The sequence below is a fragment of the Schistocerca piceifrons genome, chromosome 7 (genome assembly GCF_021461385.2).
Source record: "Schistocerca piceifrons isolate TAMUIC-IGC-003096 chromosome 7, iqSchPice1.1, whole genome shotgun sequence".
NCBI classification, from domain to species: Eukaryota; Metazoa; Arthropoda; class Insecta; order Orthoptera; family Acrididae; genus Schistocerca; species Schistocerca piceifrons.
In genome coordinates this window covers 45601604-45673692 of record NC_060144.1, presented here as the reverse complement: position 1 = coordinate 45673692, position 72089 = coordinate 45601604, and the positions used below count along the sequence as shown (strand labels likewise).

Genomic DNA, 72089 nt, shown 5'->3' with positions numbered 1-72089 from the left:
CGGCGTCCAGCGCTCTAACCCTCTAGACAACCGGGGCCACAAGAGATGGTAGCATCCGGATGAAATACAGAGGACGAGTAAAGAAGAGAAGACTAACTGTGGAGAAGATATTTTAAGAAAATGTTCTCTTTGCCATACTGTTTCACTATACTGACATAAGCAAGCTACTTATGCAGCCAGCAACCCGGTCGTGGACCGAAGTGATATATCCAGAGGAAAATCGTGTTCCACTGCAGGCACCGAGTGCAGTGCGACAGTTGTGCTCTAAAGTGTTTTTGGCGCTGATAACTGGAACAATCTAGTTTCCTGGGACCTCCGAGATAACATAGCAGACAGGTGGCATTCAGTCGATACGGCAGACTGACGGCGAATCAGTTTCCGGCGAGCTGATTCCTTCTGCTCTTTTCCGGGACAACATTAGCTGCGCAGAAAGGGAAGTTGGAATTCAATAGAGGAAGGTGGAAAACGCACTTTGTATATTTGAAGCTTTTTTCCTTTTATCTTTCGTGAAGTATATCGCATCATCGCAGTCCAGTTGTGTTGGGTCTATAAAATATCTGTCTACAACTGCCATAATCTGTTTGTTGGGGTCTTCCTTTTAGGTAAGGAAGTGGGGGGAAGTCAGACGATGCCATGATCAACATGGTGATGAACAAACAGTTCGTTCGTTAGACCCCTCATTTTTGGCACTGGCGGAGCGAATTTGATGGTACTAAAAAATATAGGTTTGTACAATCCACGGTACTCTTCAGGTTTTTTTTTCAATCCTGTTGGCCCTGAATACCCGTGTAAGAATCACATGTTATTGTCTATCCCCTTTAAGATAGCCAAAATAATTTCCGTTTGTATCCCAGAAAACTCTGGTAGTAGCCTTCCTCGTCAATAAATCGACTCGACGTTGAATGGTGAAGGATCAGAAGTTGCCAGCCACTTCCCTGACTGATGTTTCACTCGTGGAGAATCTACATCTCATTCACAGTAAGAAACATACGGAAATCAACTGGAATATTCTTAAAACGGTCCATTGAGAAATCCTTGCGTACTTTCATACAAAAAAGGTTCAAATGACTCTGAGGAATATGGGACATAACATCTGAGGTCATCAGTCCCCTAGAATTTAGAACAACTTAAACTTAACGAACCTAAGGACATCACACACATCCATGCCCGAGGCAGGATTGGAACCTGCGACCGTAGCGGTCGCGCGGTTCCAGACAGAAGCGCCTAGAACCGCTCGGCCACAGTTTCATACAGTTTCAACAGATGTGAGCCCGTTTTGCAGTAATATTTCTCGTGGTTAATTTTGTGATGTAAAAATAAGTTTACTATTTACTCTCACATGCACCCTGGGCTCTTGACCTACTTACACTACGCGAGCAAAACTCTCCAAACATGAACGCTCGTCCTGACGTCAGAGTATAACTCCGAGAGTAATGAATCATCGAGATAATTGAGTGAGTATTAACAGGGCATGATCGTAGAGAACAGACGTTTGGGAATACATTAAACGAGGTTGCTCAGGATTTTTAGACTAGAGTCTTCAGGATAAACCTAAATAATCACACTGACAATCCAGTGATGTAAACTGATAGGAACCCCAAACCTCTGAAGTGTTCTGTACCAATCTAATGTCATGTATCATCGTCATCCATCGCGCGTCACTGTATGAGCGCCGACTTCAGTTTCGTAATTCGACAGAAGATCATTTTTCATGGCCTACAACTCGATGCTCATAAAAAAAGTCTTGGCTGGTTCACTTGAGTTGTGCAAAAAATGTTGTCATTCATTAGTAAAACGACATAAAATGGTTTTACGGGGTGTAAAGTCACCGTACGTGACGTGGAATCCATATGAACGTGTGTGATCGCCGTGTACAAGTATAGTTCTGAATTCAAACTCCTTTTCTTGTGGCAAAAAAAGAAAGTAACTATACTTGTCAGAAACTCTAGGGCTGTTGGGACTGTTTTTCATGATTTTTGTCGGGATTAATATGTATTCTGTGGCTTGTAGAATGAATTGTGATGTCTCTGAAAACATTTTAGACAATCATATGCCTTTCGCATTGAGTAAAGAGCTTGAAGTTGAACATCGTCTGTACCAGAATGATAACGTTGCTGTCCACAAATTAACGGCGTTATATAGACAATAGAAGATTTGGAGGGATGAACTCCTCAAAATCTTCATCGTCGCTGGATAAATTTAGGACAAGGTAGTGTGTGGTAGGACTGTTGATATTTTTAGAAATATCGGGAATCTGATATGTCAGTATTTAAAAATGTATAATTACGAGCTCTCGATATATCGAAAAAAGTACCAGCATATCTTTATATCCATACATCGGCGGAAAACATATCGACATACCGGCGTATAAAAATATCGGCTGCATATTGTAAATATGCCGCCAACTTTAGAGCTGTATATTTAAAAAAAAAAATGGTTCAACGGGCTGTGAGCACTATGGGACTTAACTTCTGAGGTCATCAGTCCCCTAGAACTTAGAACTACTTAAACCTAACTAACCTAAGGACATCACACAGATCCATGCCCGAGGCAGGATTCTAACCTGCGACCGTAGCGGTCGCGCGGTTCCAGACTGTAGCGCGTAGGACGCCTCGGCTGCTGTATATTTAACTAATGATGTATTATTAGATATTCTGGACATCAACATCACAGTATCTAATAATGGTAACTGCATGTATGTGGCTCGATAAAAGGTGTCCGATGCGTCCGTCGTTCTCTTTCGTCACATATCGGATTTGTCCGGAACTCTCCATGTCGACCTCCCCGTTTTTTTTTTTTTTTTTTCATTTCTGCCAACGCCATGGACCTAGCAGTTGTTAAGTGAAGACTGCGTGGTGAAGCTAAACGTCACAGCGTCCGATTGCCTCAGGATTTCCCCACACAAGTCTCCGCCCACCTCAGAGACCGGTATTGTCATTCAGATTTTGTTCGTCATTTTCAGGAACTGTTTTTTAAAAATGCCGATGTCAAGAAATAGCACGCTAGTTTCGTCACTCCCCCGCCTCCCCCCCCCCCCCCCAGTACAGTCGGACTTCTTCTTTCGTGCCACCTATACTTGCTTCACAAATTCAAAGACGTGATGAAAGCTAAACAAGTAGTGTCTCCTTCACACAGTGAAAGTATTATGTTCTACTGCCATTTCAAACATCAATATTTACCGAATTTGTGGAGAAATATAACATAAAATAAATACATCAGCACTCGATACTGTCATTTTGATACCGATGTATCGGGAGAAAAAATATCGCCGATATATGTATATATTTTTTGAAAAAAATCTCGATGTATTGATATTTTGTCATCAGCTCTAATGTGTGGCTTATTTATTTTTTAAGTTTCCTTTAATTTACATCTATGGTCACAACCTTTTTGTTTAACAGATTACCGGTTTCGGTCTTTAATGACCATCGTCAAATCTATTTCATAAAGACAAAGTCCTTTATGAAACACATCTGATGATGGCCATTAAAGACCGAAACCGGTAATCTGTAAACAAGAAGACTGTGACCATAGACGTAAATTAAAGGAAACTTATTACATATACGGGTCACTGCGTTTTTTCGCGACGATGTCGCAGCTTGTGTATTTTTTAAATAGCTTACTGTAAGTGGAAACACGTATTCAGCACACTTCTGGAGGTATGGGAACAGGTCGCTTCAAATACATCGGAACTCAGTGAAGAAACCTTCTAGTGAACAGTAGCTTCCGTGCTGTCCTGGAATCAACCCTTGTGTGATAAATAGTGTGGGGGGGGGGGGGGGGGGGGGGGCGCAGCGACAACGAGAGGGAACTACTGGTCATAGAAGAGATGTCGCTTCAGTGGCGACTTAAATATTCGAATGACAGCGGCGATGATGAGACGCCAGCGCGGACGTGTGTTTCGGCTTGCGGCATCGGACAGCGGGCGTTGCGGTGCCCAACCACAGCACACTGTGTTACCCCTACGCCTGCGAAGTTCTTGGTTCATCGTCACCCTACCAGTAAGAAAACCTCCGCTCCTCGGCACCGAACTTGTCCCACTTAGACAGTCATAAGCAGGAGACATCGGCCATAGCTCACCAGTGTGTTCGTCGCACCTGAAGATGTCGGTCAGTTGCGCCGGTGAAATTACATGAGGACTTCACGACGACAACCGACGTCTCGCCAGAGAACCATTTATGCAACTAGTACGTCGGCAAAGTCTCAAGCAGCACAAAAATACTGCTGTTCACGACCTATGTAAATGAACAGACAGACAACGTTATTATTTCTCTGATTCAGAGATGGCATATGTTTTTTGTATGGTTGTTACGAAATGCAAGAAGACTTAAAGATACAGAGTCTGGGAGTTGGTTATAAACATAAATCTAGTATAGTACATGTAAATGGACTTAAAAGACCTGATGACTTGTGATTAAACAATAGCGTGTGGCCGGCCGTTGTGGCCGAGCGGTTCTAGGCGCTTCAGTCCGGAGCCGCGCTGCTGCTACGGTCTCGGGTTAGAATCCTGCCTCGGGCACGGATGTGTGTGATGTCCTTAGGGTGGTTAGGTTTAAGTAGTTCTAAGTCTAGGGGACTGATGATATCCGATGTTAAGTCCCATAGTGCTTAGAGCCATTTGAACAATTTTTGATAATGTGTGTGTGTGTGTGTGTGTGTGTGTGTGTGTGTGTGTGTGTGTGTGTGTGTGTGTGTGCAGTGAGTGAAGTGTTATGAAACAATGTGTGTATAGTGTGTGCAGTGACAGACAGTGAGATACGAGTGAACAGTGTCGCATTACAGTATGTAATAAGTTATTTGTAAAAAAAGTATTGTATACCAGGAGTAAATCCAATGATTGGCTCTAACTAGAGGTCTGTTAGGGTCTGTGTATACAAATTAGTTTATTTTAAATTGGTCTAAACTTGTACATACTTTGACATGTCCTATATCCTTGTAAAAAGAGATCTACGGATGAATAAAGCTACTACTACTACTGCTGCTGCCAGTCACTGAAAACAGCAAGACCGTTAAACGTCTAGGAGTGTAACTCCACAGTAATTTAAAGTGGAACTACTGTGCAAAGCTAGTTGTGTACAAGGGAGACACCAGACTTTGATACTTTTCAAGTTATGTTAAGATACTGAGAAGATTCAAACGTGACGGGTTTGCTTATTCAACGTGTGCGCGTCAGAGTAATGCCCAAAGAACCCCCCAGTCGGAGACGCTCACAGGGGTACCGTTAACAATTAACAACTACGGTCAACGTTTCACTCAGAGGCAACAGACATATTACTTCCTCCAACCCATATCCTGCGAAAATCAAAAGTAATTTAGACGTCTGCAAAAACGTGCCACTTGTTTTTCACGATACTCGAATAGGAATAGTGGAGGAAGAAATTATTGTGTTATGCCATGCACAGCATAATTGCTTCTGACGTACTTGTGAATACACATACACCTAAAGAACGAATGATCTCTTGCAGTATGTAGGTTGTTTGTGAAAAGTGTCAGATATCTCTGCAGGACGTGGTACTGGTCAAAATTAGAAGAAAATTTTCTATAATGATATGTTCGGATACCAATACCTGTTGAGGCATAGGCCAACCTACCTTCTCATTCCAATCTGTCTGTTACGTAATAGCAGGTACTATAGTCAAAGCGGCATGGGGTTACCACGCATCATGACACACCCTTCTGCCATTCTTCACAGTGAATCACGCTCTCTTTGAAATACACCCAGCTTTGTTAGAATTGCATCGCATGTTTTGGTCAAACCCTCCTGTAACTTCTGCACGGTGTCGATGAGTTTGCTATTCAAGAACAGTTGTAAATGTCGCCACAGTCAGAAATATAGCTGGTGAACGGGGAGGCCATGCTACCGGGCCTCCTCGATCAATCCATCGCCCAAGAAACACTGTGGTGAGATACTATTGGACGATGCGTAGAATATGGAGTTCTTTTGTCCTCAAGCAACAGTCGATGCCTCTCTACAATTATTAGGTTCCTGCATAAGTTGGTAGGGCTGTTGTTTTTCATGTTGGTGTTCCGATTGCTACGATTTTATTTATCAATTTTCATTTTTTATTTCTTGTTATTTGAGTTTACATATTGTTATTTTGTCATTCGGAGACAGTGTGTGGAGCTGTGGATTCTAGGAAATGGGGTGCCAAGTGGAGAGGTCGGAACATTTCTGATATATTCATCTGTTTGAGTGCAATGGGGGGTTCAGAGCAGCGGAGGCAGCCAGAAACATTTTATGGGGATGACGCTACTGGACAGAGCACAGCAAGAAAATGGTTTTCTCGATTTAGCGAGGATCATTCTGACATTAGTAAGTCTCCACGTTCAGGAAGACTTTCAGCATTTGATGAAGATCGTTTAAATGCATTAATTCACAATGATCGACGTGAGTGAACTCGAGAACTGGCAGATGTGATGAACTGTGATCATTTGCATGGAATGAAGGAGGTTCAAACATCGAGCGAATGGGTGCCTCGTGCTCTAAGCCAAAATCACAAAAACCAGCAGATGGCCACACGCGCATCTCTGCGTGCTCGTCATCAGCTGGCTCGACATCAACACCGACCGATCCCACCGTGTACCGTTACTGGTGGTGAGAAACGGTGTCTTTGTGCTAACATAACGAGAAGGACGGAATGGTTAGACATAAGCAAAGCAGCAGTTTCTTCTACAAAGACTTGCGCGCAGCCACTGTCAACAACTTTCAACAACTCAGGTGCCTTGCAGACGCAGTCGAAGAACAAGACCACGAAGACTGCGTGAAGTGATGCTCCTCCAGATTAATACCCACTCGCATTCTGCTATACGTACAAAAACTACAATACAGGAGTTAGGTTTGGAAGTCATTCCGCATCCGCCTTATTCACCTGATCTTGCATCCTCAAATTTTCATCTGTTTCACTCTCTCTCGAACAACCTTCAAGGAGCTTCCTTTCCGGATGAAAATGTGCTCTGAACGTGGATCGACGAGTTCTTCGCCTCAAAAACATGTAATTTACACAGCCGCCGGGTCGAAAAGTTACCCAGCGTTGGCAAACTGTTGTAAACAGTGAAGAAGAATGCATTATTGATGTCTAAAATCTCTGTTATATGCGTCTGTTGTGTTTATTAAGCTTACGGCTGAACGCTACGAACTTATAGACCAATATAATGTAACGTTCTCCAAGAGCATTGGTGATTTATCGCACAGAAATCTCTTACACACAGCACAAGTTAATCTGTTTGGTAAAGTGTATGGGGCTGTGAGTCTCTCACAGACAATTCCTGCTTATGGATTCATGCTGACGAGATACCTATGCCGCACCTCCATTGCTGCTCGGGAATTTGCATCTTCTCACCCATCTGCTTTGTGGAAATTTATTATGCCATCTCATGTAACGGTCTACACTGTTGGATCCAGCATATTTCTCGCGTCGACGGCACATACTTAACAGGTATTTGTTTCCGGACGTATGAACATAGGGGATTTTCTTCCGAGGTTGAACAGTAGTACGTCGTGTAGGAATATGTGATACCTTTTTCAAAACACCGTGTACTCGCTATACAAACGTTCGTGATACATTATTAAGTCGGCACTTGACACCGGGAATTTTCAGACTTTTTTTTTGATCAGCTAGACAGGACGACTCGATGTGAAAGTTGTGTTCGCGGCAGGTCTCTTCGTTCCCTCCTCAACCAACTAACTTGTCTTTTGCAATACAAACACCAGTCTTCGAAACGACATTAGGTGTCGCCACGTGGACTCATGTGTAGCACAGCACACGCCCTTGGAGGAATTCGAGTCCCCAGCCTCCTGGTTGTCGCTTCCACAGCGTGGTGACGGCAGCAAGTCGGATCACTGTTAGGGACGGCGGCTCCCGTCCTTACGCGTCCTGTTACCAACTCTCTTATCTCTGCTCATTAAGAACTCAGTATCGTCTGACTGGTGTGCAACATCATGCTTATTAAATTATCTGCAGTGTTCCCCCAGCTGCTGCAAGCGATAAGTGTTTTATCGAGCGTGACGCTGTGTAAAAGGTTGACAAAGTATCGCGCAGTTGAGAGAACTCAAACTGTGGAGTGGAGGCTCCTTGGTGGGAGGGAGGGAGGAAGGTGGTGGGGAGGAGCTCTGTGGAAGAGAGGGGGGAGGGTGGGGCGGCAGGAAGTTCTTCATACCATCACAAGACATATATGAAAAGCATAAAACTCGAAACAGAACTTTTCTATAGAACGAGCATTTTTCGTGATCAGTGGTAGACGCACGTCCTACACGTCTGCGAATATAAGTTGCTGTCAAATAACTTTTTATAAATTCTTCGTGCCTGTGCATTTCTTTCAGTTCATAGAACTGTGTTTTAACTGTACGAAGGGACAGTAGCAGAGAACGACCTAAAATCAGATTAACGACGCACCTACTGAATGAAATGCAAAGCTTTCATCCTGAACGTAAGACCAGTGGTTTTCTTAATCCAAATCATTACCTGGGTTATAAAGAACCCCTTGCATGCGAGGTCGCGAAAGGCCAATGATGTTTACGCCATTCGACGCCCCGCATATTGTCCACTCTGCCAACACCGTATTGTCTGCTAATAGCAACAGGGAAGCGACTGGAGGTATCCGATGATGGGCAGCATGAGACTACGTAGCGTAGCTGAACTGCTTACCCGGCGAGCAACTCACAACGGTGCTACAGTGCTAGTGGTACTGATAAAAAGCAGAGCACTGGCAACGATAAAGAGAGCAAACATTGCATTATACCTACAACAACAGGTGCCGAAGTTCACATTCCGCCGGAAATGAACCCAAGGAATTTCGCGCAATGAGGAGGAAGTGGCAGATGAAATATTAGCTCAAAAATGGTTCAAATGGCTCTAATCACTATGGGACTTGACATCTGAGGTCATCAGTCCCCTAGACTTAGAACTACTTAAAGCTAACGACTTCACACACACAGACACATCCATGCCCGAGGCAGGATTCGAACCTGCGACCGTAGCAGCAGCGCGGTTCCGGACTGAAGCGCCTAGAACCGCTCGGCCACAGCGGCCGGCAAAATATTAGCGTTTTTGCAAGACGAGTCAGTTGAATGTGTGATGTCATCTACGCTAGACTGTGCGGACAGTGTACATGAGGGGTACAATGATGACGGTAAATATTTAACAAGTGGAAGTGACATTGAAACAGGTGTGGAGGCGTGTAGTTCATTATCCTTGTAGGACAGACACCCACGAATCCGTCTCCAGTGAAACGTAGTAGAGGACAATCGCTGTCCAAGGAGCAGTTACAACGGTAAGCAAATCACGTTCATGGAAGTTCATACGCAGCATGGTTAAAAAAAAAAAAAAAAAAACAGATTCCGAATAAATCCGCAGCAATATGACCGTGTAGTGCATAAGAATAACTACGGATATTCAAGGGAGGACATGGTGCCCTTGTTACAAAAACTGGTGTTTTGTGTGCTCCACGAATTCTCGATACAATTTACAGGATGTGCCTGATACTGACCTACTATGTTATGCACGTCAAACTGTACGCGACATAGATTACAGTGATTTCAAAGGAAGCAGTGCATAGTTGCATAACATCAAACAGTGGTACAGAATTCAAAGGCGTAAGATACCGAAATGAACAGCAAACTGCGGAGTCTTCCCGAAATTTTTTAGATGAGATAAACAAACTTATCCCATCGTCCAATAAGGGATTTGTTCTCAACTCCGATCAATCGATATTTGAAGAGGAAATGCATATGAAAGGAACCCTGTATAGCCGGCCGTGGTGGCCGTGCGGTTTTAGGCGCTTCAGTCCGGAACCGCGGGACTGCTACGGTCGCAGGTTCGAATCCTGCCTCGGGCATGGATTTGTGTGATGTCCTTAGGTTAGTTACGGTTAAGTAGTTCTAAGTTCTAGGGGACTGATGACCTAAGATGTTAAGTCCCATAGTGCTCAGAGCCATTTGAACCATTCTGAACCCTGCAAATTATGGGTACCGCAAGAGTTGTATCAAGATCAACTAACATCCACGCCTTAATGCAGTCGTATAAAACTATGCGGACTGTCAATGTGGATGGTAAATCGGCTAGAAAATTTATTGTGCTGCGAGAAGTTGTAGCTGCTCTGCCCGCTACCATTCTTTCTCGTGCGCGTGATCTCGCAAGGGCACTAGGGAATGTTTACGTCACAGCAAGCAAGAGTGGGAAAATGGACGTTAGAGAACTGCAACTGTGGTATGAGCACTGTTTTTGCCAATAGCTGGGCAAAATAACTTGCTTTTTCTTGATTCCTGGTCTGCGTGTGAAAATCATACTCCTTTAGAGCAAACTATTCCTCCTGAAACGTGTGTGACATTGCACTTCATACAACTTGGAACCCCTCGACAAACTCAACCTCTGAATGTTTGTTTTATATGCCTATGAAACATAGTATCACACTATCTGTAGCTAAAGGATAGCTTGTTTCACGATAAGCTCCATGGCGGACTGTTTCGTATTGGGCTGCTTGGCATCGCGTTCCATCAGTTCTCATGACCCTGTTAAACTAATACGATTCTATATGCATTCTTTAATAGTGAATATTTAGCTGAACGTCATGCACGGTGTGTAACTCCCGAGTTCGTGTTTGATGATTCAAACCTCGTGATTACTGAGGGGCACGCATCTCGTGGTCGTGCGGTAGCGTTCTCGCATCCCACGCCCGGGTTCCCGGTTTCGATTCCCGGCGGGGTCAAGGATTTTCTCTGCCTCGTGATGGCTGGGTGTTGTGTGATGTCATTAGGTTAGTTAGGTTTAAGTAGCTATAAGTTCTAGGGGACTGATGACCATAGATGTTAAGTCCCATAGTGCTCAGAGCCATTTGAACCATTTTGATTACTGAGGGGTGCAATCTTTCATTCCGGATTCACGGTGAAAATTACTGATCCGTTTTGAACATTTGTTGAATGTCGTCGATGTCAATTTTGTGCAGTGTAATACACACATCCCACAGAAGGTTGATCTTTCCTGTCGCGCTCCTGATGCTCCGAGGCTCTGAGCACTATGCGACTTAACATCTGAGGTCATCAGTCGCCTAGAACTTAGAACTACTTAAACCTAACTAACCTAAGGACATCACACACATCCATGCCCGAGGCAGGATTGGAACCTGCGACCGTAGCAGTCGCGCGGTTCCGGACTGAGCGCCTAGAACCGCACGGCCACTCCGGCCGGCTTCCTGATGCACATGGTGAGTCATCAGCAGCTAATATTTTTGCCATCATTCTTGTTAACACAACACTTTCAAATGAGACTTACTAAAATTGAACTCAAAAGGTTCCTTATTAGACTTTAGTAAATCGACAAATGAAATTCTGGAACATATGAAAAGCTTACTAACCTTCTAACCGAGGTTGATACTATGTGTCGAAAGAAATAAAATTGACAAGTTGAGCATCGTAATAACACAATCAACCAGCATAATACCCTAAAAACAAATTGACAATTGACGCTTTACTAGATTGCTGCCCTTGGGGGTTTCTGCGCTTATATGCGTCTTGATCTTTAATTTTGTATTGGAGAAAAACAATAACACTTCACAAAATGTATTACTTATACTACATAACCAAAAATAAATAAATAAATAAAATAGAATAAAAGTATAACATTCGGTTAAAATTCTGTACCGTTTAATTGTAGGGAGTGTTAACCATTGCTCACAAGCGTCAGTACATGGCTCGACGTCAGGATCATCAGCAAAACTTTTGTAGCTACCGGTGTTTCATATAACGTAAAACAAAATTTCATTTTTATGCTGTCGCGTTAATTATGTATTTTTACGACGGTATTCAGTTCACTCTGGCATTTGCAAACTTTGGTTCATGTGTTGTTCGTACATCAAGGGCAATTCTTTGACTTTATTTGAAACAAAAAAAGAAATTCAGTTTCGGGGCATTCGTGCTGGCGTGCCTTAACTCTACTTCTCCAATGTTGCGCGAGTAGAGCTGACATTCGGCTTTATCATTATCTGCTATGAATGTATTGACGTGGTAATATCAGAAGCAAAGTCACTATCTGTGGCAAGTCATTGTTTGTCGGAATTGTTCAGAGATAATAACGGGTGTGTAAGGGATTTGAGCAACATACTGTGCGATTTCGTGGAGTGTCAATACGTAGTGGACACATTCAGTTACCAACACACACACACACACACACACACACACACAACCCATATCTTCGATTGTTTGCGCAGAAATACTCTTAAGCTTGAGAGGGGCCTGATGAAACCAGCGAAAGCAGTTACGGGGCAATGTGAAGCAGCACTTTAAACCACTGACTTTACGGGAACTGGGTTCACATCCACGCCCACGCATTCAGATGTACGTTTGCCGTTTTTTATAGAATAAGTTCAGGCGAATGCTTGAATGGTAATTTCATGAAGGCCAATATCGAATCCTTTCCCTTTTTTTTACGTAACAACGTCAGGTGGACGCTTCAGTGGTTCCTTTGTAATGATCTGAAGGTCACTCGATTTGTAGGATTGTGGACAATCCTACTTCTCCTACATCTTTATGAATACTCTACAAATCACATTTAACTGCCTGGCAGAGAGTTCGTCGAACCACCTTCACAATTCTCTATTATTCGAATCTCGTATGGCGCGCGGAAAGAATGAACACGTATGTCTTTCCGTACGAGCTCTGATTTTCCTTATTTTATCGTGGTGATCGTTCCTTCCTATGTAGGTCGGTGTCAACAAAATATTTTCGCATTCGGAGGAGAAAGTTGGTGATTGGAATTTGGTGAGAATATTCCGTCGCAACGAAAAACGCCTATCTTTTAATGATGTCCAGCCCAAATCCTTTATCATTTCTGTGACACTCTCTCCCATATTTCGCGATAATACAAAACGTGCTGCCTTTCTTTGAACTTTTTCAATGTACTCCGTCAGTCCTATCCGGTACGGATCCCACACTGCCCAGCAGTATTCTAAATGAGGACGGACAAGCGTGGTGTAGGCAGTCTCCTTAGTAGGTCTGTTACATTTTCTAAGTGTCCTGCCAATAAAACGCAGTCTTTGGTTAGCCCTCCCCACAACATTTTCTATGTTTTCCTTCCAATTTAAGTTGTTCGTAATTGTAATTCCTAGATATTTAGTTGAATTTACGACATTTAGATTAGACTGATTTATCGTGTAACCTAAGTTTAACGAGTTCCTTTTAGCACTCATGCGGATGACCTCACACTTTTCGTTATTCAGGGTCAACTGCCACTTTTCGCACCATTCAGATATCTTTTCTAAATCGTTTTGCAATTTGTTTTGATCTTCTGATGACTTTATTAGTCGATAAACGACAGCATCTCCAAACAACCGAAGGCGGCTGCTTAGATTGTCTCCCAAATCGTTTATATAGATCAGGAACAGCAAAGGGCCTATATATATCCTACGATGTAGCAATGTCACCAACGATGGCAATTTTGATCTCTGAACATTCATTCATTTTTTTGATTCAGCCAGTGGATAGTAGGAGAGTAGTTTTCCATTACCTCGAAGCCAGCCGCTGCGACCGAGCGGTGCTGGGCGCTTCAGTCCGGAACCGCGCTGCTGCTACGGTCGCAGGTTCGAATCCTTCTTCGGGCATGGATGTGTGTGATGTCCTTAGGTTAGTTAGGTTTAAGTAGTTCTAAGTCTAGGGGACTGTTGACCTCAGATGTTACGTCCCATAGTGCTTAGAGCCATTTGAACCATTACCTCGAAAGATTGAAAAGACTGAATCTTATTCTTTCTCATTTGCTTTGAGCCTCAGTGTTACCCTTTCCAATCCCGTCACACAACTCTCTGTTGTAGTATTCTATCCGAAGACTGATTTGATGCAAGACTCCACCCTGTTCTATGCTTTGCGAGAGTCTTCTCCCTGGAATAACTGCTACAGCCTACATCCACTTGAATCTGCTTACCGAACTCGTGTCTTGGCCTCTCTCTGCAATTTTTAACACCTACATTTTGCACGAGTACTAAACTGAGATTCCTCGATGTCTCAGAATGTATCCTACCAAATGATCACTTATTTTAGTCAAGTTACGCTACAAATTTCTTTTCCCTCAATTATTTTCGGGACCTCCTCATTAGTTGCTTGCTTAAACCACCTAATCACCAGCATTTGTCTGTGGCTCCACGTTTTAATACCTCCTGTTCTCTTCTTGCCTGAACTGCTTCTCGTCCACGCTTCATTTCCACATAAAGTTACACGCCAGGCAAATGTTTTCATAAAATATTTCCTAACATTTAAATTTACTGTGAGATGACAAATATCATGGGATACTTCCTAATATTGTGTCGGACTGCGCGGCGTAGTGCAACAACTTCACGAGACAGGGCTCAACAAGTCGCTGGAAGTTCCCTGCAGAAATACTGAGCCATAGTATCTCTATAGCCCGCCATAATTGCGAAAGTGGGAAAATGGACGTTAGAGATCTACAACTGTGTTACGGGCACTGTTTTTTCCAATAACTGGACAAAATAATTTGCTTTTTCTTGATTCCTGGCCTGCGTATAAAAATCATACTCCTTTAGAGCAAACTATTCCTCCTGAAAAGTGTGTGCCGGTGCAGGATTTTGTGTACGAAATGACCTCTCCATTACGTCCATAAATGTTCGATGGGCTTCATGTCGGGCGATCTGGGTGGCCAAACATTTTTGGTTGAATTTCCAGAATGTTCTTCAAACCAATCGTGAATAACGGCTGTCCGGTGACTTGGCGCATTGCCACCCATAAAAATGTCACAGTTGTTTGGGAACATGAAGTCCGTGGATGGCTCAAAATGGTGGCAAATTAGCCGAACGTAACTACTTCGAGGATCCAATCCATTCCATGTAAACACAGCCCGCACCGTTGTGGAGCCACCACCAGCTTACACAATGCCTTGTTGACAATGTGGGTCCAAGTGTAGTTGAACTGTAATGGACAGTGCCTTGAAACAGAAAATAAGACGAACATTAACAAAAGTAAAACAAGAGTAAAGGAATGTAATCGAATTACACTCCTGGAAATGGAAAAAAGAACATATTGACACCGGTGTGTCAGACCCACCATACTTGCTCCGGACACTGCGAGAGGGCTGTACAAGCAATGATCACACGCACGGCACAGCGGACACACCAGGAACCGCGGTGTTGGCCGTCGAATGGCGCTAGCTGCGCAGCATTTGTGCACCGGCGCCTTCAGTGTCAGCCAGTTTGCCGTGGCATACGGAGCTCCATCGCAGTCTTTAACACTGGTAGCATGCCGTGACAGCGTGGACGTGAACCGTATGTGCAGTTGACGGACTTTGAGCGAGGGCGTATAGTGGGCATGCGGGAGGCCGGGTGGACGTACCGCCGAATTGCTCAACACGTGGGGCGTGAGGTCTCCACAGTACATCGATGTTGTCGCCAGTGGTCGGCGGAAGGTGCACGTGCCCGTCGACCTGGGACCGGACCGAGCGACGCACGGATGCACGCCAAGACCGTAGGATCCTACGCAGTGCCGTAGGGGACCGCACCGCCACTTCCCAGCAAATTAGGGACACTGTTGCTCCTGGGGTATCGGCGAGGACCATTCGCAACCGTCTCCATGAAGCTGGGCTACGGTCCCGCACACCGTTAGGCCGTTTTCCGCTCACGCCCCAACATGGCGCAGCCCGCCTCCAGTGGTGTCGCGACAGGCGTGAATGGAGGGACGAATGGAGACGTGTCGTCTTCAGCGATGAGAGTCGCTTCTGCCTTGGTGCCAATGATGGTCGTATGCGTGTTTGGCGCCGTGCAGGTGAGCGCCACAGTCAGGACTGCATACGACCGAGGCACACAGGGCCAACACCTGGCATCATGGTGTGGGGAGCGATCTCCTACACTGGCCGTACACCACTGGTGATCGTCGAGGGGACACTGAATAGTGCACGGTACATCCAAACCGTCATCGAACCCATCGTTCTACCATTCCTAGACCGGCAAGGGAACTTGCCGTTCCAACAGGACAATGCACATCCGCATGTATCCCGTGCCACCCAACGTGCTCTAGAAGGTGTAAGTCAACTACCCTGGCCAGCAAGATCTCCGGATCTGTCCCCCATTGAGCATGTTTGGGACTGGATGAAGCGTCGTCTCACGCGGTCTGCACGTCCAGCACGAACGCTGGTCCAACTGAGGCGCCAGGTGGAAATGGCATGGCAAGCCGTTCCACAGGACTACATCCAGCATCTCTACGATCGTCTCCATGGGAGAATAGCAGCCTGCATTGCTGCGAAAGGTGGATATACACTGTACTAGTGCCGACATTGTGCATGCTCTGTTGCCTGTGTCTATGTGCCTGTGGTTCTGTCAGTGTGATCATGTGATGTATCTGACCCCAGGAATGTGTCAATAAAGTTTCCCCTTCCTGGGACAATGAATTCACGGTGTTCTTATTTCAATTTCCAGGAGTGTATATCAAGCGATGGTGAGGGGGTTAGATTAGGAAATGAGACATTAAAAGCAGTAGACGAATTTTGCTCTTTGGGCAGTAAAGTAAATAATGATGGCGAAAGAGGAGAGGATATCAAAAATAGACTGGCAATGGCAAGAAAGTCGTTTCTGAAGGAAAGAAACTTGTTAAATTCGAATATGGTTTTATGTGACAAAAATCACAGAATGCGTATACAGGGCGTTACAAAAAGGTATGGCCAAACTTTCAGGAAACATTCCTCACACACAAATAAAGAAAATATGTTATGTGGACATGTGTCCGGAAACGCTTAATTTCCATGTTGGAGCTCATTTTAGTTTCGTCACTATATACTGTACTTCCTCGATTCACCGCCAGTTGACCCAATTGAAGGAAGGTAATATTGACTTCGGGCCGGCCGGGGTGGCCGAGCGGTTCTAGGCCCTTCAGTCTGGAACCGCGTGGCCGCTACGGTCGCAGGTTCGAATCCTGCCTCGGGCATGGATGTGTGTGATGTCCTTAGGTTAGTTAGGTTTAAGTAGTTCTAAGTTCTAGGGGACTGATGACCTCAGAAGTTAAGTTCCATAGTGCTCAGAGCCATTTGAACCATTTTTTTGTTGACTTCGGTGCTTGCGTTGACATGCGACTCATTGCTCTACAGTACTAGCATCAAGAACATCAGTACGTAGCATCAACAGGTTAGTGTTCATCACGAACGTGGTTTTGCAGTCAGTGCAATGTTTACAAATGCGGAGTTGGCAGTTGCCCATTTGATGTATGGATTAGGACGCGGAAATAGCCGTGGCGCGGTACGATTGTATCGAGACAGATTTCCAGAACGAAGGTGTCCCGACAGAAAGGCGTTCGAAGCAATTGATCGGAGTATTAGGGAGCACGGAACTTTCCAGCCTATGACTCGCGACTGGGGAAGACCTAGAACGACGAGGACACCTGCAATAGACGAGGCAATTCTTCGTGCAGTTGACGATAACCCTAATGTCAGCGTCAGAGAAGTTGCTGCTGTACAAGGTAACGTTGACACGTCACTGTATGGAGAGTGCTACGGGAGAACCAGTTGTTTCCGTACCATGTACAGCGTGTGCAGGCACTATCAGCAGCTGATTGGCCTCCACGGGTACACTTCTGCGAATGGTTCATCCAACAATGTGTCAATCCTCATTTCAGTGCAAATGTTCTCTTTACGGATGAGGCTTCATTCCAACGTGATCAAATTGTAAATTTTCACAATCAACATGTGTGGGCTGACGAGAATCCGCACGCAATTGTGCAATCACGTCATCTACACAGATTTTCTGTGAACGTTTGAGCAGGCATTGTTGGTGATGTCTCGATTGGGCCCCATGTTCTTCCACCTACGCTCAATGGAGCACGTTATCATGATTTCATACGGGATACTCTACCTGTGCTGCTAGAACATGTGCCTTTACAAGTACGACACAACATGTGGTTCATGCACGATGGAGCTCCTGCACATTTCAGTCGAAGTGTTCGTACGCTTCTCAACAACAGATTCGGTGACCGATGGATTGGTAGAGGCGGACCAATTCCATGGCCTCCACGCTCTCCTGACCGCAACCCTCTTGACTTTCATTTATGGGGCCATTTGAAAGCTCTTGCCTACGCAATCCCGGTACCAAATGTAGAGAATCTTCGTGCTCGTATTGTGGACGGCTGTGATACAATACGCCATTCTCCAGGGCTGCATCAGCGCATTAGGGATTCCATGCGACGGTGGGTGGATGCATGTATCCCCGCTAACGGAGGACATTTTGAACATTTCCTGTAACAAAGTCTTTGAAGTCACGCTGGTACGTTCTGTTGCTGTGTGTTTCCATTCCATGATTAATGTGATTTGAAGAAAAGTAATAAAATGAGCTCTAACATGGAAAGTAAGCGTTTCCGGACACATGTCCACATAACATATTTTCTTTCTTTGTGTGCGAGGAATGTTTCCTGAAAGTTTGGCCGTACTTTTTTTTATAACACCCTGTATGCAGATGGCGACAGTATTGCTTACACAAGGTATAAAACGGCAGCACACTGGCGAAGCTGTTACTCGTTCAAAGGTGAATCATGTTAAAAGGTTCCCGAAGTGATTGTGGCGATACGGTGAGAATTATGACTTTCGTCGCGGAATGGTAGGTAGAGCAGATGCACGGGACATTCCGTTTCGGAAATCGTTAGGAAATGTAGTATTCCGAGATCCACAGAGTCGAGAATCTGCGGGGAATACCAAATTTCAGGCATTGCCTCTCAGCATGAACTACGCAGTAGCCGATGGCCTTCACTTAATATCCGAGAGCAGAGGAGTTTGCGTAAGGCTGTCAATGCATACAGACAAGCAACGCTATATGATATTACCACACAAATCAGTGCGGGACGTACGACGAACATATCCGCTGGGACAGTGCTGCGAAGTGTGGCGCCAGTGGGCTGTGGCATTAGGCGAGTGGCTTTGCTAACAGCAGGACACGGCCTGAAGGGCGCCCCCTGGGCTCGTGCCCTTATCGGCTGGACCCTAGACGACTGGAAAACTGTGGCCTGGTCTGAGGTGTCCCGATTTTAGTTGGTGAACGCTGATGGTAGGGTTCGAATATGTCGCAGACCGCACGAAGCCTTGGACCCAAGTTGTCAACAAGACTTTGTGTAAGCTGGTGGTGACTCCATAATGGTGCAGGCTGTGTTTACATGGAATGGATTGGATCATGTGGACCAACTGAACCGATCATTGACTGGAAATACTTTGCCATCATTTTGAGTCATCGACGGACTTCATGTTCCCGAACAACTGTGAAATTTTTATGGGTGACAATGCACCAAGTCACCGGACAACAGTTGTTGGCGATTGGTTTGAAGAACATTCTGGAAATTCACCCAAGTGATTTGGCCACCCAGATCGCCCGACATGAAGCCCATCGAACATTTATGGACGTAATGGAGAGGTCAGTTCGTACACAAAATCCTGCACGGCAACACTTTCGCAATTATGGAGGGCTGTGAATTTACTGCATTCCTCTGGTCCTCCTGAGCCGATCATTGGCTGGAAATGGTTATGTTCTGTTACTTGGAAACCATTACGAGCCATTCACTGACTCAGTGTTCCCAAACAACGACGGAATTTTTCTAGATAGCAATGTGCCATTTCACTGGGCCACAGTTGTTAGCGATTGGTTTGAAGAACGTTCCGGACAGTTCGACGAAATGACTAGGCCACCGAGGTCGCCTGTCATCAATCCATCGAACATTTATGGGATGAAATCGATAGGTCAGTTCGTACACAAAATCCTGCACCGGCAACACTTGCGCTGTTATGGACGGCGTCAGAGGTAGCAAGCCTGAGTATTTCTGGAGGGGACTCCCAACAACTTCTTGTTGATTCCATGCCAGGTCGGGTTGCTGCACTACGCCGGGCTGAAGGAGGTCCTACTCGGTATTGGGGAGGGGGCGGAGGGTGGTATCCCATGACTTTTGTCATCTCATTGTATAGACTGAAGTACACAGAAAACGGCGGCTTGTAGCAAAGAAAAAGCTCTTTATGTGGCCAAGCAAGTACACATCTCCGTAAAAACGAACTGGGAAAGTATTACTAACATGAAAATTTGCACAGAATCACCAGTAATTAGTCACGTTCAGGATGCTATAAAGCGTCTAAGGTATTATAGCCTTTGTACAAGCAAAGCAGGAACGAACATGTAAATGGAGATTACCTTTCTTTAGTATTTATTCTACAGTTCACCCGCAGAGCCGCGCGGGATTAGCCGAACGGTCTACGGCGCTGCAGTCATGGACTGTGCGGCTGGTCCCGGCGGAGGTTCGAGTCCTCCCTCGGGCATGGTTGTGTGTGTTTGTTCTTAGGATAATTTAGGTTAAGTAGTGTGTAAGCTTAGGGACTGATGACATTAGCAGTTAAGTCCCATAAAATTTCACACACATTTGAATATTTTTTTCACCCGCAGAGAGTTATTTGTGGCTAATTGAAACCTTGAATTACCTCAGTTTATCTGTGGGTTGCGAGAGGTTTGAATTACCAAAATTTATTTATTTAAAAAAAAAGTTTGTGTTAGAGCATAAAAGTGTTAACCAGCACAAGGTGAGTCCGGAATGCAATAGTTTATTAGAGCCATCTGATTATGGACTTTTAAACGTCCCGAATTGATAGTGGTTAAATGTGAACAAATCTTTTATGCTGTAAGGTAAAGAATGTAAAGTTCCGTGTTCTGGTGCTAGACGGGCCAATCGCGTCCGACCGACCGCCGTGTCGCCCTCTTCTAATGGTGTCATTGTACGCGGTATGGAGGGGCATGTGGTCGGCACACTGCTCTCGCGGTCGTTGTCGGCTTTCTCAACCTTGAAGCCGCCACTGCTCGGTCGAGCGGCTCCTCGGTTGGCCTCGCCATAGTGAATGCATCCCGCACCAGGCCCCCCAACGAGGAAGAATCCCTGACTGCACTGCGCATGGATGGCAGGTCACCCACACGGCCATCAGCAGTGTTGACCAATCGGCCGCGCAGGCGGACTCTTTGTACTGTACCGTATTGCAATTAAACTACAATCCTAATAATTCTACTACAGCCAAGTTTGTCGTATTGTCTGTTTTTGACTAGATGGCGTTGGACATGTATTGCCGGACGTCTTTTTTTACCGTTATATTGCTATTATCAATTTTAACTTAACGGTAGATACTTGGACAGACTAAACAGACAATGTGGGGACGTTCATCTTTCCAGATAGTATACGCTCAGAGCGTTTGGAAATTATTTTAACTGAAGTGCACTGGTTGTTTATAAGACAAAAAAATGTTGAGCAGGAGCAAAGTAAAGTATAAAATTGTCGCACACTGCAACAGGAAAGGGTAAAATCGTACGTTATACGCCAAAAATATAGAAAAGAGGAACACACCTCCTGGCTGCTAGATAGTCGTGTTATGGAACTGAAAAGTGAGTAGTGGTGAAACTCAACCGACAGGAAGTGCTACTAAGAATCTGCACGAGAAAGAATCCCTGATGATGATATGTCGGATAAAATATCTGAAAAGGAATTCATCCGGAGTATCCATTAAGGGACACCTTGGTAGCAGGGAGTAAAAGTTGTGGCGTAAGGTAGTATGGAAGTGTGTCGTACCGACTGCATGTCGCCTACTGAGGCTGATCATTCACGTACAATCTACAGTTTCAACACGGAAACTATACTGACACAACACTGCAATTTAAGAGGCTGGCCATGAAAATCGTTGCGCTGAATACTACTGGATTACTAGCAATTAACGTAAGGTAACACATGCCAGTCATTATTTAAATTATTTGTTTGGAAGTATAATCCACTATTTCCAATTAATTTGGCTTTTCGCTGAACTTGAGCGTCATTATTGTTGTTGATTCCCTGGAGGTTGACAGCAAATAGAGGTTTACTATTAAGCACTTTGCAATAAGCAGTAGAGACCAACCAGTTAACAACGGAATGATGGATTTTATGTCAGCATTTGGGAGATAAACAACGCGAAGTCACTTCGTTCTCTGAACACGAAGTTTCGTCGTAAATGAAGAGTGATCGTATGTCATTAAAGACGTGAATTACCAACAACGAAATTTGTTACCTTTCTTGGCTTAAATGTGCCACTCGTCTTCTACGCTCCAAAACTACCTTTTTCCAGATGTTCTTTCTCACAAGGGTTGGGGTTAAGGGACATGATGTGACAACATGGTTGGTGGGGATACTAATGAAGAGGAGAAAGTGCTACAGGAAACGTTCTGCAAGTATTTCACAATGGTATTTGCACGACATGCGAGTGTTGTTTGTTGAAGGACATGATGTCTCTTAAAAGAGTGCACTTTCTGGAGGACACTTACACAAAACGGACTGTATCTTCACAGGTAGGTCTGGGACGTATGAAACTTTTTAGATGCAGTGGCGTGTCGAAGAGGCAAATAGGAGCAGCCGTTTTAAGTTTTACATTTGAATGACGCTTGTCGGTTGGCAGGGGCGATTCTAGAAGTCGGTCAACGGGGGAAGGGCTAATGGGAGGGGGGGGGGGGGAGGAGGGGGTTTGGGGAAATGGAATATGGCTTAACAAAAGGAGAGTTGGGGTCCTCTACCGACAAACTGGTAAACTTTGGTGTTGCTTAAAGCAGTTTTGGTAACTGCTTTGGAGTTCAGGGCAAAAAATGTGTATTAATAAATAATAATATGCCTGTTTTAAGTCAAACGATATTTATTGGTTTAGGTAGTAAGATATTTGCCGCCCTTATTCTTTTGTTAAAATGTGTTTGGAATACATTGCAACCTATATTGCTACATAATTGTAAAAAAAATGATTGAATCTGTTGGAGTAATATATCCGCTGATTTCTGAAGTAATTTTATCCACTGTAATATGATACTCCATGGGGGGTGGGGGCTGTAGCCCCCATAGCAGCCCCCCCCCCCTTACCACCTGCCCTGTCGGTTGGGACACAGTTGTAGCACATGCTTATACTCGCAGTAGGCAGCGGGGTGAGTTCTACGTTCTTGAATTAGATGGTCATTGAGGGCAAGGAAGCAACAGAATATCTTCCTCGTAAATTAAGCGCTAAACAGTAATAAACGAGAACCGTGAGACATTGTTTGTTGCCCTATCTAACGACGTATTACATCTTTGACAATAAAATAGTCCAACACAAATTATTTTTCAGCAGCTGTTAATAATGAAACCTGTCACAATACTACATTACAAAACACGACCAGAATGTAATGCTTTTACAAGAAAATTATGTGCCAAGATGTATAGTGCATGATAGTAATGTCATTCTTCACTCATCACGGTGGGTGAGATGCTGACTTAGTTCTTGAGGCAGACTGAAGACGTGCATGGGGCAGAGTTGCACGATTACGGGCTCAGAGTCAGTTTTCCGAACAGAGTGGAGTTGGTGCAAGGTACACAACAACACGTTAGTGGTCCAGGAGTCACCAGTGGGTGTCCTTAACCTGTGTAGCGTTGAACCGAAAAACCATATTTTATACGGTATCGTGTTACTTGGAGCAAAGTGTGTGTAAATGAAATAGCAGTGTGGAATAGCGGCTAACTGAGCAAGACAGGACAGTTGTTAAGACACTGGCCTCGTTTTCGAGAGGCTGGAGTTTGTTCTGTCCGGTAATACTGATGTAGGTTTGCCGTGGTTCTCCTAGATCATTTCAGGGAAGTGGTGGCGTGGTTACTTCATCGAGGCCGTGGCCGACCACCTGTTCTGTAATCTGTGTAAATGTATGTTTTAAGCTATTTATTTTCATCGTGTTATAATGAAAAATCGTACATCACTGTGAGATGATCTCTGGATGAATATATAAATAAATGACTAAATAAAAATAAGCAACCTGTGCATTAATATTTGGCTTTCTGATGCACTCTGAAGTCTTTGACGTTGTTGTAGTAGGTGGCTAAAAGATGAATGACGAATCCGGTCAACGTCCGAAAACTGATAGGCAGGGAAACGGCTTGGTCACGCCGAGCTCCCCACTCAGGGCTCCAGCAGAGGGCGTGGCCGCCGCCGCCGCCGCCGCCGCCGCCGCCGCCGCCCCCGCCCCCGCCCCCCCCCCCCCCCCCCCCCCCGCCACCACTGCGCCGGTACTGGGATCCCCGTGGCGTGAGCTCGGTTCTTGCTGATTCACTGGAGCGACTCGGCGCGGTGCAGAATCTGTCGTGTCACTTCATCAAAGAAGCGTGGCCGCTGACGTAAGGAAAGGACGCAGCAGAATTTCGTGACCTATAAATACCGGCCGTAGTGAGTAGTGAAAGCAGGAGTCGGATTCCACACAGTCGCGTTAAGGACTGTCTGTATTACGTTTCGGTGCGACCGGTTCTACACCTCGTCGATCTGGACTCTGCCTCTCTCCAGTTAAAGAAGTCATCGACTGTGGAATCGGAAGCTAACAACGATACACCCAGTGCTGCCGTTTCAAGGTACGTATCTGTCGCGTCAGCACTTGAGTACTCTAATGGCTTCCTGTCAGAAACGTATTCAGCTTGCAAATTCTTGACTTGTCTAAACTGTGATAATGTTGAATAAGATGGAACCGATACGGGTATGCCGGCCGCTGTGGCCGAGCGGTTCTAGACGCTTCAGCCCGGAACCGCGCTGCTGCTACGGTCGCAGCTTCGAATCCTGCCTCGGGCATGGATGTGTGTGATGTCCTTAGGTTAGTTAGGTTTAAGTATTTCTAAGTCTAGGGGGCTGATGACCTCAGATGATAAGTCCCATAGTGCTTGGAACCATTTGAATTTGATACGGGTATTTCGTTGAGCATGTAGCTATCTCTAGTGTGCTTAGATAATCGTTGTTGTTGTACTTACGTTACAACCTGACGAAGTTTAAATTCCGGAACCTGAATTGTGGGTAAAGGTCCGAACGAGGAGAAAGGGTTCGTCACTGGCGAAGCGACATACAGTAATAGCTTTCTTTCATATCAAACAATGACACTGAATGCTGTACTTTTTTCATTCAAAAGGGAATTCGTTGTTGTAGATTTTATGGACTTTGATATTTTCGTTGGTAGTGAACCGTGACGCTCAAAAAGAACAAAATTAAAGTAATGTAAGTGATAATGTGAGCATCGTTTCCCAGATGTATTAGGTAAAATGTGTAAATGTCGTTGGCCATGATTGTCTGGCATCTCCTACGTGCTGTGTTCACTCCCCTTTCGAAAAAGGGTGTTCTTCATCCGCGGGCATTGGCCCCTTTCTTTGCGAATATATGAGTTGTGTCGAACGTACATTTGCAGAGTGTAGGTGCGCATTACTGATGCGCGCGTAGTGCAGCGTTATGTCTGTGTTGCATGACAATGAGGAGAGAAGGGAGATGGTGAAACACAGTGACAGCACACACTCTACTCTTCTCGAGTAGCACCAGGGGGCTTGCCAAGCTTAACGTCCCTATCCAGCGGCCGGATCACAATCAATAGTGTGACACCTCATGAGGCACCGCGGACGGATTTCGAATTTAATCCAGGGTATCGGCATAAAGGCTGGTGATGTGTGGGACTTTATGCCACGACGCCTCCTCCACATACTGGCAGTGAAAATTCCGTCCACCTCCGGGACCCGAACGGGCTTATCTCCCAATGTCGGGTGTCAGACTGTCGGATGGAGCTCCATCCATGCCTGTTGCTCTCGGTCGGTCAATACAGGTACCGTTAATGCTGTTTGCGGATGACGCTGGAGCTGCGGTCCGATAATGTTCCACATGTGCTCCACTGGAGAAAGATCTGGTGATCGAGCAGTCCAAGGCAACATTTCGGCACTTTGTACAGTACGTTGTGTTACAACAGCGCTAAGTGCGTGAACGTTATCCAGTTGGAAAACTACCCCCTGGAACGCTGCTCATGAATGTCAGCACAACAGGCCGAATCACCAGACTGAGGTACAGATTTGCAGCCAGGGACCAGAGTGCTCCTGCCGCCGTGCGAAATCGCAGCCCAGACTGTAACTGCAGGAGTGGGTCCGGTGTGTGCAGCACGCAGACTGGTTGGTTCGAGGCTCTCATCTGACCTCCTTCTGACCAACACACGGTCATCACAGGCACCTAGGCGGAAACGGCTTTCATACAATGAGCTCTCGCTAAAGTCGCAAACGGCGCTGGTTTGGGTCAGTGCAAAGCATACTACAGGGCCTCTGGCTCAGAGATCTCCTTGAAGTAATCGATTTGTAAACAGATGGTTGCGTCACTGTGGTGATAACTGCTGCTCAAACTGCTGCTGCATCTGTAGCGCGATGCGTCACAGCCATACCCCGAGCCCGATGGTCTGCCCGCTCGGTAGTGGCTACCCAAGCACGCAGCGAAATTAAAGCTGCGAGGACGGGTCGTGAGTCGTGCTTGGGTAGCTCAGTTGGTAGAGCACTTGCCCACGAAAGGCAAAGGTCCTGAGTTCGATTCTCGGTCCGGCACACAGGTTTAATCTGCCAGGAAGTTTCATATTAGCGCACACTCTGCTGCAGAGTGAAAATTTCATTCAAGGAAAGATACAGTGCGTCAGATTTTAAAGGCACAATACCCACCTTTACGCAGTAGGTTATGTGTGGAAATAAGCCAAAAGTAACTTACGTAATACGCTACAAAAACACTCGAGACTAAAAGAAAGTAGACTAAGTCATTTAGTAAAAGTAGTCTCTAGGGGTAACGTTCAGGGTTATCCTTGTCACATTTTATTTTTATGTTACCTCAAGCTTTCGACGACTTCCTCTGTTGTCATCGGCAAGAATTGTTCGGGCCGAGTGATTCTTTCTATAGTTTGGCGAATTATGTCATGGAGACGTAACGAAGTCACGGAACTTCTGTTCGGCACCAGAGATTATTTTAATGTCAGCGATCGCAGATTCCGTTACGTGGTGGACGACCCAGGCTTTTTCTCTGTAGCATTTTGGTATCAAGCGCACTACTAATGGTATTTTCGCTGTCTCGGTTAAAGTATTTGTTCCATCTGATCTCAATGGCTTCTTTAATGACAGAACGCCAGTGGGTAGATGCATGGAATATGATGTTCGTTTCATCAAACATCATCGTATGTTTCTTTACGACACTGTAATCGGCAACGGCACATTAGTTGAAATCGCGATATTTAATGTGTTCTGTACATAAAGTTTTGAAATTGTAGGTATGGACTGACCAATGTAACTACTACATCATTCACAGCGGGTTTTACAAATTCCGGGAACTCGGAGACCACGGGTATTACAGAGTGCAGCATCTATTTAGTTTTCTTGCGTGGTCGGAAAATTAATTGAATACATTGCCTTCCCAGGATTATTATCTCGCTCCATAAAACTGTTCTTTTTTGTTTTAGATTACGTTAATCTAAACAAAAATCGTAGCCCCTACACTTACATTCTGAGATTCTGTCAAAGAAGCTAGCGAGATCAGTATGTGCAACAACTACATGAACTGACATCGTGGCTATAGCTTTAGTGGTGCATGGAAACAGCACCACGGTACTGAAATGCCACTGAGAAGTAGCATGATTACGCTCCATCAAGCGGCATCTGCATCGCTACTAAATTTACCCCGTCATACACATTGACGTAATCTATGGTACCACACGGACTTTTCGTGACTTCGTGTCGTCCCCACTATATAATTCGGCCAATTAAATGAAGATGAAGTAGCACAGGAACTACAAATAGTTCCTGAGAATGCTCGAGATTACCTACAAATCTGACGCGGCAAAAAATGCCTGAAGCATTTATGGAAGCTGAGCCATCATTTGAAAACCAAATCGTATATATAATGTAAATAAATTTCTCGATAACCATTTGATGTATAAAACAGTAACTGCCTCCCTCCCCCTCCACGCCCCCACTCCATTCATTAAATATTCGTACTCCAGTTTATAAAACATCCGTTTCAAGCATCTCAATATTTACGCCATATAACCTGAAGTATGAGTCGTAGAATGATACAATTTTTGAAGCGCATTTAGTGTTGTATGTCGATACTGTTTGCAAAATACACTCCTGGAAATTGAAATAAGAACACCGTGAATTCATTGTCCCAGGAAGCGGAAACTTTATTGACACATTCCTGGGGTCAGATACATCACATGATGACACTGACAGAACCACAGGCACATAGACACAGGCAACAGAGCATGCACAATGTCGGCACTAGTACAGTGTATATCCACCTTTCGCAGCAATGCAGGCTGCTATTCTCCCATGGAGACGATCGTAGAGATGCTGGATGTAGTCCTGTGGAACGGCTTGCCATGCCATTTCCACCTGGCGCCTCAGTTGGACCAGCGTTCGTGCTGGACGTGCAGACCGCGTGAGACGACGCTTCATCCAGTCCCAAACATGCTCAATGGGGGACAGATCCGGAGATCCTGCTGGCCAAGGTAGTTGACTTACACCTTCTAGAGCACGTTGGGTGGCACGGGATACATGCGGACGTGCATTGTCCTGTTGGAACAGCAAGTTCCCTTGCCGGTCTAGGAATGGTAGAACGATGGGTTCGATGACGGTTTGGATGTACCGTGCACTATTCAGTGTCCCCTCGACGATCACCAGTGGTGTACGGCCAGTGTAGGAGATCGCTCCCCACACCATGATGCCGGGTGTTGGCCCTGTGTGCCTCGGTCGTATGCAGTCCTGATTGTGGCGCTCACCTGCACGGCGCGCCAAACACGCATACGACCATCATTGGCACCAAGGCAGAAGCGACTCTCATTGCTGAAGACGACACGTCTCCATTCGTCCCTCCATTCACGCCTGTCGCGACACCACTGGAGGCGGGCTGCACGATGTTGGGGCGTGAGCGGAAGACGGCCTAACGGTGTGCGGGACCGTAGCCCAGCTTCATGGAGACGGTTGCGAATGGTCCTCGCCGATACCCCAAGAGCAACAGTGTCCCTAATTTGCTGGGAAGTGGCGGTGCGGTCCCCTACGGCACTGCGTAGGATCCTACGGTCTTGGCGTGCATCCGTGCGTCGCTGCGGTCCGGTCCCAGGTCGACGGGCACGTGCACCTTCCGCCGACCACTGTCGACAACATCGATGTACTGTGGAGACCTCACGCCCCACGTGTTGAGCAATTCGGCGGTACGTCCACCCGGCCTCCCGCATGCCCACTATACGCCCTCGCTCAAAGTCCGTCAACTGCACATACGGTTCACGTCCACGCTGTCGCGGCATGCTACCAGTGTTAAAGACTGCGATGGAGCTCCGTATGCCACGGCAAACTGGCTGACACTGACGGCGCCGGTGCACAAATGCTGCGCAGCTAGCGCCATTCGACGGCCAACACCGCGGTTCCTGGTGTGTCCGCTGTGCCGTGCGTGTGATCATTGCTTGTACAGCCCTCTCGCAGTGTCCGGAGCAAGTATGGTGGGTCTGACACACCGGTGTCAATGTGTTCTTTTTTCCATTTCCAGGAGTGTACATTAGTTGGTTCAAATGGCTCTGAGCACTATGCGACTTAACTTTTGAGGTCATCAGTCGCCTAGAACTTAGAACTAATTAAACCTAACTAACCTAAGGACATCACACACATCCATGTCCGAGGCAGGATTCGAACCTGCGACCGTAGCGGTCGCGCGGTTCCAGATTGAAGCGCCTAGAACCGCTCGGCCACAACGGCTGGCTAATACATTAGTAATAAAGCTCACAGTAAAGAAGTAATAAATAAATTAATTTACTATACGTGTAGCGAAAATGAAATAAGTAAACTTTTTTCCTGTTCATCTTTTTCTGGGGGTGTCTCAACGAGAGAAAGGGTTTGAAATTTTGTGCGGAGGCGGCTAGAAGTCGTTAAGAGCTATCATTCTCAAATACTTTATTACGATCTGCATAATTTGGCCTCTCTGATTTACGCTGCCTCGGGACATATACACCGGTTGTAATATAAATACTCGATTTACTGTGTTAAACCTTTAACGTAAGCTTTAACTTTGCAATGAGCAGAATGTGGCAGTATTAAATTTTCAATTTTGGTCAATAATGATCCGAAATACTGGACAATCAGACTTTGTTGAACCTGAAAGGCGGTAGATTGCAACCTGCAATTAAGCCTAGGTAGCAATGTTACCCGTTCAGTAATCATATCGCTATACATCGTGACAATGAACCCAGAATAATTAAACATGACACAATTTCGAGTTAGTCTCTCCAATAATAGCTGCTGATATAGGTGTTACCAACACTACCGTGAAATTGGTAGCCACATTTTGCTGTGGGCACTTATCCAGTTACTGCCACTCGCCCAACCGAAAAAAAAGTTTCAGAGCCAGTAAAGTGACAGCAATGTTACACTTTCCTACTCTGCATTTGGTCGTACACTCTCTTTCCTCAAATAATATTAGTTACATTGGTACAATGTTCGTCGTATCCCACCACTTCCATAGCGTATTGCAAAAACCCAACATTTTCTTTGCAGACGAGATGAGTTCGTCCCTGGCGTTTGCGTTGTTGCTGTTGGCGGCAGTGGGCGGCTGCTGGTCGGCGGACATCTTGTTCATCGCGCCGACGCCGTCCGTCAGCCACGCGCTGCCCATCAACGCCGTGATTCGCGCTCTCCTCAACAGAGGGCACCGCGTCACACACATCACGCCGGACCCCATGCAGGTGAGGTGCCGGCAACAGCAGCACGACGTCGGGAAATAACTTTCTGCAGCTCAACTGCGACCAGACCTCCTCTTGTAAAAGGAGGCACATATACGTAGGGACATTTACAAGTTCTGTACGGTCCTCTCACTACAGGTGTTACGAAACAGAAATTCGTCACTACAGAAAAAATTCCTTAAAAGATGTATTTGGCCTCTCTACTTAAATGGCGTCTTCAAGTGGACCCCTTCTCTAACGAGGTCCCTCTTATTCTCTTACAGACTTAGACAATGCTACCACAGTTTTCTCCGTTGTTGTGGTCTTCAGTCATGAGACTGGTTTGATACAGCTTTCCATGCTACTCTATCCTGTGCTAGCTTCTTCATCTCCCAGTACCTACTGCAGCCTACATCCTTCTGAATCTGCTTAGTGTATTCATCTCTTGGTCTCCCTCTACGATTTTTACCCTCCACGCTGCCTTCTAATACTAAATTGGTGATCCCTTGATGCCTCAGAACATGTCCTACCAACCGATCCCTTCTTCTAGTCAAGTTGTGCCACAAACACCTCTTCTCCCCAATCCTGTTCAATACCGCCTCATTACTTACGTGATCTACCCATCTAATCTTCAGCATTCTTCTGTAGCACCGAATTTCGAAAGCTTCTATTCTCTTCTTGTCCAAACTATTTATCGTCCATGTTTCGCTTCCATACATGGCTACACTCCATACAAATACTTTCAGAAACGACTTCCTGACATTTAAATCTATACTCGATGTTAACAAATTTCTCTCCTTCAGAAACGCTTTTCTTGCCATTGCCAGTCTACATTTTATATCCTCTCTACTTCGACCATCATCAGTTATTTTGCTCCCCAAATAGCAAAAGTCCATTACTACTTTAAATGTCTCATTTCCTAATCTAATTTCCTCAGCATTACCCGACTTAATTCGACTACATTCCATTATCCTCGTTTTGCTTTTGTTGATGTTCATCTTATATCCTCCTTTCAAAACACTGTCCATTCCGTTCAACTGTTCTTCCAAGTCCTTGCTGTCTCTGACAGAATTACAATGTCATCGGCAAACCTCAAAGTATTGTTGCGTTTCCTTGATCTTTCTTCTGAGATAAGTCGTCGGATCAGTATTGCCTCACGTGTTCCAACATTTCTACGGAATCCAAACTGATCTTCCCTGAGGTCGGCTACTACCAGTTTCTCCATTCGTCTGTAAAGAATTCGCGTTAGTATTTTGCAGCTGTGACTTATTAAACTGATAGTTCGGTAATTTTCACATCTCCGTTAGCAAAACTAAAACTAAACAATTTCTTTGTCCCTTAACGTATTATCTCCTTGTGGATTGTAATAGAAATAAAAAAAGAAATATTAGGTTGGTGCATAAATACGTAGCGTTTTTGTTTTGCATATTGTTATTCCGGTTGCTACGGGTTTATTTATCTACTGTCGTTTGCTATTTGTATTTCACTATTGATATCTGAGTTGGTCGTTCTCCCATCGTGTGACATTTGCAATTGGGAGGATTAAAAAATAGTCTGTTTGGGTACCGCATGCTTTAAACCAGAATCACAAAACACAGTGGGTGGTCATGGTTTAACAATGAAATTCGGAGGATAGTTATGAAGCAGCGGCTGTTGCACTCTCTGTTCAAAAAGGAACGCGCAAACGACGACAAGTGAACGTCGGTAGAGATTCGGGTGTCTGTGAAAAGATGCATGCGCGAAGCATACAACTAGCAACAACACATCTTAGCAAAATATCTGCTTGACATATTCAAGTCGTTTAAATATCTGGGCGTGACATTGCAAAGCGAAATAAGATGAAACAAGCATGTGAGAACTGTGGTAGGGTGAGCGAATCGTCGAATTTATTGGCGGAATTTTAAGAGTGGTTCACCTTTAAAGAAGACCGCATATGGATCCCTGGTATGACCTATTCTTGAGTGCTGCTCGAGTGTTTGGGGTCCATACGAGGTCGGATTGCAGCAATTAAGAGGCGCACTGCTACTAGATCTGTTACCGTTAGGTTCGAACAACACGTAAGTGTTACGGAGATGCTTCGGGAACTCAAATGGGAATCCCTGGAGTGAAAGCGACGTTCTTTTCGAGAAAGACTGTTAAGAAAATTTAGAGAGCCGGCATTTGAGGCTGACTGCCGAACGGTGCTACTGTTGCCAACATACGCTGCGCGTAAGCACCACGAATATAGGATACGAAAAGTTAGGGTTCATACGGAGGCATATACACAGTCTTTTTTCCCTCGCTCTGTTTGCGAGTGGATCAGGAAAGGGAATGACAAGTAGTGGTACAGGGTACCCTCCGCCACGGACCGTACTATGGCTTGCGGAGTATATATGTAAATGTAAATGGAGATATGTGCATCTCTACCTGCTTCTCGTCAATTGCCTCGTGAACCACACCGGCAATTTCTATCCTGTGTAGCTACTGGTAACGAGAAACAGTGTCTTCATGCTAACTTAAGAAAATGAAATGAGTGGTTGATCCAAAACAAAGTAACAACTCCTAGCACAAAGACCTGTGCAGCTCCACAAAACAAAATGTTATGCACCTCACGGAACAGGGATGGTGTGGTGTGCTACGCACTGTTTCCCCGAGGTGTATCCCTCACTGCTGACATTTTTTGTCAACAACTGAGATGTCTTGCAGGCGCAATCCAAGAATAACGTCCAAGAAGTCTGTGTGAAGTGGCGCTGCTCCACGACAACGCGCTCTTCCATTCTGCTAGACTGACGTGGGATTGGAAGTCCTGATTTCGCGTCCTCGGATTTTCCCCTTTTGCGCTCTCTATTGAATAGCTATCTAGAATTATCCTTTGCGGATAAAAATGCGCTCCGAACACAGCTCGACGAGTTCTTCGCCTCAAAACCATTTGATTTCTACAGTTTTGTACAGAAACCAGATGGCAGTTATAAGAGTCGAGGGGCATGAAAGGGAAGCAGTGGTTGGGAAAGGAGTGAGACAGGGTTGTAGCCTCTCCCCGATGTTATTCAATCTGTATATTGAGCAAGCAGTAAAGGAAACAAAAGAAAAATTCGGAGTAGGTATTAAAATTCATGGAGAAGAAGTAAAAACTTTGAGGTTCGCCGATGACATTGTAATTCTGTCAGAGACAGCAAAGGACTCGGAAGAGCAGTTGAACGGAATGGACAGTGTCTTGAAAGGAGGATATAAGATGAACATCAACAAAAGCAAAACGAGGATAATGGAATGTAGCCAAATTAAGTCGGGTGATGCTGAGGGAATTAGATTAGGAAATGAGACACTTAAAGTAGTAAAGGAGTTTTGCTATTTAGGGAGTAAAATAACTGATGGTCGAAGTAGAGAGGATATAAAATGTAGACTGACAATGGCAAGGAAAGCGTTTCTCAAGAAGAGAAATTTGTTAACATCGAGTATAGATTTAAATGTCAGGAAGTCGTTTCTGAAAGTATTTGTATGGAGTGTAGCCATGTATGGAAGTGAAACATGGAGGATAACTAGTTTGGACAAGAAGAGAATAGAAGCTTTCGAAATGTGGTGCTACAGAAGAACGCGGAAGATAAGGTGGGTAGATCACGTAACTAATGAGGAGGTATTGAATAGGATTGGGGAGAAGAGAAGTTTGTGGCACAACTTGACTAGAAGAAGGGATCGGTTGGTAGGACATGTTTTGAGGCATCAAGGGATCACAAATTTAGCATTGGAGGGCACCGTGGAGGGTAAAAATCGTAGAGGGAGACCAAGAGATGAATACACTAAGCAGATTCAGAAGGATGTAGGTTGCAGTAGGTACTGGGAGATGAAGAAGCTAGCACAGGATAGAGTAGCATGGAGAGCTGCATCAAACCAGTCTCAGGACTGAAGACCACAACAACAACAGTTTCGGAATCCTTAAATTATCACAGCGTTGGCAGACTGTTGTAAATAGTGAAGAAAAATGTTCACTGACGACTAGATTCTTTGTTATGTGTTTGTCTTGTGTTTACTAAACTAATGGAAAAGCTCAACGAATTTATGCAACAACCCAATAACTATTCATATATAACCATTTAATTTTCGATCGTAATATATACATCCGGACAGTGTAATATTAATTTTCCCGCTTTCGTTTCATTTCAGACCGAGAATAAGAATTACACACTGGTAGACTTATCATCAATTTATTGGGTTCTGAGCAACCAGAACAAATCTGTCTGGGCAGATACTTGGCCTATGAAATTGGCCGAGGCATACCACGAACTGGGCGTCGGGTGCTGCGTCAATGAAATGAAGCATCCTGCACTACAAGACTGGCTAAAGTAAGTCTGTACTTCACGACATTCAACTTAAAAATTCATGGAAACAATCGTTGCAACTGTATGTCTCTAGTGGTATATGAAAGACATATGTTACGGGTGAAGACAATTTTGGGAGATGCATATTACATGGACTGTACCTAATTATATACGAGGGTTGCAACTGTAATAGTGGCAACTATTTATTTAGAGCTCGTACAAAATAGATACCTGTTTCAAAGTTTCACTGACCTTCAAACTAGTCACCAGCATTGTGTATAACCCGTTGCCAGCGATGTGGAAGTCGTAGGATATTCTTAGCAGTGCCAGTTGTGTTGACAGTTCGAGCGATGCGGTCTACTGTCCGACGAATTTGTAGCAGTTGTGAAGCGAATGCCATGGATTGTTTCCATCAGTTTAGAAATCGAGTTGAACTCACGAGGGCTTAAGTCAGGGGAGTGCAGTAGGTGGTATAGCACTTTGCAGCCCAATCAGTCAAACAAATCAGTAGCAGCTTTGCACTGTACGTGCTCGAGCATAGTCCTGCAAAATGATGGTCAGGTCCTGCAAAAAGTGTCATCACTTCTGTCTCTAAGCTGGTCGTAGGTTGTGTTCCAAAAATAAAGAGCATAGAGACAGAAGTGTTGACAATTTCTGCAGGACCTGACCATCATTTTGCAGGACAATGCTCAAGCATGTACGGTGCAAGCTGTTACTGATTTGTTTGACTGATGGGGCTACTAAGTGCTGTACCACCTACTGCACTCCCCTGACTTAAGCCCTAGTGAGTTCTACTCGATTTCTGAACTGAAGGAAACACTTCACGGCATTCGCTTCAGAACTGCTACAAACTCGTCGGGCAATAAACCGCGCCGCTCGAACTGTCAACACAACTGGCACTGCTAAGAGTATCCTACGGCTTCCACATCGCTGGCAACGGCTTATACACAATGCTGGTGACTACTCTGAAAGTCAGTAAAACTTTGAAACACGTATCTATTTTGTACGAGCTGTAAATAAATAGTGGACACTATTAAAGTTCCAACCCTCGTATGTGCCATGTTATAAATCCACGGGTTTAAGGTTCAGTCTTATTATTTTTTCAATTTTCCTGTTTTTTCTGTAACTTATGGCTTCTTCCAGCTGTGTTACTGATACGTATATGTAAAAAAACTTCCACCGCGGTTGTCAGTCAACGCTGAACTGTACGTCCCCCTACGTAGTTGTCAAAATAAGTCCGGCGCAGAAAATATTTACAATAAAGCTGAGGCACGACTGGCTTTTCTGACTGAACATCACAGAAGGTTCTGTAAATGACAAACTTTGATGCAGTTGTGCCACCAGCTTTTTTACTGCAGACATAGCAGGAGGATTTGCTGCCGATACACTTCCGTTCTATAACTCTTGCACAAACATTTCCCTACAAATTTTCCAGGAACCTACCTCCCAACAAAGAACAAGTACGTAAGGTGAGCACTTAACACGTCTACTCCTCTTTCTCACTTACTCAACGTAACGACACAGTGGATTACACCGGACAGAGCATGTGTGAAATGCGCAGGCGCGGACATATGACGGCAAACCCACTGGTGCACTGAGCTCATCGTGTCCATTTTCTGTGATGGCCCTCTTCTCCTGTTCATTGACAAGGGTCCTGTGAGTCTTACATTTTCTACTTCGCCACTCCTTATAAGGAATTGTATAAGTCGGTTCAAAGTCGGGCGCAGGGAATTTATACCGTGTGCAATGCGGCCACGCCTGTTGAAGCACGTTTGTATTGTGACTAACCTTAAGAATAGGTGATCTTTCGTTTTGCATTAAGTGACTGGAAGGTTATCGTTTCTAAGTGGTGGAGTTAGAGATTCAGTTAAATACTCGCAGCGAGCTAATAGGGAAGTACAGAGGCTATGACCATATCTAAACCATACTTGCTGACGATACACAAATCCTGTGTGCATTACACTGTAAGAGTTTGTGTAATGAGTGCCATTACATCCCTCGTTATCACGAGCAACCGCAGAATATATACCGTCTCCGACAGTGTTCAGACGACGAGAGACAGTGTACTAGAACTCATTTGATGGAAGGCGGGGTGGGGTGGGGGGGGGACATGTGTGTGTTGTGGTGAGGGGGGGAGGAGGGGGAGGAAGGGGGAGGGTAATGGGAAGATGTGCAGGAGCACTGAAGATGCTTTTTAATGGAAGATAAGTTAAATATTAACATGTCGACTACGTTGTACCCATTACAACAGAGCATTGGGTCAGCTGGACAAGGATGGAGTAATGAAGTGACCTTGGCCTTTTTAAGGAACTATTCTGGCGTTTACCAGGAGCGACTAACAAAATTACAGGAAAAAATGAGGAGAATGAGGTGGGCGAACGGTCACTTGAACGACATGCCACCGAACAACTGAGAAATAGCATCGCTTTACCTTTGTTTTACTATTTGTAAGAGTTATTGTTTTTGTAATTTCTGTTGATTTCGCTGTGGGTACCTGAATTGTTATTGTATAGGAAAACCCTACGTATTTAGCACGTGTATCACTATTATTACTAACGAGAATCACACATTCCAGGTCCGAACGCCGGTTTGATTTGGTGATCATGGAACGACTGCCGTATCAGTGTTACTACGGAGTGGTCCATAAAGTTGGTTCACCTCCGTTGGTCGGTTTCCTAACGCTGCCCGCCATGCTACCGGCTTACTACGCCATAGGGAACCCTATAAACCCAGCTTACCTACCAGACGTCTTCATCGGTTACAGCGACCACATGAATTTCTGGCAAAGGCTGTACAACACTTACTTCACCTTGAGGTTCCTCGATTATTGGCAGAGAACTGTATTGCCTGCTCACGAGGCCATCATGAGGGAACATTTTGGCCCGGAACCACCTTCCGTTTACGAAGTGGAACGCAACTTCAGTATGCTGATTGTAGCTGCCCATTTCAGCGGTCACTACCCGAGGCCAAATGTACCGAACGTGATTGAAGTCACGGGACTACACGTAGAAGATAAAGTGAAGCCTCTACCGAAGGTACGTGCAATATTTTCTTTATTTTGTCTGTGCCCATCCCTTTCACCCTCTCTGTTCATCTCCGGCTATCCGCTCCTCTCTCCACAAGATCAACCCCATACCAATAGAAGTTGCTGGTCCTTACCCCTATAGTATTATTTTCCATTTAGAACGTAGTTTGCTTGAAATCGGTCAAATGGTTTAGGAGGAGCTTTTAACACGTGGATTTGCCCGCGCACGCAAATGTCACAAATATTTAACATACTTCACACATATTTGTCCACCGATTTCACTTGTATCTCCAGAGAATCTTTCCATGCTGTTTCCTTTTAACGCAGCTCAATATTTATGATACAGTACCTCCTGAACTGTGTGTCGTATAATATAATTTTGTAGGTACATTCATCGGCATAAGTGGATACTGCCTGCGAAACATGTTGCGAATATAATCAGTAGCAAAGAAGTAATAAACTGAAAAGTCATGCATCATGCGTCAGTGTTTCACGCACCTCAGTAATTATGAGGTCATCTCTTCTGAACTATATGTAGTAAAATATTACAATTTTGTAGGTACATTCAGTGGTATATGAGAATACTGTCTGAAAAATGTGATGAGAGTACATTAGTAGTAAAGAAGTGATAAATTAAAACCTCAGCGCTGAAGTGGCAGATTTACGTTATGAACAGCGAAGATTTAGTAAGCGTAAACTTTTTTCCTGGTGGTGTCAACGAGTAAAAGTTTCTTAAAGGTTTGAAACTTTGTGTTAAGTCTGTTACAGGTCACTAACTGCTCTCATTCTCAGATACTGGATGAATATACTCTGGCTATTAGCATGTCATGGGCTACACTGCTTTTTCACCCACACCATCACCCTTGATTGGTAGGTGGTTCATACTCACAGACAGTAAGTGTTAGGTGTACCAAGTTTGGCTGAAATCGGTCCATTGGTTTAGGAGGAGATGTGGAACATACATTCATTTTTATAATGTGTGTGGATATAAGAATGCAATATTTTTTCCCGATCATTATTATCATATTCCTTTTATTTAAGTTGTAACACCCCACCCGTCACTTAGCTGGTTTTGGCGTGTGTTCACCCCAACTAATTGATTAACAGATCAACAGAGAGTGCAAAACTGCCACAATATCGGATAACGCAAAAAAGTAATATGGCCCTGTGACTCCTGATTGAACTGCGGTGGCAGTGTTGACTTTAATTTATTCAGAATTGATCACTTTCAATTTAAAGGGGTACACATTGATGTTATATTCAGCTATTGAACACCAGATACAAATGTTGAACATAAAATTAATTAAGAAAGTGATTTGGAATTTCAACTACTTGACTGAAAACAGATGCAGTCGATTAGCACAAATTTATTTTAACTCCCGACCTTCAATCATCACATTACAAGACTCTCCTATCAGACAGTGGTAATAAATTGCGTTTGCGTGGAGTAAAGTGCGATAACTGAAAAGTAATTCCTATTGACTGACCCACGCGTAATGCGAGGTGCGAGAAGAATTCTACAATACACGGCCCATGAAACCCTCGTGGAAACTTTGCCGATGTGATCCAACAAATTAATCAGTGGCCGGAGCGGGCGCAATATCACCGAATACAGCGTGGCAGAGCGGCGTTGTTGTATGGACATCAGCCGACCTCGTGTGCTGCAAGGCTGTGCTCGTCTATTCCCTCCTAGCTGTCTTGCTCAGTACATAGCTGAACCAAAACTTTCTGTCTCCAAGCTCAATCGTTCCAGAATGCCACATCTACACTCTAGGCAAACTGGGAACAGAAGACCTCTACGGAGACCTCTCACAGTCCGCTCTTTGCCTTGGTTTCCCCTGCAGCAAAATCACTTACGCCAATTGCAGTGCAAGTCGCGTTAATTATGTGTCACTTCCCAGCGCCGACCAATGCCTGGTCTGGGAAGTGAACAAATTCCCACAAAATTTCCCTTCCTCTCAACTTCTGTTATTTAGCTCCTCCCAGGCCACCCAACAAGGTTAACGTCTGCACAACACCAAGTTTTCCGGAATTCTGACTCCCAGGAGAGTACTTCAAATTCCTTGGTCCTGCGTTCCCATCAGAGACTGGCGTATTTCATTCCGTCGCTCTTCACCTGATTTGCTTCAGACTCTGCGCACTGTGAATTCAGTGTGAAGTTGCTATAGTCACGAACACGTATATTTTGACCTCTGTTGACCACTCCACCGTAGCTTTGTGCGGCTTTCTCGCATGTTTCACAGAAAACAGGACGATGGACATTTATCAACAGGCGTACAACTTTTCTGTCTGTTTCCCGGTACACCAGCATGGAGTCAGGGTCAAAAACCCACTCACTGTCACTCATCTTAAGGCGGCTTGAGGCCGCGCCCCGTTACCGCTTTCTCAGAGCTTGAGCTGCCCTAAGCTGCCTATTGTCGCTTCCCTTAGCCACTCCCCCGGCGGCCACGGTCATTTCTGGGTACTTCCCTGGAGTAAACTAGCCTCCAGTAAATCGATTTCCACAAAGTTTTCATGTCGTGTGAATTACTTTAAAACCATCACCCGACATTAATTATTCCAATACGTCCATACTATACCCTCTACAAGATGCATTGTGCCTTGTCAGTCATTTTTGTTCAGCCCTACTGTTCGCCGATCTTTATGACTTCATGTAAGGGGCATAGTTCTTGCCATCTTACAAAGTTAATATTAGAAAGGTACGTGAATTGTAGGGTCCAATTTAAATATTGAATATTGTTTCATATACAAGATCTCGATACCTATGATCAGATCTGTGTTTTTAAAAGACGAATTTTTGGTTGGTGTAGGCATTTTAGCTTTTCACTTGTTGATATCTTAAAAAAACCAAAGACAGGTTTTTCATGTAATAAATTATTACAGACATGAAAGTGTGCTATTTTTTTTCATGACGGTTATCATAGTCTTCCAAGATGAGTTAATATCAGAAACGAGTTTTCATGTAGTTCGGAATTACTATTCGTAATACGCAATGCTCTTCAGGAGTGTTACGTTACATAAAACTAGTAACAGCTGTGTTGATTTTCTGTGAAGGATATCCAGAAGTTTCTGGACGAAGCTGAGCACGGAGTCATCTACTTCAACCTGGGCTCGAACGTCAGGAGCAGCGAGCTGCCGGAACACAGGAGGCAGGCGTTCGTGGACGCCTTCAGGGAGATACCGCAGAGGGTTGTCTGGAAGTGGGAGGACGACAACATCCCTGACCTCCCAGACAATGTACTCGTGAGGAAGTGGCTCCCGCAGCAGGGCATTCTGGGTAAACAACGTTATCTTATCCTGTGACTGCGTGCAAAACAGCGTATCAGAAGTCAAGCCTATGAGCTGATAAGATCTTCATACATTCGCTTCTACTAAATCTAACCATTGCATTGCATAAACCAGAATTGGCAGATTCAATCTCAATGCAAATTCATTCAAGCTTCCAGATTGAGATTTTCACTCTGCAGCAGAGTGTGCGCTGATATAAAACTTCCTGGCATATTAAAACTGTGAGGACCGGGCGTGAGTCGTGCTTTGGTAGCTCAGATGAGTACTTGCCCGCGAAAGGCAAAGGTCCGGAGTTCGAGTCTCAGTCGGGCACACAGTTTTAATCTGCCAGGAAGTTTCATATCAGCTCACACTCCGCTGCAGAGTGAAAATCTCATTCTGGAAACATCCCCCAGGCTGTGGCTAAGCCATGTCTCCGCAGTATCCTTTCTTTCAGGAGTGCTAGTTCTTCAAGTTTCGCTGGAGAGCTTCTGTTAAGTTTGGAAGGTAGGAGACGAGATACTGGCAGAAGTAAAGCTGTGAGGACCGGGCGTGAGTCGTGCTTCGGTAGCTCAGATGGTAGAGCACTTGCCCGCGAAAGGCAAAGGTCCCGAGTTAGAGTCTCGGTCGGGCACACAGTTTCAATCTGCCAGGAAGTTTCATTCAAGCTTCATTAAATAAGATTACCCGTGATAAAATTTGTAATTTAAATCAAAGCACAGTGGGAACATTTGTCGTTACGTAGGAATACCAGTTCTTTAAAAGCATCTGAATGTGCAGGGTGTTCGGAAATTCCCGTTACAAACTTCTAGGACTTGTGGAGGGGGGGTGAGTACGGAGTATTTTGAACAGGAACCGGAAACTACAGTTTCTGTTGTACGACGGTTTCAATACAGACGTTCAACTCACCCACTTCTGCTTGAGGAACTGAATTAGGTGTGACGCAGTACAATTTTCACGTAATAATAACGAATCAGCAGTTCATCACTTACACATTTCTTTGTATTAACACTTAAAGATTAAGTGTTTACATTGTTAAAAGAAAAAAAGCAACAAACTATACGAACAGAAGGCTACTGATACAACAGCGGCTCGATGTGGCGACCACCAACGCTGTCACAGATATTGTACCTACAGGCGTTCTGGTACAAACTCTACATCCCACCTGGTGTCTCTTCAGTTTCTAGTGAAGCGGCCAGAACTCGTGCCAGCAGATCTTCCTCTGTCTCTACAGGCGTCTAGCCAATTAAACTTTGCATCTGATCCCACAAGATGTAATCCAGAGGAGTTAAATCCTGCGGCCGGGCGGTCGGAACACCTCTGCCTATCCATGTTTAAGCCTACCGTCTGTTTAGATGTCTCCGAGGCGCACATGAGAGGTGAGGTGGTGCACCATCGTGCTGCAACCACATTTCCTGACGGACGTCCAGTGGAACAGCTCCCAAGAACGGGTCTAATACGTTTCGTAGGAAGATAAAGTATTCAGGATCAGTTAAGTGGGAGGAGGTATCGTCACATCTGTACTGAAACCGTCGTAGAAAGGAAACGGTACATTTCCAGACATGGGTTCCTATTCAAAATATTATGTACTCACTCCCCTCTACAAGGCCTAGGTTTGTCACGGGAGTTTCGGAACACGCTGTATGCGCAAAACAAGTTCATACTTTGCGTCCGATAGGGAACTGCTTAAACACAAAAACCATGCCGCCTTTCATAATTTATAGACACTGACAATTTGTCACTACATCTAACTTTCATTTATAATTTCATTTTATATAACATTTATTGAACTCAAAGTAGCGTTCCGATGGTGAAACCAATAGCCAAAAATATACAACTATAAATCCAAGAGTGAAGAGAGCTGAGGTAAAACTATTTGTTTACCATGACTTGTGACAGCGTAAGTACTAATGCACTGTGGTAGTGCGGTTGATTATTATCTCAAGAAATTTCTTGACCACTGGCGCAGTGTAAGCTATGAATTGCTGATTATACCACGTTTCATTAGGTCGCTTTCTTGTCTGTCTGTCTATCTGTTTGGTACAAATTTTTCAGCTGAATTTAAACTAACTTCCCAGTTATCTAGAGGCATGAAATGTTAAACATAACTCAGGACTGTATGACAATGCTATATTAGCTTGCTTTACTGTCTGGCGCGTGCTGGTAGACACCGTATGTACCACTGCCGTTGACCGGTTTTCCTGTTCGACTCGCGAATGGTTTCCAGGATAAACGATTGCTGGTAAGCATCCGTGTGAGCTCGAATTCCTCTATTTTTGCTCTCACGTTCTTTTTGAGAGGTATGCGTGGAAAGTGGCCACATACTGGTTGAGTCACGTGAAATGAAACTGGAATATACCTGATATTTGCCAGATGTAACTGTTGTAATCTCGTCAAAATGTTTGAAATCTACTGAAAAATTTCACGCAAGCAGGAAGCTGTAAGTATTTTTTTAAAATAAAAACGAAATTGTAATGTGCGACTCGTTTAACTCTGACTAACAAGTATAAATTTAATTTTCCAACCTCATAAAAATTCCCAACACCATACAGATAAAAATGAAAACTTGTGACCATGAATTTTTAATAGCTATGAAAATTCGTGAAAGGTTTAAAACGGAGAATGTGGGATAAACGCTACACGTAATCGACGCAAGAATATTTCATCTTCTTATTACTGTATTACACTACTTATAATCGATGCGTGAATCGATCACCTTCTTACTCTCATCTGTTGCATGCGCCCCATGTCTTTCATTCAAAACTTGCATAACTGTCAAAAATTGACAATCATAAATTTCCAGAACTATCTGTATAGAGACAGGAATCTGTATGGGACCGCTGGCCGTTGTGGCCGAGCGGTTCTAGGCACTTCAGTCTGGTACCACGCGACCGCTACAGTCGCAGGTTCGAATCCTGTCTAGGGCATGGATGTGTGTAATGTCGTTACGTTAGTTAGGTTTAAATAGTTCTAAGTTCTAGGGGACTGATGACCTCAGATAATCCAAAGTGCTCAGAGCCATTTGAAACTTTTTTTTTTTTCAGGATGTTCTCCTGATGGATAAGGCTCCAAAGTCTGTCCAACTGCCGTATTCGATCATCCCAATCCCGAGCTGGTTGGAGGGCCCCGCCCATAATGCAGCAAACGTTCCCAATTGGGAAGATATCCGGCGACCTTACCGGCCAAGGTGGAGGTTGGCAGGCACGGAGACAAGCAGTACAAACTCTCGCCGTTTGTGGCCGGGGATTACCTTTCTTAAATGTAAGCGAAGGATGGATTACCATGAAGGGCAACAAAACGGGGCATAGAAAGTCGTCACCGTACCGCCGTGCTGTAGGAGCGCTCCGGATGACCATCAAAGGGGTGCTGCTGTGAAAAGAAATGCTTCCCCAGCCCACCACTCCTGGCTGTCGTATTGCAGGTGACACTCGCGTTGGTACCCCGCCACTGCCCGAGGCATCTCCAGACACCTCTTCGTTGGCCATCGGGGCTCATTTCGAAGCGTAATTAATCACTGAAGCCGGTTCTACTCCAGTCAACGAGATTCCAGACCGATGACGTGTCTGGAGACGCCCTGGACAGCGGCTGACTGTCGCCCGACAACCAGGAATGATGGTCTGTGCAGCCATTTCTTTTCCATAGCAGGACCCTTCTGTTGGGCATCCACGGCCGCCTTACAGCGCAGCGATACGTCGACGATATTCTACGCACAGTTTTTTTTTTTTTTTTTTTTTTGCCCTTCATGGCAAGCTATCCTGGGCTTACCATTTCATCAAAATAATGCCCGCCAGCACAGGGCCACAGTTTCTACTGCTTGTCCTCCTGCTTGCAAACTCTACATTGACCAGTAAGGTCGACGGATCTCTCTCCAACTGAGAACGTTTGGAGCATTATGGACAGGGCCCCCAACCATCTCGGGATTTTAATGATCTAACGTGCCAACTGGACACGATTTGGTACGATATCTCTCAGAAGGACATCCAACAACTTGTCAAGCCGAATAACTGCGTGTGTAACGCCCAGAGGTGGGGGTAATACGTTATTAACTTGCTCAGTTCGTGAAGCTGTTTTTCTGAATTTGCAATCACTTATTTGTCTGTATAGATGAGCATCACATCTACCGATTTACGTCCCATTCGGACAATTCCTTTCTTTCTCTTATAATGCACTTTGAGGATATCAGCTTGAGCAAACAATAGTTTACTTCAACACGTATCAGTGGTTTTTCACCGTCACATGTGGGTCGGTTTACTCGAAAATAGGAGCCATAATGAGAGGCATGTGCATCTGGACATGGTTTTCGTCATCAATCAAAGTATAATTTTTTTCAAGTACTTGTTCTGTAAACCTAAAGAGCGATATTGACGTCTGACATCACGCATATAATATGTGATCAAAAGTATCCGGACACCTGATTGAAAATGTAGTACTGAAGATTCTGTAAAACCAGAATCAGATTCAGAGATGATTACAAGAAATTTGACCTCAGAAAATGTTGAGATAAGTAGAAATATGACTGAAAGTACGAGGGCAGTTCAATAAGTAATGCAACACATTTTTTTTCTCGGCCAATTTTGGTTGAAAAAAACCGGAAATTTCTTGTGGAATATTTTCAAACATTCCCGCTTCGTCTCGTATAGTTTCATTGACTTCCGACAGGTGGCAGCGCTGTACGGAGCTGTTAAAATGGCGTCTGTAACGGATGTGCGTTGCAAACAACGGGCAGTGATCGAGTTTCTTTTGGCGGAAAACCAGGGTATCTCAGATATTCATAGGCACTTGCAGAATGTCTACGGTGATCTGGCAGTGGAAAAAAACACGGTGAGTCGTTGGGCAAAGCGTGTGTCATCATCGCCGCAAGGTCAAGCAAGACTGTCTGATCTCCCGCGTGCGGCCCGGCCGTGCACAGCTGTGACTCCTGCAATGGCGGAGCGTGCGAACACACTCGTTCGAGATGATCGACGGATCACCATCAAACAACTCAGTGCTCAACTTGACATCTCTGTTGGTAGTGCTATCACAATTGTTCACCAGTTGGGATATTCAAAGGTTTGTTCCCGCTGAGTCCCTCGTTGTCTAACCGAACACCATAAAGAGCAAAGGAGAACCATCTGTGCGGAATTGCTTGCTCGTCATGTGGCTGAGGGTGACAATTTCTTGTCAAAGATTGTTACAGGCGATGAAACATGGGCTCATCACTTCGAACCTGAAACAAAACGGCAATCAATGGAGTGGCGCCACACCCACTCCCCTACCAAGAAAAAGTTTAAAGCCATACCCTCAGCCGGTAAAGTCATGGTTACAGTCTTCTGGGAGGCTGAAAGGGTTATTCTGTTCGATGTCCTTCCCCATGGTCAAACGATCAACTCTGAAGTGTATTGTGCTACTCTTCAGAAATTGAAGAAACGACTTCAGCGTGTTCGTAGGCACAAAAATCTGAACGAACTTCTCCTTCTTCATGACAACGCAAGACCTCACACAAGTCTTTGCACCCGAGAGGAGTTCACAAAACTTCAGTGGACTGTTCTTCCTCATGCACCCTACAGCCCCGATCTCGCACCGTCGGATTTCCATATGTTTGGCCCAATGAAGGACGCAATCCGTGGGAGGCGCTACGCGGATGATGAAGAAGTTATTGATGCAGTACGACGTTGGCTCCGACGTCGACCAGTGGAATGGTACCGTGCAGGCATACAGGCCCTCATTTCAAGGTGGCGTAAGGCCGTAGCATTGAATGGAGATTACGTTGAAAAATAGTGTTGTGTAGCTAAAAGATTGGGGAATAACCTGGTGTATTTCAATGCTGAATAAAACAACACCTGTTTCAGAAAATAAATGTGTTGCATTACTTATTGAACTGCCCTCGTAATATGCCAGTCAGTGAACAGCTTTAAGTCCCCATGAACTTGAGGGAAAAGAAGCCGCATCCTCTTCAAATAGCGTGCAGAATACCCTTGGCAATCAATCCCTTAGCAAGTCCGTGACACCCCCCATCGGCAATGCTGGAATTAAATACGGTGTTGGCTCATCCTTAGCCTTGATGACGGCTTCCACTCTCACAGGCATACGTTCAATCAGGTGCTGGAACCTTTCTTGGGGAATGGCAGACAATTCTTCACGGAGTGCTACACTGAGTAGAGGTATCGGTGAAGCCTGGCACGAAGTCGGCGTTCCAAAATATCCCAAAGGCGTTCTACAGGATTCAGGTCAGGACTCTGTGCACGCCAATCCATTACAGGGATGTTATTGTTTTGTAAGCACTCCGCAACAGGCCGTGCATTATGAACAGGTCCTCGATCGTGTCGAAAGATGCAATCGCCATCCTCGAATTGCTCTTCAGCAGTGGGAGGCAAGAAGTTGCTTAAAACATCAATGGAGTCGTGTGCTGTGATAGCGCCACGCAAAACAACACGGGGTGCAAGCCCCCTCCATGAAAAATACGACCACAGCATAACACCAGTGCCTCCCAATTTTATTGTTGGCACTACACACGCTGGCAGATGACGTTCACCGGGCATTCCCCATACCCACACCCTGTCATCGGATCACGACATTGTGTACCGTGATTCATCACTCCACACAACGTTTCTCCACTGTTCAGTCGTCCAATGTTTACACTCCTTACACCAAGCGAGGTGTCGTTTGGCATTTACCGGCGTGATGTGTGCCTTATGAGCAGCCCCTCGACCATGAAATCCAAGTTTTCCCACTTCCCGCCTAACTTTCATAGTACATGCAGTGGATCCTGATGCAGTTTGGAATTCGTGTGTGATGGTGTGGATAGAGCCTCTTCGACTGTCGGCGGGCTCTGTCAGTCAACAGACGAGGTCGGCCTGTACGCTTTCGTGCTGTACGTGTCTCTTCACGTTTCCACTTCACTACAACGTCTGAAACAGTGGACCCAGGGGCGTGTAGGGGTGTGGAAATCTCGCGTACAGACGTATGACACACGTGACACCGAATCACCTGACCATATGGGTTCCGCTGAGCGCCCCATTTTGCTTTCTCACGGTGTCGAAAGACTACTGAGATCGCTGATATGGTGTACCTCGCAATAGGTGCCAGCACAATGCACCTAATACGAAAAACATATATTTTTGGGGGTGTCCGGATACTTTTGATCATACAGTGTAGATGCACTTGTTTCTCAGTGTAGCTTGCAACACCTTTAACGCTAAAGAAGATAAACTCACTGCCAATGTCTAGTTAGGTAAAAGTGGAAAGCTGAACTTTGCTTGAGGCAGCATGCTCAATGTATCTTACGTGTTAAGTTATTTCAAAGAGATAATTTATGAATATATTTTTTTACAGCCCACCCGAAAGTAAAGCTGTTCATCATGCAAGGCGGACTGCAGAGCCTGAACGAAGCAGCTTACCGGGCTGTGCCCCTGATTGTCACTCCGTACTTCTCTGACCAGACGCACAACTGCGCGAAGATAAACTCAGCAGGCATCGGCATCCGTATCTATTTGAAGGATATCAGCAAGGAGACTGTGCTCGACGCCATCAACAAAATTATACATGATCCCAGGTACGAAATTTTAACGTAATCTCTAGTGAAATAATTCTGAGTTTAGTTGTAGAATGGACACTGATGACATATTGAAATGCATGATATGTTGGTATATGTAAGACCACTGTGCTGTAGCGCATAGAAGTACTGTGCGTCCCATGTACCGCAGACAGGTCTGATATATCGATTCAAGGTATCCAAACATCTTACTGAAGAAGCAGCCATGCGCGAAGGGGCAAGTATTTTGTTGTGCACTGAATACTCATTACTTTTTCTCTGCAAATGACTAATCAGAGATTTGTAGAGATTAAGAAAACCATGTAGTGAAACACGGTCGCCGGCCGTTGTAGCCGAGCGGTTCTAGGCGCTTCAGTCTGGAACCGTGCGACCGCTACGGTCGCAGGTTCGAATCCTGCTTTGGGGATGGATGTGTGTGATGTCCTTAGTTTAGTTAGGTTGAAGTAGTTCTAAGTTCTAGGGGACTGATGACCTCAGATGTTAAGTTCCATAGTGCTCAGAGCCATTTTAACCATTTTTTTGAAACATGGTCAGTAGGAAAACCGGAACAGAAGAGTATCGAAGCATTTAAGATGAGGTGCTGCAGACGAATGTTGAAAATTAGGTGGACCGATAAGGTAAGGAATGAGGCGGTTCTGCGCAGAATCGGAGAGGATAGGAAGATATGGAAAACACTGACAAGGAGAAGGGACAGGATGATAGGACATCTGTTAAGAAATCAGGGAATGACTTCGATGGTACTAGAGGGAGCTGTAGAGGGCAGAAACTGTAGAGGGAGACAGAGATTGGAAACATCCAGCAAATAACTGAGGACGTAGGTTGCAAGCGCTACTCTGAGATGAAGAGGTTAGCACAGGATAGGAATTCGTGGCGGACCGCATAAAACCAGTCAGAAAACTGATGACCGAAAGAAAGAAAATAAGAAACGATCCTTGTACTAACTCAGTGAGTCGTCGTGTAGGACTCTTTCCTCATGGTTTACCGTGAAGTTCTCGAAGTTTATGGCCCTCGAAAAGGCAGTATCGGCGCCGTCGAGTTCTTTGTAAAGAGCAATTGTACTTCCTGTGCTTCTGAGTGACGAAGCGGGAAACTGTATTATTCGGAATAACGTTGACGTAGGATGCCATTATGATGTACTTATTTACTAAACACCATAACGATGGTAGGCAACGTAACTCCGGTTCGTTTCATTTTATAGGAGAAGTAAATAGGGTTTCTTAAAAAATATGTAAAGTGATACAGATAATGTTGCTCCATACAAGAAGCTAGTTACAGACAGGTTAGAGAAATCTATGCACTTTCAAATCTGTCTTTGACAATGGAGTTGCTGGTTATTGGAATTCCAAAGCTTTCACAGAGTGATGGAGGTTGGGGATTTTCATTGCCTACCATCGATAAACTGATAATTTCGACAGAATTGATAGTGATTTAAATGAAAATTAACACTTTGCTGGTAAGGATGGTCTTATGACAGAACTAGATCGGAAGGCATCCAGTCGGCGACCGTCCGACTATGGCACGTCAGTGTGTACCTCGTACTTACACTCGTGATATTTCGTAGCCGTTCGTACATTTTGGTTAACTTAAACTTTGTCAAAAAAAAAAAAAAAAAGGTTCAAATGGCTCTGAGAACTATGGGACTTAACATCTGAGGTCATCAGTCCCCTAGAACTTGGAACTACTTAAACCTAACTAAACTAAGGACATCACACACATCCATCCCCAAAGCAGGATTCGAACCTGCGACCGTAGCAGTCACGCGGTTCCGGACTGCAACGCCTAGAACATTCAGATAATGAATCCAATGAACTGATTGTAAAGAAGGTTACTGTTTCATCTTTCTGCGGAATTTTTGTCAGTGATGTCAATGAATATCTCTCAGTACTGACGTTCACCGTATCAAAAAGTCAAATTTGTGCCAATATTGAGCACCTGTACTGTGAATTAAAAACTTGGATAGACTATCTATCCATCGACATGTACCTCTATATGTCTTATAGATCTGAGGCAGTTTTCTGAAACCCCGGAGGTATCTGTGAATAACCCTGTATTATGAACCACAGTGCCAGTAACATCGGTAAACGTACGTGATGATTGCAAAATGATGAAGAAAGAGGGTTCAGGAATTATTTTACATTGTTGTACTCTACTCAGAGTACCTGCAGTATTGCTTTAATAGAAATCCTTTTCATTCGCTGTAAAGTCCAGACTTTACGAATGAACATTTCGTTTCGTAGACATAACATACAAGGTGACAATTATTGATCTATATGAAACAAAATCGTCATAACTTCTGAACGGTTTGCTTTAGGACGCTCAAACTACACGGTTGGCTGCGGAGCATGATGGGAATTATTAAGGGAATTAGTATCTGCATGTATGGCTTGGTTTAGCGACGAAGCCCACTTTCATCTGGATGGGCTCGTCAGTAAGCAAAATTGGCGCATCTGGGAGACTGAGAATCCGCATTTTGCGATCGAGAAGTGTCTTCACCCTCAGCGGGTGACTGTTCTGTGCAGTGTCCATTCACGGTCACAGTGACAACCGAACGCTACGTGAAGGTTTTGGAACATGCTATCATCCCCATTATCCAAAGCGACCCTGATTACGACAAGATGTGGGTCATGCAAGACGGAGCTCGACCCCATACAAGCAGGAGAGTGTGTGGTGTCATGGAGGAGCTTTTTGGGGACCGCATTCTGGCTCTGGGGTACAGAGAAGCCACTGTCACAGGCCTCGATTGGTTGCCATATTCTCCAGATCTGAACACATACAACTCCTTTTTGTGGGGCTATATTAAAGACAAGGGGTACAACAATAAACCCCAAAACCATTGCTGAAGTGAAAACAGCCATTCAGGAGGTCATCGACAGCATCGATGTCCCGACACTTCAGCGTACCGTGGCAGAATTTCGCTATTCGTCTGCGCCACACCGTTGCCAATGATGGCAGGCATATCGAAAATGTCATAACCTGAATATCTGTAGTGACGTTTACATGTTGAATAAACTGTGTGCACGCCGTAGTTTATAACTAATTTACGTTTTTTATGTTGTTGTTGTTGTGGTCTTCAGTCCAGAGACTGGTTTGATGCAGCTATCCATGCTAGTCTATCCTGTGCACGCTTCTTCATCTCCCAGTACCTACTGCAACCTATATCCTTCTGAATCTGCTTAGTGTATTCATCTCTAGGTCTCCCTCTACGATTTTTACCCTCCACGCTGCCCTCCAATACGAAATTGGTGATCCCTTGATGCTTCAGAACATGTCCTACCAACCGGTCCCTTCTTCTAGTCAAGTTGTGCCACAAACTCCTCTTCTCCCCAATACTATTCAATACTTCCTCATTAATTATGTGGTCTACTCATCTAGCATTTGTTGACTTAGAGAAAGCTTTTGACAATGTTGACTGGAATACTCTCTTTCAAATTCTGAAGGTGGCAGGGGTAAAATATAGGGAGCGAAAGGCTATTTACTATTTGTATAGAAAGCAGATGGCAGTTATAAGAGTGGAGGGGTATGAAAGGGAAGCAGTGGTTGGGAAGGGAGTGAGACAGGGTTGTAGCCTATCCTCGATGTTACTCAATCTGTATATTGAGCAAGCAGTAAAGGAAACAAAAGAAAAGGTCGAGTAGGTATTAAACTCCATGGAGAAGAAATAAAAACTTTGAGGTTCGCCGATGACATTGTAATTCCGTCAGAGACAGCAAAGGACTTGGAAGAGCAGTTGAACGGAATGGACAGTGTCTTGAAAGGAGGGTATAAGATGAACATCAACAAAAGCAAAACGAGGATAATGGAATGTAGTCGAATTAAGTCGGGTGATGCTGAGGGAATTAGATTAGGAAATGAGACACTTAAAATAGTAAAGGAGTTTTGCTATTTGGGGAGCAAAATAAGTGACGATGGTCGAAGTAGAGAGGATACAAAATGCAGACTGGCAATGGTAAGGAAAGCGTTTCTGAAGAAGAGAAATTTGTTAACATCGAGTATAGATTTAAATGTCAGCAAGTCGTTTCTGAAAGTATTTGTATGGAGTGTAGCCATCTATGGAAGTGAAACGTGGACGATAAATAGTTTAGACAAGAAGAGAATAGAAGCTTTGGAAATGTGGTGCTACAGAAGAATTCTGAAGATTAAATTGGTAGATGACATAACTGATGAGGAGGTATTGAATAGAATTGGGGGGAAGAGGAGCTTGTGGCACAACTTGACTAGAAGAAGGGATCGGTTGGTAGGACATGTTTTGAGGCATCAAGGGATCACCAATTTCGTATTGGAGGGCAGCGTGGAGGGTAAAAATCGTAGAGGGAGACCAAGAGATGAATACACTAAGCAGATTCAGAAGGATATAGGCTGCAGTAGGTACTGGGAGATGATGAAGCTTGCACAGGATAGAGTAGCATGGAGAGCTGCATGAAACCAGTCTCAGGACTGAAGACCACAACAACAACAACAACAACAACAACCCATCTATTCTTCAGCATTCTTATGTAGCACCATATTTCGGAAGCTTCTATTCTCTTCTTGCCTAAACTACTTATCGTCCATGTTTCACTTCCATACATGGCTACAGTCCATACAAATACTTAAAGAAAGGACTTCCTGACATTTAAATCTATACTCGATGTTAACGAATTTCTCTTCTTCAGAAACGCTTCCATTGCCATCGCCAGTCTTCATTTTATATCCTACTTCGACGATCATCAGTTATTTTACTCCCCAAATAGCAAAACTCCTTTACTACTTTAAGTGTCTCATTTCCTAATCTAATTCCCTCAGCATCACCCAACTTAATTCGACTACATTCCATTATCGTCGTTTTGCTTTTGTTGATGTTCGTCTTATATCCTCCATTCCACGTTTTTTTTTATACAGTTCAATAATTGTCACCCTGCATCTGTAATTGCAGAATGAGAAACGTCGTATTTGTGAGTGACTCTCCAGCGCATTTCCTTTGCAGCTACAAGGAGAGGATGGCGCAGTATTCTCGGCTGTTCCGCGAGCACCGCGAGCAGTCTGTGGAGACGGCGGTGTGGTGGCTGGAGTACGTAGTCCGCCACAAGGGAGCGCCGCACCTGCGCAGCGCCGCCCTGGACCTCCGCTGGTGGCAGCTGCTGCTGCTCGACGTCGTCGCCTTCGTGCTGGCCGTCGCCGCCGCCACCGTCACCGCCCTCTGGTTCGTGGCCAGGAGGCTGCTGGCCGCCTTCACAGCGCGGAAGGACAAGCTCAAGACCCACTGAGCCACACCCACGAGTGACAACGTGCCGCGGCTTCATCTCCCGAGTTTCGACAAAAATACGAGGTTATTCGTAATTGTCTCAAGAGGACTGCTTGAAAACTAGGCAACCTGCAGGAAACAGACACATATCAGTGGCTATCGCGTCTCTACAAATTTTAAACCCACATTGAGTATTAATATGGGCACCGTTCGTGACGGCGCAAAATATCAACACTCGCGTGCAGTTAATTGACACAAACACCCTGGGGTAACGCGGCGTCAGCAGGCTTTGGAAATCTGTTGGCTATTCCATGCAACAATATCGAGCAGACGATTCGCCTACTCGTTCTTGCTCTGACACGCTTGCCCCTAGTGCGACGCTCTGATAACTGCTATTTGATATTTTTGCGGTTCCATAATTCACCTACAGGATCACTTTCTTGTCCGCATACCAGTTTGTCTCACTGTGCAACTGTTAACAGCTCTTTTTCTCAAGAAAGGGTAAAGTTGAAATATAAGTGAAGTGCCAAGATCTGTGGTCCCTTGACGATGCAAGGAATTTAAGCTTCTAAGTCAGTGTAGTCAGAAGATGTAGCCATCTATGTCACACATATTCATACACCCAAACGTACTCATCAATACTTGCTGTTGACATAGAATCATGAAATTTCACAAAAAGCTAGGTTTCCTAGTAAAAGTAAAGCAAATATCCGAAAATTAATTTGCAATAGCATAACCGTTATTTTTGTTCTTCCCATCTCTTAAGAGCCCCTTTTCCTCAGGAACGGGTAGACATACCAAGTTGAAATTTATGTCAAATACTAGAGTCTACGGTCGTTTGGCGGTGTAAATAATCTGAGCTTCTACGTCAACGCTGTGAAAAGACGGCCATATTCGCTATATATTATCATACACGCAAACTCTCTATTCAAAGCTATGGATGAACTGTTTACACAGATCTGGTGGTCTATGGGAAGTCGTCTTCTGAACAACCAGAGATACATTTAATAACTCAGTAGTGCATGACCAACCGAAACATATTCTCATATGTCGACTGCATTTTCTCGAAAAAGTTATTACCATCGTGATCTCTAGTCCTCAATAACTTGGAAGAAAATAACGGTACTTGGAAGTACTTTTGTTCAGTTAATTTACAGTGCGTTGTGCAAGCTACTATCATGATAAACTCGCAGCCTCTGATGTGAACACAGTTCAATAAAATTAGACATTGTTGCCAAATTGGCCATATATCAACGTGCGGGCCAAGACATCTGTTCTGTTAACCGCAAATATTTGCCCGTCTCGATTTTCCTATATTGCGGGGAATATTACATAAAACAAAGTTAATCTTCACATCTCGTTAATGGACAACGCCGTGCTGATAAACAAGACGCTTAATGTGGACGCTGTAAAAATTCACATGATTTGCTACATAATTTCGATACCTTTGACGGATGCCTTAAGGATGTGAGGTTTATGGCTTTGGGTACACCACTGCCTCTGAATTCTTCAACTAGCCTGTCCCCCCAAAGTCTCCTTATCTCTCACCACTCTCTGACTCCCTAACCTCTTCCCCTCTATCTCTTTCTCTTTTCGCCCCCCCACTCACCCACTCATACATATATACATATAAAGACAAAAGACATTGACAGAAATGGCACAGTAGCTACTACCCTGCAAAAGCTCTGTGAATGACCAGTTTAACAACCTATATATATTCACCCATATTTAGGACTTCTGTGTATTCCCTAAATCGCATAAGGTGATTCTTAGAACGTTTCCCTAGTAACGTCTAATTATTCCCCTCTTACTTGAACGTAATTCCTGCTTTGTCCAGTGTCTTTAGTATCTCCACCGTCTACAGGACGTTACAGTAGCAACAGCTGTGCAGCTGTCTCCTTACTGATCCGGTGAAGGTATGTAAGTAAAGTCACAGGACAAAAAGAAAAGGGGATTTAAGATACATTTTTGTTTTAACACATCTATATCTTTTGGTGGATATAAAGGTAGTGTTAAACATCTGTAGTTCATTACGCGTGATTTCGCAAACAATTGAAGTCCCATGTTACCTTCATATACCAATACTACAATTGTATAAAGTATATAAAGTAGAACAACAACTACCTTTTAAGGACTTATTATGTCATATATCACTATGATATTTGTAACTTATTTTTCAGTGCCGTATACTTGTTAGTCAACTCAGTCAAATTTAGTTTACAAAAAATGGGATATCTGTAGCACTATCACTAATCCTAAATGTTACGCAATCGTAATTGTTATGCAAAGACTGTGATATTATTCGACTGTGATGCCATTATGTGTATGTTATTACTAAAATGACATGTAGTTTTAATAAACGTATTAATATATTTACTTTTGTAATACTCTGGTGTTTGTGTTTTGTCTTCATAGTGATCCCGTTTGTAACGTCCCAACCAAACTTGTTTCTGTATGAAATTTAGCACAATTCTACCTCCCACTCTATAAAAGTTTATGTACTACCAGCTCTGTGTACCCACAGACTGTTATCCAAGCAAAACTCCTATGCTGACCTTTGACTAAACTGAACCTAATCTGAATTGAACTTCTTGTATGATAAAAGAAAAAAACAAATAGGTTAAATATATTTCAATTTTTTTTTCAATTTTAATCTGATAGAATGTCATGTTCCCAGTTTGGCACAGCTTTGCCACAGGAAACACGAATGCTGTCGAAGACGTCCGTCTTCTGGTCGGCTCCTGATCGTTGTCAGAAGGAGGCTAGTTTTTTTGATTACGCAAAGGCTTCTATTATTTGGAAAAGAACAACCCGGATTTCTTTACGTAATCAGCATGAAATTTATAATCACCTAAGGGACCGTTCGAATGAACTATAAAAAAATTGCATTTGCAAATGAAATCATTAATAAATGGGGCAGCTATGAGTTGTATAGAAGACAAGGAGCGGCCTTCTGTCTACGACCAAGATGCTTCAGTATTCTCTGCTGTAGTAAAGGCTGTTTGATATTTAGAAAAATAATATGACATGGAGGTAAAAAAAAATATAAAGGAAGAGAATAGAATAAGAAATCTGGTAAACACTAAATATATTAAAACAATTCTCGCAAGCAATTAGGGCGTATTTATAAACAGTATAACTTACGTCAGTACTTTTCTAACTGTATGGTGCGATCAGATTTCAGCCTGTCCTGTGCTAGCTCCTTGGTTCACGTTTTTGTCGCAAATTACACTCATTACTTTTCTCCTTCCTTCAAGACAATTCTTGCACCGTTCAACACCTTCATAACAATAACTCGTCGGTTTACAGTATCGAACATAAATTACTCGAATTTTATTAATTAATAATGTTGTCTGCACGCTGACAAGACCGCTCACTTTTATGGCTTAAAGTCGACCTTCTTTACGCTTTCACATTACAAGCAGAAATACGATAAAATCTAAAGATCTACAAAAGTTTTTACTGTCATCTTTTATTTAGATCGAAGCGGAATGTTCAGTTCAGCTTCTGTTAAAATGTTTCTTTGACTGCGCAATCGATGATTAGCGTCTGCGCTAAATGCGCATTTTACAGTTACGTGAATTATATGAAACAAATGTCTTTCAAAGAATAGGTCTCATCTCATAAGTTGATCATTTAATATACAGATAGGTGAATGCCTTTCCAAGGGTACTCACAGATTTCATACGACGGAAATCCCAATAATATTACAAACTGTAACTGATCTGAACGCAAATTGTCATTGTATTAAATGCAAAACCGAAGTATCTGGCCCTAATCAAAATTTCCAGTTACTCGCGTCTTGGAAACATTGTTGCAGATTCCTCGAAACCACAACAGCAAACAGCACGCAGGCAACGGCTAAGCTAGATTTCTATTTCTAAATAAAATTTCCAAACTGTACTCAAACTGTTTCATACCACAGGGTAGAATGTGGTAATGCGTAATGATAAACAGTGGGATGGGGAGAGTACCTAGTCCTAAGAAATGACATTCCGAGACAACGATTTTAGAATGAAGTATATATTCAAAAAGACAGAGTAGAACTTCGAGTGATCTTAATACATAACGTAGGTCTGAACAGTACTGTGCTTAACAAAGTGAACTATTATACAAAGAGGATACAGTACTAAGAGAGAATTCCAATAAAAATCAAACAGCTTAATCAGTTGCTATGTCGAAGCATGACTCAGGGAAGTGGGGCGGTCTTTCTCTCAGCTCTGAGCAGATGAACGAAGTCAACCAGCTGACAATAGTCTCTCGTACAAACTAGCTGCGCTGTGCTGCAGTCTTACCTCACACTTCTTCTCTTCAAAAAATAGTAACATTATTAAAATTTAGATTTTCTTCGCTTACTAATATACAGGGTGTTACAAAAAGGTACGGCCAAACTTTCAGGAAACATTCCTCACACACAAAGAAAGAAAATATGTTATGTGGACATGTGTCCGGAAACTCTTACTTTCCATGTTAGAGCTCATTTTATTACTTCTCTTCAAATCACATTAATCATGGAATGGAAACACACAGCAACAGAACGTACCAGCGTCACTTCAAACACTTTGTTACAGGAAATGTTCAAAATGTCCTCCGTTAGCGGGGATACATGCATCCACCCACCGTCGCATGGAATCCCTAATGCGCTGATGCAGCCCTGGAGAATGGCGTATTGTATCACAGCCGTCCGCAATACCAGCACGAAGATTCTCTACATTTGTTACCGGGGTTGCGTAGACAATAGCTTTGAAATGCCCCCATAAATGAAAGTCAAGAGTGTTGAGGTCAGGAGAGCGTGGAGGCCATGGAATTTGTCCGCTTCTACCAATTCATCGGTCACCGGATCTGTTGTTGAGAAGCGTACGAACACTTCGACTGAAATGTGCAGGAGCTCCATCGTGCATGAACCACATGCTGTGTCGTACTTGTAAAGGCACATGTTCTAGCAGCACAGGTAGCGTATCCCGTATGAAATCATGATAACGTGCTCCATTGGGCGTAGGTGGAAGAACATGGGGCCCAATCAAGACATCGCCAATAATGCCTGCCCAAACGTTCACAGAAAACCTGTGTTAACGACGTGATTGCACAATTGCGTGCGGATTCTCGTCAGCCCACACGTGTTGATTGTGAAAATTTACAATTTGATCACGTTGGAATGAAGCCTCATCCGTAAAGAGAACATTTGCACTGAAATGAGGGTTGGCATTGTTGGATGAACCATTCGCAGAAGTGTACCCGTGGAGGCCAATCAGCTGCTGATAGTGCCTGCACACGATTTACATGGTACGGAAACAACTGGTTCTCCCGTAGCACTTCCATACAGTGACGTGGTCAACGTTACCTTGTACAGCAGCAACTTCTCTGACGCTGACATTAGGGTTATCGTCAACTGCACGAAGAATTGCCTCGTCCATTGCAGGTGTCCTCGTCGTTCTAGGTCTTCCCCAGCCGCGAGTCATAGGCTGGAATGTTCCGTGCTCCCTAAGACGCCGATCAATTGCGTCGAACGTCTTCCTGTCGGGACACCTTCGTTCTGGAAATCGGTCTGGATACAAACGTACCGCGCCACGGCTATTGCCCCGTGCTAATCCATACAACAAATGGGTATCTGCCAACTCTGCATTTGTAAACATTGCACTGACTGCAAAACCACGTTTGTGATGAACACTAATCTGTTGATGCTACGTACTGATGTGCTTGATGCTAGTACTGTAGAGCAATGAGTCGCATGTCAACACAAGCACCGAAGTCAACCTTATCTTCCTTCAATTGGGCCAACTGGCGGTGAATCGAGGAAGTACAGTACATACTGACGAAACTAAAATGAGCCCTAACATGGAAATTAAGCGTTTCCGGACGCATGTCCACATAACATCTTTTCTTTATTTGTGTGTGAGGAATGTTTCCTGAAAGTTTGGCCGTACTTTTTTGTAACACCCTGTATGCATCTTATTCATGCTTCCTGTCCTTTCTTCATCTAACAGGTCCAACCATAACTCCACAAAACACTACCAAATACGTTCATCGCCTACCACACTTCAACTAAGAATGTATCAAACTGCGCAGAGCAAAGACAGTGCCACGACAAGACCAAACATTGTTTAACAGTAACGTAACTTGCTCTCTCTCTCTGACATGCACACCGGTAACATACGAAAACCAAAATGACAAGACCACTCAGCGCGGGGTAGCCGCGTGGTTTAGGGCGCCTTGCATGGTTCGCGAGGCTCCCCCACCGAAGGTTCGAGTCCTCCCTCGGGCATGGGTGTGTGTGTTGTCCTTAGCGTAAGTTAATTAGTTGGTTTAAGTTAGATTAAGTAGTGTGTAAGCCTAGGGACCGATGACCTCAGCAGTTTACTTACCACCACCACATGACCACCTTACACGTCCACCCAAGTTATTTATTGACTTGTGGAATTATTTAGTGGTAACACGCATCGATACCATCCCACAGACGTCAAAGTTAGCAATGGATTTCTAAGTTTCCATCACATGCCGATAGCGGTCGTGAAGGATCCGACAGACCCAATTGAGCAGGCCGAATGAGCCACGCCTGCAGCGGCTCTGCCACCACAATACAGCCACACTACCCAACAGCACTTGGAGCCTCTTCGCTCCGACACCATCGTTCGTACTTTAGATCAGAAAGCCACGTCCTTGCTGCTACTGTAATAGTAGTGGCTCTGGTTGAGTAAACCTTCTGTTCACTCTTTTAATTTGTTCGCCAATCATTTCTGCTCCTGTCCAGCTTTCTTATGACAACAGTTGCTGCACCTCTCTGAAGCCCATCTCTCCTTATCGTTGTGTACGAAGTCGTACACAATAATCTGGCGACGAATCATCAACGGCAATCAAGTCTAGTTGCTTTCTTCCTCTTCTGTCGTCGTCTTTTTGCTTGGTTTTTGGCATTTTTGTTTGTCTTTCGTGCTCTTTGTGTTCTAGAATCCATGGTTGCAGTCTTTTGCACTTTTTCCTTTTTCTGTACTTGTTTGTGTTGTTATTTTGTGCATTGTTTAACATGGCTACTAAACTGCAATCGATCCACTTGTTCTGCTAAAGTATGAGAAGACATCCGGAGGATTTCCGGCAAACACAGTCGTTTACCAACAGCAACTGTGCTGAAACAGAGATGTCTCCAAATAACACCCTATAGCATTTTGCAAAGACTACTGCCAACGCAGGCCAGGACCCGGCATTTCGTCGCTGCAGTGCGACTCTAGAGAAGGCAAGCTGGACGTCAAACCCAACAGTTCTGGGTCCTGCAACTCCCATTTCTCCATGTGGGAGCTGGAATCGGCACTACGTGAAACTTGAGACACTACACCAAGTCACTACCAAATCTTTTACCTTTCCCAGGAGCATCAAAGGAAATCCCCCTCAAATGTTTCAGTCTTATATGGCACACAGGAAATTTCCCCAGCTTGTGGAGAGAGGCAGTTTTGATATCTCTCCTCAAACCAGGAAGGATCGGACATGTTCCAGTGGTTACAGGAGTATCGCCTTAACGAAGCGGCGAATCCGCCGCGGCCCGGAGCGAATGGTTAACTGTCGTCTGGTCTGGCTGTTAAAGACCAGGCAACTCTTTAGTCGGTCTCAGTGTGGTTTCTGGAGATTTCGATCCACTGTCGACAACTTGACCCTGCTAGAGGCGGCTATTCAGCAGCTTTTCCTACATAAACATCTATGTACTGGCATTATCTTGATATCTGTAAGGCATATGACGGTACTTGCAGAGTCTGCAGCTCGTGGTCTAGTGGCTAGCGTTGTTGCCTCTGGATCACGGGGTTCCGGGTTCGATCTCCGGCCGGGTTGGGGATTTTCTCTGCCCGGGGACTGGGTGTTTGTGTTGTCCTCATCATTTCATCCTCACCATCAACATTCGTGACAGTGGCTCGATTAGACTGTGTAGAAAAATTGGACTGTGTAAAACTTGGGGCTTTGTACAGGTGCTGATGACCGCGCAGTTGAGCATCTCACAAACCAAACATCGTCAGTACTTGCAGACACAATATTCCCAAAAAGATGCATCAATGGAGCTTTCGTGGCCACCTCCTCATCCTCCTATGCTCTTTACTCTCTCAGCTGCTTTTAGGTCCCAAGCTGGTGCCACGATTTCCGTTTCGAGCAGGAGAATTGTGTCCCTCATGGCATTGTTTTAAGTGTTTCCCTCTGCCATAGCCATAAACAGTATCACGTCTATGGTAAGGAGTCCTCTACAGTGCTCCTTACTTGTGGATGGTTTTGTTCTTTTCTGTTCCTCCTGCAGAGTTGCAACTGTGAGCTGTCAGTTTCAGCTTACGTTGCGGAAGAACAGGAGTGAGCTGCGAAGACGGGTTTTCATTTTTCTGCAGATGTGTGTATTCATTTTAATCGTTCTCGTCGTATTTTTAATTACCTGACTTGCATATGAGGCACATCATTCTGCATCTTCAAATCTCAGTGCAGTTTATGGGCTTCATTTTTGACTTCAAACTGTCGTGGTTGCCACACCTGAGAGACCTGAGAGGCCTGAAATCCAGGACCCTGAATGCACTGAACATCATAAACTACCTTAGCCAGAGGTCTTGGGCGCCTTTGCTCCAGTTTTGTAAGCTTCCGTGCGTTCACGGTTATGATATGGGTCCACGATGCATGGATCGGCGAAACCTATTTGTTTGAAGATCACTGATGCTGTCCACCATGAGGGGATTAGGCTGGCCACGAGTGCTTATAGGACCAGCCTCATACCCAGTCACGGAATGGCCACTTACAGCTCGACGACGACTCCTCATGGCGCGTCAGGCACCTAAGTTCCTCACAGCTCTGAATTCACCCACATACCATACTGTTGCTAATCTCTGTTTGGAACGCTTTTCCCCCCATTGCCCACGAGCAACAAGGCCACTGGCGATCTGCGCGCAACACGCCCTGGAGTCATTTGGTGTGAAGCAGGTACAACCTCAAATCCAGGGTTTTTACCAACTACCACCTCGGTTACTGCAGAGAGCCAGATTCATTTTATATTTAGTGCAGTACAGGAGAGATTGCACCCCTGCTTTTGTTTTTAATGCTATATTTTACGATATTTTATATAAGCACCACAAGTGTGTTGCTGTTTTTAAGGATGGGTCTAAACAGGGGGACTCCGTTGGTTTCTCTGTTGTTTTCCCGAATGGCGTCCTCAGTTTCCACCGCCTCAAGACTTTACTGTCTTCGACGGAAAGTTATAAGTGATCTTGCGGACTCTGAGCAGATGAGACATTCTTCCAGTGCTGTTCCGATTCTCTGAATGCCTACACTCCCTACAACGTCTCCCAGCAGACAAAGTAGTCCAAATATCTAGGATGCCCTCTCAAACTACAACGACTGCGAAAAGAGGTTTCTGATGGGTGCTATTGCACATGGATATTGTCGGAAAGGAAAGGGGAGATCTAGCAGCGAAGGAGGTGCGTTGTGATCCTCAATTATCTCAGTGTGCCATCCCCCTGAATGCTATAGCCTCGCTGTTGAGATCCAGAGTCTTGGATCGGTGGAGTGAGAGGGGCTGGAAGTGGCAGACAGCAAGCTCCGTCTAGTAAAGGCCACATCAAGGCCATGGCGCACCTGTTCCCAGCCACGTTGACGGGATGAGGTCCTTACTTGTCTTCACCTAGACCACAGCCCCCTGACGCTTAGCTTCTTGCTCTGGAAAGAGGACCTTCCAATGTGTGGTGCTCGTGGCATATAGATAACTATGCGCCACATTTTATTTGACTATGTTTTATTTTCCGACCAGCGGGTCGCGGCGGATTTGCCGACTGATTTGCTCTTTATTTTAGGCAACGTTCAAACGAACGTGGTAGGTGTTTAAATTTTTGTGAATTGTCCAATATCTTTTCCAAGATTTTAGGCAGGTGGTTTTAATGTGTTAGCAGGGTGACTGGCTCACTCATGTTTTGTAAGTGGTCAGCCAGTGACCTTTTCCTGTGCCCTTCTTTTAGCCCCTCTGTCGTTTTACTTTGTGTTTTAATCTCACATGTGTCATGCTATGGAGACGCCGGTTAGTCGCGACTCCGACACCATCGTCCATCCTTTAGTTCCGAGGGCCTCAGCCGAGTTACTACTTTAATAACTGTACTTTTTCCTTGTTGCATTATTTCTATTTCTAATGAATGTTCGTATGGTGGAGAAATGCAAGTTCGCTATTATAATAGCTGGAATTATTCGTTGTTGCGTTATTAAGTTTTCGTATACTCGCAGAAATGCGAGTTCGCTAATCACTTCTGCTCTCTTCCGGCTTTCCTACGACGACAGTTGCCATGCCACCCAGTAGAGCGCCTCTCCTTACCACTGTGCACAAAGTCGTACACAACAGTTTGCATCATACAGCATCAAACGGTTCTCTCGTAGTCCATGCGATCTTGCCATCGCATGAGACAAATGTGCAGCAACAGTAAAAGAAGAATTCAAAATTGGAGGTAATGAAGTTTCATTCTAAGAACCGAAATTTTCACAAACCTACATTTTTAATCAACATTATCGAGACTACAAGACGCATATGAGGAACGTTTGATATGATGTGGCAAAATATCTGCTGAATCTGTATGTTTTAAGCTCTCTCATACATGAGATAAAAAAATGTCGTGTGACTACGGCCTCCCGTCGGTTAGACCGTCCGCCGGGTGCACGTCTTTCGATATGACGCCACTTCGGCGAGTTGCCCGTCGATGGGGATGAAATGATAAGGATTAGGACAACACAACACCCAGTCCCCGAGCGGAGAAAATCTCCCACCCTCCAGGAAATCGAACCCGGGCCCTTAGGATTGACATTTTGTCGCTTTGACCACTTTTTTTTTATACTTAGTGCCATAATGCTTATAAGGTTCCTTATCCAACAGGTGGTTCATTCGTTTAATATAAAACGCAGCACACTTTCGGTTAATGTCAGGCACGTTGAGTCCGCCGGCCTGTCTGGAAGATGTCAGCGTAGTGTATTTCACTTTAAACGGATGCCCTTGCCAGATAAATCTGTTAGAGGTTTTCATCACGTGTTTGGCCTGGATCTTGGGGATTGGAAATATTTGGGCCGTATAGTACGCTTTACTGAATATATAACTGCTGAGGAGTCGTATGCGTTGGAGAACGTCAACGGACCGCCAATTGTTTTCATAGATGGCACCTTGCATTTTATTGGTGACCTGCTTCCAATATTTCCCATTCATTTTTAGCGGACATTTGTCGATAATCATCCCCAGAGTGTTGTGGTCTTCGACACGCTTCGCCCAAGGTACAACTGCGTCGAATCCCCGAATGTTGACAAAGATGCATTTGCCGGCGTTGATTTTAGCACCGGAAGCACGACAGTACTCGTCTATCGCGGTCTTGAGGGTTGATACGTCTCCGTCGTTGCGCAATAACACTCCGACGTCGTCGGCGTAAGCACGAACCACGAAGGACGTCCCGGCGATCGAAAGGCCTGCAAGTTTGTCATGAATGGAGAGTAAGACTGGCTCGAACGATAAAACAAATAACATCATGGAGAGAGGGTTCCCCTGCGGCACTCCTCTTTGGACCTCGATGGGCTGAGTAAGCTGTCTATTTACGCTGACTTTGGTTGTAATGCCTGTGACGAAATGTTGCACGATATTAATAACCCGTTGATCAAAACCACACCGCTACAGTAGCTGTAGGAGGTACTCGTGGCGGACGCGATCAAAAGCCTTGCAAAAGTCGATAAACAGCATTGCGAGATTCACTTTAGTGACTGACGCTACGGCTATTACATCTCTTTATTCCGAAAGGGGAGTCATAATAGTGCGACCAGGGAAGCATGATTGATGGTTGTGAATCACTTGCTTCATTAATGGAGACAACCTGCTGTTGAGTGCTCTGGCAAGGGTTTTGTAATCAAAATTGAGTAAAGTAATCGGTCGGAAGTTATCTAAGGTTTTTCGGTGTTTGCTTTTTGGTATCAATACAATTCGGCCTTCCTTCATTTCGGCCGGCACGTCACTCCCTCGCATCACTTCATTGAGAACATCTCTAAATGCGTGTCCGATTATGGGCCAGAAGCGCACATAAAATTCCCGTGGCAGACCATCAGGGCCAGGGGATTTATTCGATGGTGAGCCAGAAATCAGTTCAAGGACTTCGTCTGGAGTAAAATCGTGCACGACCGCCGAGTTGTCCGCAGGCGTGACTACGGTGGGCAGAGCACGCACGATATCGTCGCCGTCATCACCATATGTATCGCATTGCGAGTACAGATCCGTGAAGTACCGGGAAACTACAGTAAGGATATCACTCTGTCGGGTAAAACGGAGTCCATCATCTGTGTCCAGCTCCCCGATAAAAGTTCGCTTGCGATTGGCACGATGTTTTATGAGGTGAAACAGCGATGTAAGTTCGTCCTCTTGAAGCGATTTTGCTTTAAATCTGATCTTCAGTCCATCAAGCTGCGTTCGCTTTATGCCTATAAGCTTCGCCTTTATTTGTTTTATGGTTGCCAGCTGCGTGTTGGTTGGTGACATAGTCGCATACAACTCTCGCACAACTGTCTGGTAAAAATCAATCGTGCGTTTGACATCTTGCACCCGTTGCCAACTGTAGTTTTTTTAAAGGATAATCGCATTTTCCGTTTGGCCACAACATTCCACCAGGCTATCTTGCTCGGATATCTGCAGCATTGCTTGAGACAGTCCGCCCATGTCGTGGAGATGACATCTCGTAGCGCGACATCGGCGAGAATAGAAACATTTAGGCCCCACGGAATCCTATGCCATTTAGTACACTGTTTGGCCAGATTTATCGTGACACAGAGGGCGCAGTGGTCGGAGAAACTAGCCGGAATGACATCGGAGTCTAGAACATGTTGGCAAATGTTCTCAGAGATGTACAAACGGTCTAGACGGCTACATGCGGTGGAGGTCAGGTACGTGTACTTTACTAGGATAGGAAATTTTAGTTCCCACGCATCCTTCAGCTGTAGGTGACGCGCCAGTTCATGTAGTTCACTACAGTAATTAATGTTTGGTGATTGATCTTTCCTGTGGATCACACAGTTAAAATCACCACTAATTATAAACTGGGTTGGGTTGTGGCGTAACAAGTAGATGATGTCTTGTTTAAAGAATTTTGCTCTTTCTGATCCGTTCCAGCTGGAGTATAGATATTGGCGAGTGTGACGCCAAAAATTTGGCAAGCTATGCCTCTACCGGAGTCCAACATTTCGACATTTCTCACTGGGATTCCGTCTCGTGATAGAATGTACCCTCGTCCGCCCCGGTGTTTACGACTGTTGCAAATCCTGATACATGAAAACTTAAGATAGGCACTTCCTGTAACAGAACTATATCAGCTTCGGACTCATAGATAAACTGCCGTAGCATTGCTAATTTTAAATCTATCCTAACTCTATTAATGTTCAGGGACAAAAGCTTGACTCATGATCGTCAGAGACGTGTGGGTGTTGGGAAGCGTTGGAAGCTGAGTCCATCTAACCGTCAGACTTTGAACCTACATCCGCAGGTTTTGTACCAGTTTCTGCGCTGACTTTACTTTTTGACTTACTTCCAGCCACGGAGTCATTTGGTTTAACTTTATTTTTCCGTCGTACAGTCGTCCGAAGCGTCATAGAAGACGGCGGAGTTGACGAGCCTTGGCTGCAAGCAGTATGTGAAAGTCCTTGCTTCGGAACGGGTGACGGCAAGTCCGAAGAAGCGGCTTCAGTAAGCTCACTGTGTTTGTTTGGAGCTGCACTGGCTGTTTGTATACAGCTTTCCGGTTCCTCGCGTTGTTTGGAAGCAGTTCCGAGGTGGCTGCTGTTTATGTTGTGCTCTACACCGCGTGCATCGTTCTCTGCGTTTACGATTTGCAGTTGACTGACTGCAGCCTCTTGTGTGTTGGCCACCCGTGGCGAGTCGAGAACCGGCAGCGTAACGGATTGCTGTAAACACTCGGCTGCACTCGTATTGACAGTTTCTGCGTCGGGAGTTTGAATGTGAATTTGGCGGGTCGTAACTGAGCCATCCGACATATGCGTGTCCTGTGTGGAGGCCCGTGACTCCGCGTCATCGGTTTGATTTTTTACGACCTGGTCACCGGAGCCACTACCGTCACTTGTACGGCGTCGTTTGTTACCGACAGATAATGCAACACAGGCGGCTAAGGGGTGACTGCCCGCGGTTTTCTGAGGTGTGGGAAGGCGCCGTTACCGAGATCGTTGTCCTCTGACACTGACGCACTTGGTTGGGGGTCAGTCACAGAAAGTGTCTGATTCTGAATTAGGACATCAGTCAATGTTAATCTCTGTCGTTGTTGCAGATTGTTCGAAGTACGAAAACAAGCCGTGGTCAATCTTCTCGTAAATGGCCACTCGTGTTACAGATAAAACATGTGCCTACTTGTCCATCGTAAAAGAAATGAGCCTTATAACCACAAACCATTATATAGGATGGGATATTGACTTTAACGGCCATGTCAACTGAGCGATCCCCACCATAACATTGGAGTTTGTGACGGCTCGACCATTTTTCGTTTCTAAGCTGTCGGATGTCACCGTATTTGGCGAGGACATCTCTAAGAAAACAATTCTCAACCTCACGTGGCAAATTGAACACACGCACTTGTTTATATTCGATGTCAGCACTAGTAATTGAAACTGTACTCACCGACTGATCACGATGTCAGAACTCTGCTTTCCCCACCAGTATTCACCAAAATTTTGTCCAGTTGTATCTGATCTAAAAACTTCACACAGAAACAGTATTCCGCCATGTCATAATATGCTGTGTGGACCTGGTCGGACGTGATGCCAATAATATCTACTATCCAGTCATAGATTTCTAGAGAACTCGGTTGCACATTCCTGGAAGATTTCTCAAATGGCTCTGAGCACTGTGGGACTCAACTTCTGAGGTCATCAGTCCCCTAGAACTTACAACTACTTAAACCTAACTAACCTAAGGACATCACACACATCCATGCCCGAGGCAGGATTCGAACCTGCAACCGTAGCGATCACGCGGTTCCAGACTGAAGCGCCTAGAACCGCTCGGCCACAACGGCCGGCGGAGATTACTCAAATGCAAAACACAGTGTATTCTTACGGGGTACACTGGGAGCCATAACTGCACTATATAAGCGTCCGAGACCGCTGTGAGTTAATTAATAAGCGTGTGTACGACGGTAGTGAAGAAGCACTATCACAGGTCACAAACCAAGAATTTCTATAAACACGGCTTGCGGCGCTACGACTACACGGAAGTACCGGAACGTCCGGTCACTGTCGCGTCCCAAGCGGCACTGCCCACTCAGCTACCGGAAGCGTAGTTATATGGGATAACTTCCTTGCATATAACTGCTGATACGATGTTTAATCCATTTGTTCGAACTCCGTTGATAATTCTAAAATCAAACAATTTAGGATCACATCCAAACAGATTGTCAGTCTGCTCTGTATTGGATGAAATAGCGATGACTGTAAAAATGTGAAATAATGGGTTTTTAATATCCTACGAGAGCGGGCGGAAAAATAATGTCTCTGAATTTCTTATGTGAAAACTATTAAAGCTTATTAATTAAAAAAACGTTATTAACATTCTACAGCACTATTTTCTCACATCACAGTCACTCTGGCGATGAACACTTTTCTCCCAATGAGAGACCAGTTTGTTGATACCGTCACTGTAGAATGTTTGACTTTTTTGACGGAGCCCCAACCTCACCACTGCTTGCAGCACTTCCTCACTATCAAAGTGAACTCCTCGAAGGTGTCCCTTAAGTTCTGGAAACAGATGAAAATCGGATGGGGCCAAGTTGGGAGTGTACGCAAGATAATCGGCAACAGTGAATCCAAGACGTCGGATTATTGCAGACTTCGCAGCGCTCGTGTGTGTGGTTTAGTACTGTTGTGATGAAGGAGAGGGTTGCAAATACGTAGACATGACGAACAAAGATGTGGAATGCTAATGTTGCGTACACAGTTCCGTGTAGTCAGCGCGTACACAACTTTCCCACTAGAGCGCGCCCCGCTAAGCACAACAGCGCAGGCGCAGCGCTCGTCTGTCTCCGCACTACGAGATGGCGCTGTCTTAGAGACGGACCAAATTCCGCTTCCGCCGATCGGCGTATTAATATGTAACGCAGCCAATGAGATTGCTGCTAACGTAGAACCTTTTCTCCTCGCGGATCACACTCGCGCAGTGATACCTGTATGCTCGAGGTATTATAATGAGTGTACAGACCTCTGATTAGTCAGTCTGCCTTAGTCTGCATTTGTCTGCACCAGCCTGTACCAGTCTGCATTAGTCTGTACCAGTCTATAGCCAAGTTTCAGTCTGCGCCTAATAAGATTATCATATTCCTGTACATAGCCATGAAGATAAATGAATAGACACTTTTTTCAAGTATCAGAGATACGTGAGAATAAGATTAACATACCAAGACCAAAGGAACTTCAGATTGTCAATTGTAAACAGCATCCTGAATCAAGTTAAGTAATGTTTATGCTTTTTATTATTTTAATAAATGTGTGTGAAAATTAATCAAGTTCTGTTTAAAGTTGGTCACCGTCAATCTGCTACTCTAAGCGTTCAAGTGGCATTTCTATAGTCTGACCTAACGGCAGAAGATAAACACGCCACGATAAGACCACGAGATATATTGCTGACACTCGCCTACTTCGTTAGAGCGACAAGTCAAATAATCTGATGGTCTGTGTACCGAAGGTCTTACAGTACGCACACCACAGCTAATGAAGTTTTATTTAGAAAGCCTTAAGAGTTTCCAAATAAAAAATTCTGAAGCATTACTTTTCAGCACGCCCACATACATGAACGTTTGGTGTAGGTAACTGCGGCGAGTTTGGAGCACGCTCCACGTAGACAAGTGAAAGTGCTTGCTTTGTAAGCGTGAAAACACTACTTCTTATCGGCTGTAAACAATCCAGCAGAAACTATCACATTTTGCTGTAAATGACAATTATTTTCGTGTGTAGTGGTGGCACAGGACTCCTTACGAGAGACAAAAAGTATCCTCTAACAGTTATAGCTCATAGCTTTGTCGTATTCCGGAATCTCAGCAGTCGGTAGTTTAAATGATTCTTCAGCAGATATCGATGCTAACACGTTCTCCCATGCTTACCGCGTTCAGATACCATACCTTCTCCGAAGGTCTCAATACAGACAAGGCCACAAGTAGTCAAATAATTTGTAGGTCTTTCAAGCTGTAATGCTACAACTACGAAGAATGGTGAAACACTCAGAAAGGAATGTAACGGTCTCCACAGTTGAAGTTCCAGTTTGAAACGCTGTAAAAATGGTTCAAATGGCTCTGAGCACAATGGAACTTAACATATGTGGTCATCACCACTTAAACATAACTAACTTAAGGACATCACACACATCCATGCCCGAGGCAGGATTCGAACCTGCGACCGTAGCAGTCGCTCGGTTCCGGACTGAGCGCCTAGAACCACTCGGCAACCGCGGCCGGCTGAAAACGCTGTAGAAAGTGAAGCACTGCTCAGAATGACGTCAATGAGAACAGCGTGTTACTGTCACACGGGGAAATCGTCATGGACAAGAAAATAATAATAATAGTATTACTAGCGAAAATTTCACCAACAGATGGCGCTTTAAGCATCAGAATACGCACGCCAACAGTCGGGCGGCACACAGAACTGCTCCTCAGTTTGGGTTCGAGTCGCCCAAAATGATTGTCTCCGTGATGGATTGAGCGCTGCTGATAAAGCTCTTTTACAGTAGTGGCGACTGTACAGCAGAGGCCACCAGAAGTTCCGGACATTATAGGTTTTGAAAAAAGGCGTTAGTCTGATGTCTGCTAAGGGTGCGCAGAAAATTATTACAAAATTCCAAAACACAGGTTCTTTTGAAGAGCAATCTGGCGGAGGGAGTAATGCAGTCGATCCGACTTCTGTCGAAGATGTGGACACAGCATTGCAGGCGGGGTCGAGTGGTGGTGTGAATACAGTATACGGGGAATTGCCCAAATGTTGGACAGGCCTGCGAGCATAGTGCATAAAATCCCATGAAACATACTGATACGCCCGCTAAACCAGCATGGCAGAACAGGTGATTAGGATTGTGGAAAGGGCCAAATAAGGTGGCGGTCAGTTTCACTTCAAAATTGTAATTTAATGACACATTTAAACCAAAATGGCACATAGCCTAACCATTACAACTACGAGTTTCAAAATCCAATTCTTTCACGGCTGAATGCCTCCAAACAAGAAATCTTAAATATCAACAAGATAAATTTCAAGTGACTCAAGACACGCAGTTAAAATTGC

At 44.7% G+C, this 72089-nt stretch overlaps 1 protein-coding gene across 1 annotated transcript; it reads left to right on the top strand.

Moving 5' to 3' along the window:
* Positions 1-24121: 24121 nt before the first annotated feature.
* On the top strand, positions 24122-56127 carry LOC124804942 (UDP-glucosyltransferase 2-like). The gene is made up of 7 exons (XM_047265327.1): positions 24122-24361; positions 30320-30507; positions 34621-34799; positions 37351-37810; positions 40855-41077; positions 48379-48598; positions 53562-56127. The coding sequence occupies exons 2-7, from the start codon at positions 30325-30327 to the stop codon at positions 53839-53841; spliced, it is 1545 nt and encodes a 514-aa protein (XP_047121283.1). The 5' UTR covers positions 24122-24361; positions 30320-30324; the 3' UTR covers positions 53842-56127.
* The last annotated feature ends 15962 nt before the right edge of the window (positions 56128-72089 follow it).

Bases quoted from the DNA above. Each gene is read 5' to 3' on its own strand.
- LOC124804942 (XM_047265327.1), top strand. From the start codon at position 30,325: ATGAGTTCGTCCCTGGCGTTTGCGTTGTTGCTGTTGGCGGCAGTGGGC. The intron at 34,800-37,350 runs GTAAGTCTGTAC...CACACATTCCAG, and splicing joins GCACTACAAGACTGGCTAAA to GTCCGAACGCCGGTTTGATT. The intron at 37,811-40,854 runs GTACGTGCAATA...TTTTCTGTGAAG, and splicing joins AAGTGAAGCCTCTACCGAAG to GATATCCAGAAGTTTCTGGA.